Raw genomic sequence first — 72,089 nt, 5'->3', positions numbered from 1 at the left:
TTAAAAGCACAACCCACAAATTTCAAAAGCCTTATGCATAGGGTGCCTGGATGGTTCAGTGTGTTAAGTCTCTGCCTTCGGCTCAGGTCATGATCCCAGCATCCTGGGATCGGAGTCCCGCATAGGGCTCTCTGCTCAGCAAGGAGCCTGCTTCCTCCTCTGTCTCTGCCTGCCTCTCTGTCTACTTGCAACCTCTCTCTGTATCAAATAAATAAAATCTTAAAAAAAAAAAAAGAGCCTTATGCAATATGATAGGAATATATTCAGCCACTTTACTACCCTTAATGATCTGTCCCTATTAGGAATGGATTTATGTTACTGAGAAAAATATGTGGCATTTCTTAATGGCTGTTGAAAAAAAGATAAACATAAATGAGGGAACAAAGTCATTTAGATAATGTCAATTTTGAGCCAGTTTAAAGAATATATATAAGTTTTCACCTGTTATCAATATCAAAGCATATTTTATCATTACAGAAATACGTGGAAATCTTTATAACAATGTGAAATATCAAAATTAATTTATATTCTACTACAATAATGACAAAGAATATGTTTGGTAAAATAACCTCGGGTCACTCCCTACCATTGTTTTGTCCTCAGTAGAAAGCACAGATCACCAACTGGGTACTTCTCTGGTCTGTGAAGTAAGTGGAGAGGGAACAATGAATGATTATTTTTGGTGACAGCTGAGACTATATGTAAGTGGCTAAAGACATGAGTATTTCATCTATTGTTTCAAAATAATTAAGTCACAGAACATTCGTGGTGAAATATGCACATTTTAAATGAGTTTTAGAGTGGTTGTTTACTCCAGAATAGCCTTTAATGTATTCTCGGTTCCTCTCTTCCTTTCTCTTGGTCATGGTTCCTTAAATGTGCCTCGCTTTTCCCCAAGAACTGTGCCATTGTTTTTTTCTTTTCTTTTTATAGAGCTTTAATAGATTTTTTACAATTTCTGTTTGTTCCATTATGCTTCACAACATCGGCACAAATAGGTAGAACAGCTAGTTTTAAAGATCATTTTTCTAAATTAAATTCACAGCTCTTAAGTCCAGAGTTTATGGAATTATAAGGTAGAACCAGCTGTTAGAAAGACAAATAAAGCCCCACAAGCTTGTATGGTTGTTTCCATGTTAGGGGCTATCAAAATCTTCTTAGAGACACAGACTGAAAACAAGTACCAGGCACTCAATCTCTCTTCTCTAACATAGATTTAATTCAATAAGACTAAAGAATGGTCCACACTTCCTAATTAGGAATTTCACTTCCTAAAATATAAATGTATTACTTTTTAAAATAAATATATGATGCAGGGGCACCTGGGTGGCTCGGTGGGTTAAAACCTCTGCCTTCAGCTCAGGTCATGGTCCTAGGGTCCTGGGATGGAGCCCCACATTGGGCTCCATCCTCAGCAGGGAGCCTGCTTCCCCCTCTCACTCTGCCTGCCTCTCTGCCTACTTGTGATCTCTGTCTGTCAAATAAATAAATAAAATCTTTAAAATAAACATATGATGCATAGCTTAATATAGGAAAATACACAATCTTAACTATAATTCATGAATTTTGACAAATATATATATATGTAATATATATATTTAAGCAATGCCCAATGAAGATAAAGTACATTTCTGTCACTCTAAAAGATCCTTCGTGCTTTTTCCTGTCAACCATCCCCCTTACCATAGAGAACACCATTATTGACTTTTATCATTAGATTAGTTTTGCCTGTACCTAAATTTCATGTAAACACAAGCATTCATTAGTAAGCTGTTAGGTCTAATCTCTTTTCCTGAATATTGCAGCAATAAAGTTTATTCAAGTCGTTTTGTGTAGCAGCAGTTTGCTTTTTTTTATTGTGTGGTATCCATTATGTGAATATACCACAATTTATCCCCAACTGTATGTTAGACATTTGGATTGTTTCTATTTGGAGCTATTAAGAATAAGGCTGCTGTGAGAATTCTAATGCAAGCCTTTTGACAGACGTCTGCACTCATTCATCCTGGGTCTATACCAAGGAATAAGATTGCTGAGCCATAGAACAGGTGCATACTTAACGTTGATGATCCTGAAAACAGTTTTCTACTTGGTCCTACCGTGTTGTATTCCTACCAACAGTGTAGAGCGTTTCCATTGCTTTACATCATAGCCAGAACTTAGTTTTGTCTGTTTAATTTCATCACCGTGTGAGTCTGAAGCAGTATCTCACTGTGGTTTTAATTTGTGTCTCCCTGATAGCAGGACTAAGCTAAGGCAAGTAAAATAGTAACTTGTGTATAAAATTTAAGAGGAAGAACACTTAAAAATTCAGTAATCAAGAGAAATAATATTTAATGAGATCGTTTTTAAAATAAAGATTAAGGCAAGTAACCCATGTGAAACAAAATATCAAAAATTTAAGTAAATCTGCACTATGCTTATGAAGATCAGGATAATCCTTTATATTTTTCCAATTATTGTAAGGTCAACTCTAGCTCTTTGTAAGGAAGTCTGGTAATCAGAGCAGATCAATTTTCTTCTATTCCTAGTTTTTGTGCATCTATTGAGATGGTCATATGGTTGGTCTTCTCTCTTGATTATTGACCGATACTAAAATTTAAAACCAAACATATTTTCTATTTGTAAGCCCAATGTCATTGTGATATGTTAACCTATTCATATAGGATTCATTTTTAAAAGATTTCTATAGAATTTATACCCCTGTATTTCTAGGAGAGATCTCTTGTGTTTTTTCTTTTTTTGTACGGTTTTGATATTAAGATCATGCTAATATCATAAAATGAGATGGGAATATTACCATCTTTTTATATTTCTGGAGGAATTTGTGTAAAATTGGCATTATTTCTTCCTTAAATATTGGGGAAAATATAACTACTAAAGGTAGTCATTAACCTTGAAAATGTCTTGAGAATCAACTGATTTATAGATACGGTATATTCAATTTTTCTATTTCACCTTGTGTAGGCTTTGATAAAATGTGTTTCCAGTGAATTTTTCCATTTTATTTATGTTACCAACTTTATTTGCACATAGGTGTCTGTATTATCTTATTGGTTTGATGCCCACAGGATTTATAGGGATATCTCTGTTTCATTTCTGTTATTAACAATTTGCATTTCCTTTTCAGTTGTTTTCTATACCAGTCCTTCTATACTTTCCTTAATTTTATTTTATTTTTTAAAAAGAACACGCATTGTTTTCTTTGTTGAGTTTCTCTATTGTATTGTATTGTATGATTCAGTTTGATGTCTCTTACATTTCTTGAGATGAAAGTTTAAGATTGTTGGTTTTTAACATTTTTTTCTTTTCTCATATATGCATTAAGAACCATAGATTTCCTCTTAATCGCTGCTGCAGCTGTATCCCTAAAATTTGACATTTCTGTTTTTTAAATCTCTTTTACTTAAAAACATTTCAAATTAGTATTGTGATTACTCTGGTAACCTACAAGTCATTTAAAAGTTTAAAATTGCTTAACTTCCAACCATCTAGGGGTTTTCTAACAGAATAGGTTTTGATTATTAGTGTAACTGTACTATAATCAGAGCTTATAACCTCTTTATTCCATTCCTTTGACATTTGTTAGGACTTGCTCTGTAGTCTTTCATAGTCTATTTTGGGAGAAGATCCATGTGTCTATGTGTATTTGAAAAAAATGTGGACCTATAGTTATAGGAGGTGATATTCTGTGTGAGTCAATTAGGTCAAATTGTTTCATCATACTGCTCTAAACTTCTATATTTTTTTATTGATTTTGAAATTGCTTGTTCTGTTACTGAGGCAAAGGGTTCAGATCTCTAATAATGATTATGGACTTATCTATTTTTCCTTTCTTTCTCTTTTTTTGTTTCATATATTTTGATGATGATAATGATGATTTTAAGAGAAAAAGAAAGAGCATGAGCAGGGGACAGTAAGAGTGTTCCACTTGAAACCAAGACGTGGGAATTGATTTCACGACCTTGAGATCATGACTTGAGCCAAAATTAAGAGTCAGATGCTTAACCAACTAAGCCATCCAGACACTCCTATTTTGATATTATTAAATGCATACATATTTATGATTTCATCCCTTCTCATTGACACTTTTATCATTATAAAATTTCCCTCTTTATCTCTAGAAATACTTCTCACTTAGAGTCTGCTTTTTCCGATAGTAATGCAGACACACCACCATTTTATTAGTTAGTGATTTCCTAGTACAGTGAATTCTGTTTGTTCTATAAAGTCACTGTGACTTTAAATACGAGTTAAATATTAAATTACTGCTTTTATGGGCGATACAGAGTTAGGTTCCTGTGAGCCTCTGGCCACAGCAATTTTATCAACTGATTACTACATAACTGATCACTTCATTGTTTCATGTATGCTTCTGTTTAAAGACCCATTACTTAATATGTATTTACTTTTGAACAATATGGGTTTGAAATGCACGGTCCAATGACAAACAGATTTTTCTCAATAAACATATTGGGAACATTTTTGAAGATTCGCAATCATCTGGAAAAACTCACAAACCCTGTAGTCTACAAATACTGAAAAAATTAAGAAAAAGCTAGTTATGTCATGCATACATGAAACTATGTGGATACTAGTCTATTTTATTACATATAACCACAAAAAATATATAGATCTTTTTTAAAAAGTAAAACTTATCAGAACCTGTGCATATACTTATTGACCATCCATAGTGCCATTGGCAGTTGAGAGAAATATAAACAAAAGTAAAGATGCAGAATTAAAACATAACTGCGTGATATTAATTTGTAGTACATATTACTACCATAATTTTGTAGCCACCTCCTGTTGCTGTTATGGTATTGTGAGCATTTACTTAAAATGCCATATGACACTAATCATCTCCACGTGATCAGTCCGCCTCTACAGTAAATTGCATATCACGGTAAAAAGTGATGTCTCATGGTCTCAGGCATTTTTTCATTGTGCTTCGTGCAATACCATAAACCTTAAATAAGGTCACAGGACCTGTACCAAGTGCACTAGTAATGCTGGAAGTTCTCATAAGAAGCAAAGTCATGACATACAAGAAAAACTGGAGTTACTTGATAGGTACTATAGATTGAGGTCTGCAGCTTCAGTTACCTGCCATTTCAAGGTAAATGAATTCAGCATAAAAACCATTAAAAAAAAAGAAATAAAAGGAAATTTATGAAGCTTTCACTGCAGCTACAGCAGCAGACACAAAAACATTGCACTTTTTGCAAAATATCTTGTTATCTTGTGTTAAAAATGCAGCTTTTAAATGGGCACAGGGTTGCTATTAGAAAGGCATACCTATAGACTCTAATACAATTTGAGAAAAGTGAATTCATTACATGACAACTTAAGCAAAATGAAGGTGAGGGATCTAAAAGCTGGAGAATTTAATGCTAACAAAGGATGGTTTGATAATTTTAGGAAGATGTTTGGTTTTTAAAATGTCAAGATAATAGGACCAAGAAGCAGCAGAGGAGTTCCCAGATGCCATTAGGAAAACCTTTGGAAGACTGTTTGTCTGAACAAATTTTTAATGCAGGCAAAAGTACCCTATTCTGGAAAAGAATGCCACAAGACATTTATTAGTAAGGAAGAGAAGCAAGCACCGGGAATTAAGGCAAGAAAGAATAGGTTGAATCCCCTATTTTGTGTAAATGCAGCTGGGGTTGAAAGCAAAACTGTCCTTATCTATAAAGCTGCTAACACTTGAGCCTTGAAGGGAAACAATTAATACCAGCTGCCGGTCAATTTTGGCTGTATACCAAGAAGGTCTGGACAACAAGAACCCTTGTCCTGGATTGGTTCCACTGATGCATTGTTCCTCAAGTCAGGAAGTCAGAAAGTACCTTGCCAGTAAGAGACTGCTTTTTACAACTCCTTCAATACTATACAAACCCTCCTGGCCACCAGAACCCCATGAGCTCAATATCAACAATGCTGACTTGGTCTACTTGCCCCTAAGCACAATGTCTCTAATTAAGCCTCTAGATCCAGGAGTCATAAGGTCCATTAAGGCTCAGCATACATGATACCCTTTCAAAAGGATTGTCAGTGCTATGGAAGAGAACTCTAACAGAACATCATGAAAGTCTGAAGGATTATGTAATTTGAAGATGCCATCGCTGTCATAGAAAAGACTGAGACAGATCAAGCTCAAAATGATAACCTCCTGCTAAAGAAAACTGCATCCAGATGTTGTACATGACTTCACAGGATTTATGACAGAGTCAATCAAGGAAACTGTGAAAGAGATTGTAAATATGGCCAAAAAAAAGGTGGAGGGTGCGAAGGGTTTCAAGGTATGGATCTTAGAGAAATTTGAGAATGAAAGAATAGACAACACACCAGAGAAATTAACAGAAGATGACAATGCAACTGGGTGCTTCTGAACCAGTGCCAGATGATGAGGACAAAGACATAGAAGAAGCAGGGCCAGAAAACAAATTGATATTTGAAAATCTGGCAGAAGTATTCCAATTATTCAAGACTGCTTTTGACTTCTTTTATGACATGGACCCTTCTAGGATACAGGCACCGAAATGAAATCAAACCCTGAAAAAAGAATTAGTATTACATAGAAACATTTTTAGAAAAATAAAGAAAAGCAGAAAATTCAGATAGAAATGATTATGGTATTTCTGCAACATTCCACCTGACTATCCTGCTTCCTTTTCTACCTCCTCCACCTTTTCCAACTCTGCAGCCCTTGAGACAGCAAAATGAACCCCTCCTCTCCCTCCTCTTCCTCAGCTTACTTGATGTGAAGATGGTGAGGATGAAGACCTTTATGATGAGTCACGTTCACTTAAAGAACAGTAAACAATCATACAGTTAATAAATCTATTGTGCATGTGCCTAAATGACTTCATGTAAAAATCTTATGATTTCTAAAACTTCTTGTAGAAATCTCTAGACTTCATGTAGAAATCTCTAGAACTGGAGAGAGATTTTGTCGTCATCATCATCGTCATCGCCTAAGTACTCACCATGTGGGCAAGAATTGCATGGAGGTGGATAACCTGCCCTTACACAGGCATAAGGTGAGTGATATTTTATATAAAATTAATAATATGTTGGCTTTCTTATATTTTATAACTTTGCTTTCAATGAATTACGTTACCATATGGTATGTCCTTCTCTATTGGAGAAACTGCATAACAGCCCATCATCATAAGCAAGTATTTGAAAAAAAAAAATCAGAACAATGCTTTCAATACTGTACTATGAATATGATTGCAAGACCATATGCCATACAAAATTTATATTGATTTATTCATCAGTGTGTAGGTTAGGCTACTCTGAAGCAGTCATATCAATTACTCTCACCTACCATAAAGCAATCATATTGCTATGACTTTGTTATCAATACATGAATAATTATACCTGTAAATAAATATGAACTTCTTTTTCCCATCACCTTTTCAGTTTTGATGTCTAATGTTAGTAATACATATAACATCTATAGTGTTTTGTATCATATAAGACAATATTGATGTAGGTCCCAACAGGTGACTTATCTTGTAAATTATAGATGATGTGAACTACAGTGTTGGTACAGTACAATACTATAAATGTATTTTCCTTTCCTTATGGCTTCCTTAACATTTTCTTTTCTCTAACTTACTTTATTGTGAGAATACGGCATATAATACATTTAACGTACAAAATAATACATGTTCATCAAATGTTGATGTTATTGGTAAGGCTTTCAGTCAACAGGAGGTGATCAGTAGTTAAGTTTTTGGAAACTTAATAAAAGTCAAAGTTATATGCAGATTTTTGATTGCATGGTGGGACCTTGCTCCCCATCTCCTGCTGTTCGAGGGTCAATTTATATTGTTGATTCAGTAACACTGAATTTATGAGCAACACACTATGGCTCATGCCTAAAGAAAACTAACACACCTGTTTCTCTAACAGCCTTCCTTCTCTTAGGAACACTAGACATCATTTCAATGCTACATGTGAGAGCCATTTAAACAAACAAATTTAAAGAGATACAAAGTTGGGTGAGCCTGGTGGTGGGGTATCATGGAGGGAATGTACTGCATGGAACACTAGGTGTAGTGCATAAACAATGAATTCTGGAACACTGAAAAGAAATAAAATAAAATAAAACAAAATGAAAAAAAATTTAAAAATAAAAGTAAAAAATAAATAAATAGGAAAAACTGTCACTAAATTGAATGCAAAAAGGACACTACCTGTTTGTTAGAAGACTCCAATTCCATCACTCTGCACAGATTGACAAATGACTGCAAAGGTGCTAAGACTCTTGATTCCAGGTTACAAATAAGTTTTAACAAGTAGGTGAGTTTGCAATCTGTAAATAAAGGAATCACATGTGTGTGTTTTTCTCTCCTTTCAATTTAAATCTGAGTTCTTTATACCTACACATGTCTTTTTTAAAAACAACAATGTTCAGATCATATTCATTTCTAATATCTGTTCTAACAACTTTTTTTTTTACTTGATTTTAGAAGTTGGTGATGAAACTTTTTTTATAATTTTTTATTTTTTATAAACATATATTTTTATTATCTTTTTTAAAAGATTTTATTTCTAAGCAATCTCTACACCCAACATGGGGCTCAAACTCACAACCCCAAGATCAAGAGTCATACATTCTCCTAGATGAGCCAGCCAGGCACCCTGACAATTTTTATCCTCTAATGGCAATTTTTCATCCATTTAGAATTAATATAATTACCAACATATTTTTTTTTAATTTACCATCTTTCCATTAACTTTCTAAATGTGTCATAGGGTCGATGCTCCTTATTTTACCTTTCTTGTCTTCTTTTGGATTATTATTTAAGTTACCTATTTTTTAGTTATTTTTAAAAACTTTTTATTTAGTGGTACCCTAAGGAATACAGTGGTTTCTTTCCTTGCTAAAGTTTGATGAGTTAAATGAGTACTTGGAAGTCTTTCTAACTGTTGCAAGAACTTTTTAACCTCTCTTCACAAGATAGTTTCTAGAAACATTCAATATTATGAGCCCCTCCGGTTCATTTTACTGCCATCACCATGTCCACCAAGGATTGACTATTCACTGAAAACTGTGTTTAAGAGGGATCAACAGAAGATGTTACATTTATACCATATTGTATTATGAAGTTCCTACTGCAAGAAATACCACACAAACACATTTTTCTTATTTCCTGACATCAACACATCAAAAATGAGATAAACTTTAATATTACATAAAACCTATAAAACAAGCTCATGTAGACTTAAAAAATCTCCTTTAAACCTACTTTAGTTGCAGAAGTAAATTATAAAATGTTTGTATAATACTGAGCAGTTACTGTAATTAAATTGTAATAATTGTAATATAATTATATTGTCAGATTAGATTGAAATAAAATTAGTTTCATTTTGAGAGATGATTTGGATGCATTTAAGCCTTTTCTATTCTCTGAGACAGAAACTTTCTGACTTTTGATACTTTAATAGATCTAAAACTATCATGGTGAGATAACTCTAGAGAACAGTGGAGGAGAGAAGCAGAAGGGTATAACTAGTTAATCATTACTGATTTGTAAGCATTTCTTTCATGGTTATTCACATTTTCTACTTTAAGTCCATTTTGCAATTCATAATTTTATTAAGAATGTATTATTAAAATTCTTTTTTATGTAGATTTGTCTGTAATTCTCAAATGTATATGCATATTTAATTATGAAAGCAACAAAATCTATCAAAGGAAATTTAAAAATACATTACAAAATGTTACCATTAAACTCAAATATGCAAAGGGAACCATTGTTAAACTGTATCAATCCAGTAATATCCATTTAATCTAGCCGTCTGAAAGAGTTAATATATGTACTGATTCTTCAACTTTATATTGTCAATTTTTGATAAAGATTTTATTTATTTTTATTTTTTGAAGAATCTATCCATTTATCTTACAGAGGGAGAGAGAGAGACAGTAAGAGAGGGAATACAAGCAGGGGGAGAGGGAGAAGCAGGCTCCCAGTTGAGCTGGAATCCCAATGTGGGGCTCGAGGACCCCAAGATCATGACCCAAGCCAAAGTCAGACATTTAAGGATTGAGCCACCTGGGGGTCCCAGTAAAGATTTTATTTTTAAGTAACTTCTACACCTGACATGGTGCTCAAACTTACAACTCCAAAATACAGAGTCTCATGCTCCTCAACTTTTTATGGCTGTGGCTTTGGGTTGAAAAGACAAGTTCTAACAAGATGCATTCAATGTAATAATGTTTAAGAATTTTTTAAGTAATTAAATTATATTATTGAAATACATGTGTATAGGAATTATATTAAAAATAAATGAAAATTATAGTCTTCAAATAAGAATTAAAAAAAGACAAAAACAGGATGGGAGGGGCCACTGAGTGGCTCAGTCCGTTAAGCATCTGACTCAGTTTTGGTTCAGATTGTGATCTCATGCGTTGTGAGATGGAGCCCCACATTGGGCTCAGTGGGGAGTGTGCTTGAAACTCCTTCCTTCTTCCCTCTGCTCTCCCCCATGTGCTTACACACTCTCTCTCTCTCTCTCAAATAAATAAATAAATCTTTAAAAAATAACATGGGTATGTAGGCATTTTTAGCTTCTAATTGTAACTATTTTTTATTTTTAAAGATTACTTCATTTATTTGGGAGAGACAGAGAGAGAAAGAATATGTGAGAGAGGGGAGGGGCAGACAGATTCTTTAAGCAGACTCACCACTAAGCACAGAGCCTGATGCAGGTTCCATCTCATGACCCATGAAACCATGACCTGAGCTGAAACCAAGAGTCGGACCCTTAATAGACTGAGTCCACCCAGGCTGCCACTTTTGTTTTTTAGAAAAGAGAGAGAATTGAAGTAAATATGATAAAAAATGTCACATCTGCCAGACAAGTATTTTGTTAGTTTTATATTTTCCACACTTTTCTATGTCTTTAAATATTTTATTATTAAAAATATAAACTAAACACATTTAAAAAACAGATTTTGAATACACTTCATGCAATATATATATGTATATATATATATATATTTTTTTTTTTTTTTTACTTTTGAATTCAACAATGTCTCACCTTAAAATTCTAACTCTTCATCTACATTCAAGGAGTTTTATTTTTGGTAACTCTTTTAGTTAGATGGATATATTTTTTTTTTCATTTTCTTGTTTGGGCATTTTCTTATTTGTTTAAGAAATTCTTCCTCACAGTACACTTTCAAAAAATTCCAGTTTTCAGGGGTGCTTGGGTATTTCAGTCAGCTAAGGCACTGACCTTGGTTTTAGCTCAGGTCATGATCTCAGGGTCATGGGATTGAGCTCTGCAGAGTCTGCTGGATATACCACTCTTCACCTCTGCCCCTCCCCCTCACTCTCTTTCTCTCTAAAATAAATAAATAAATCTTAAAAAAAAAAGAAATTTCAATTTTTAGCATATAGTATTCTTCTTATCACATATCTATATCCATATCTAACTCTCAATTGATAAGGATAGAGATATATATTATTTATTTAATCACTTGCTTGTTTATTTTGGTTTGATATATGTATGTATTGAAAAATTTCACCACAATGAGCATTCATCACCACACATAATTACAATTTTTCTTCTTGTGTTAAAAACTTTTAAGATCTACTATTCTAGCAAATTTCAATATGTAATTTGGTATTATTAACTATAGTCACTATGTTGTACATTACACACCCAGGAATTATTTCTTTTATAATTGGACATATATATATTTGACCAACTTTACCCACTTTAACCACTCTCCAACCCCCACCTCTGGCAATCACCAGTTTGTTCTCTGAATTTAAGAGCTTGGTTATTTTGTTGTTGTTGTTGGTGGTGGTGGTTTATTTGTTTGTTTGTTTGTTTGTTTTAGCTTCCACATGTAAGTGAGATCATATAGGATTTGTCCCTCTCCCTCTAACTTATCTCACTTAGTGAAGTATCCTCAAGGTTTATCTATGCTGTTGCAAGTGACAGCCTTTTTAATGGCTGAATAGCATTCCATTGTGTGTGTGTGTGTGTGTGTGTGTGTGTGTGTGTACATGTATCACATTTTCTCTTCATCCATCCATCAGTTGACACAGGATTTTTCCATTTTTTTATTATTATAAATAATGCTGCAAGAAACACAGTTGGGTGTTCATATAGCTTTCTGAGTCAGTGTTTTCACTTCTGGTGGGTAAATAGCCAGAAGTGGAATTGCTGGATTATATAACAGTGATATTTTTAGTTTTGGGGGAAACACCCATACTGTTTTCCATAAGGTCTGCATCAATTTATAACCCCACCAATGGTGCAAAGTGTTCCTTTTTCTCCACATCTTCACCAACAGTTTTTTCAACTTTTTTACAATAGATGTTCTGTAACAGGTAAGAAGGGATATCTCAGTGTGGTTTTGATTTGCATTTCCCTGATTATGACTGCTGCTGACCACATTTTCATGTATTTGTTGGCTATCTGTATATCTTCTTTGAAAAAAAAATGTTTTTGTTTTTTAGATGGGGGGGGAGGGACAGAGGGAGGTGGAGAGAGAGAATCCTAAGCAAGCGCCACACCCAGCATGGAGCCTAATGTGAGCCTGATCTCACAACCCTGAGTTCATGACTGGAGCTAAAATCAAAAGTTGGATGCTTAACCAACTGAGCCACCAGCCCTTTGAAAAACAAATGTTTATTCAGATCCTTTGCCTAATATTTAATCAGATTTTTTTTTTTTGCTATTGAGTTGCATGAGTTCCTTATATCCCTTTATATGAATTTATATTTAAATAAATGCCTTACATTTTTTGGATTATTTAGTAAGCACTGGTTATTTCCTAATGTCACTCACCTTGTCAGATTCACTATTATACATTCATATATTTTATTTTACTGAATATTTTCCAAAGCCTTAAAAAAATATTTAAAAAAATAAGAGAATCCCAAATCGGTGTCCAATAATGTTACAAATTAATGGAAAGCTAATGTAAATGTTCAAGTTGTACAATTTTTGTAACCTCCAGCATATTTTTTTTACAATGTTTACAATGTTTTCTCTAAAAACAGAGCAGGGCACCAGGGTGGCTTAGTCAGTAGAACATGCACCTTTTGACCTCGGGTTGTGTGTTCAAGCCCCACATTGGATGTAGACATTACTTAAAGATAAACTTTTTAAAAAAATCTGAGTGCAAAATTTATCAGGAGCCCACAAACACACTAAAATCTTTTGTTCAAAAAATTTAAAAAAATACCGATGGGAATTTTTGCTACTCAAAGAAATCTTCTCAACTGCACTATCAAATTCTCATTACACCCACACATTCTTCAACACAAATACAAGCGCTTTGACAGGGTTCAGAACAAATCCTCCAAAATGTGCCACTTTGGCATATGGATTCTTTTGAGTTGAAGGCAATCAAGACCTAGGGGCGCCTGAGTGGCTCAGTGGGTTAAGCCGCTGCCTTTGGCTCAGGTCATGATCTCAGGGTCCTGGGAACGAGTCCCTCATCAGGCTCTCTGCTCAGCAGGGAGCCTGCTTCCCTCTCTCTCTCTCTCTGCCTGCCTCTCTGACTACTTATGATCTCTCTCTGTCAAATTAATTAATTAATTAATTTAAAAAAAAATCTTTTACCTCAATCTTAAACCACCTAAAATAAATTAGATATAAAGCCAGGCCTAGAAAAAGAGCTATTACTAAGAGATAACTTTTTATCTTAATGGCCTATCTCTAAGGCAGGACAAACATCTAATTCACAAACCTCTGTTCCTCTTATTCTGTGACGCCCTCCTCTCCTTTAAAGTCTCAGGCTTTCATTCCAATTCCTTATTCAAGATAACATATAAACCTCAATATCCTGGCTTGTCCTTGTGTCCCATATTTTTATGAGGTCCCTGAACCTATGTAATTCAATTTATTTTCCCCCTGTTACTCTGTTTTAGGTTGCTTGATTTTTAGACCAGCTAAAGAATTCATAAAAGTAGAAGGGAATTTTTTCCTTCCCCAACAGTTGGTATAGTCCATAGAATAAATATTTCACTAACTAGACACTGCTCGCTTTGAGGCTGCTAGAGCAAAGAGATCTTGGTCTTACAGATGCCAGCAGGAGGTAAGAATTCTTATTATGTCAGTCTCCTGGAGCTCTACCTGCAGTGGAAGTGATAGTAGTGAGAGTCCTTTTTCTTTTTCTAGATTTAGATTATCAGGAGAGACTATTTGTGGAACAAGTGCCTTGGATATAGTGACTCTGTAAAATTTTGTTGTGAGTACTCCAGGTTTTTATTGATCCTTTTCCTCCCAGAGAAGGTCACTGTTTTTCTTTTTCTCTGTCTGTCATAGGAAGAAAAACCATAGGGAAAAATGCAGGCCCTAAAGCCTGCTCTTCTACGCAGCCTTATAGACTGATGAGTTTACTGTCCTCGCCAGACTGGTGAATAGTTTGGAAGCTGATATTCAGAGCTTGAGAGGAATTTTTTTTTTTTTTTTTTGTCCTTCTAGTCTTTATTTTAGTAAACCTATGTACCCAGACGAAATGAAACAAATTGAGGATAATGCAGTTGGATGCAGAGGTCATCCTAAATCTAAGTAGTAACACAATTCCTTGAGAGATTAAAAACAGCTGTTCCTATCTTACAAATCTTTGCAAAACTAGAAACACAGACCCAGAGACAATTCAAAGTCAATCTGTTCTTTCTACCAATCCCATATCCCCCACCCTCTTCTTTACCTTAAAAGCCTTCTAAGTATTGCCCTTAGAGAACCAAAGTCTCTTTTTGGAGAAACTTGATTGTTTTTTTCTGTGTCTCTGTGAGGTAAATTTTGTACACTCACCTACTCTAGGAACTAGGAGACATTTTTTGAAATGGAAACTCTAGGGAGAGGTCTCATATCAGAAGGGGGGACAAAATGAGAGAAAGGGAGAGACAGAGGTAGTATTTGGATATTGGGCAAATGAAAAATCTTCTCAACAAATATTAGTAACTGTGAGGTCTCTTTGCATTTGTGTGTATGTTTATGTATGTCTATATGTTATGTATGTCTGTATGTTGTCTCTGTTATAGAATTTGTCAGAGATAAAATAACTTAAGATAATGGCTGGATGTTTGATAACTCATGATATATTCATGACTAGTCTAAACATAATTGTTAAGAACAAATGAATTAAATAAATGTAAGATAAAAGTTTATAAATGAACTTTTCAGCAATATTTATTTTATAAATACATGTAGTTTTCTGAATCTCTTTGATAACTTCCACTCAGAATTTTGCTAAGTTAAATTAAATGCTGGGAATACATTTAATGTCTAGATTATATGTAATAAGATAAAATACTGAAACATTAATGGCTGAATGTGTCTAAGTTTGTCTACATTTGTCTTATCACAGAGAAACTAAAGGTGTTTGTGTCTGTTAGGAAATACATCTTGTGCCCATTGAAAGATTATACTGTTATAAGGAAACATAGGCTTCTAGAAATTATGAAAATGTGTTTATAAATTTAAATCTAAACAATGCTGGTATAATAGAGATGTTTAAATTGCTTACTTTTTAGTTTTGCTAGAAATTAAGGTGTCTAAGGATTAAGAATTCTTATTAATATGTACAGTTAAAGCTACTGGAAATAATAAGGAAAACATCTCTGTATTCAAGAAAAGTAAAACATACTATGTCGAAGAAAAAGAAAGTTATAAAAGTTTTGTGGAAAAGGAATCTTTGGAAAAAAATTTGTGTATGTATGTGGTCTTTTTAGCGAATGTCGAAATGAATTTAATTAAGTGTATGGGCTTTAATATCAAAAGTAAACGTGCTAGATTAAAATTTGGTTTTATCTATGTTAAAAAGACCAAGTTTTCTTAAGCTATTGGTCTGCTTTTGATAATAAGAAATTTTAAAGGCATTTTCTTTGCTCTTAAAGTCAGCAGCTTAGAAATATTTTTTAAAAATTCTGTGTTTAACAAAATAATGCCCTGTATTTAATGTTGTTTTAATCAGGTATTTGATTATTTTAGAAAACTAAATCTTGTCAGTGTTAAAAAAGCTAAGCTTTGCTACCAACTATGTAGCCTTCTGTATCTTCCTTAAAAACTCTTATTGTCACTTTGAGTAAATAAAATCATTTCATAATAATTTCTGATCCTATGTAATCAAATGTTGAAAAAATTTTTTTATATTTTTGACAAACTTCCCAAAACTCAATTTCTAAGTAAGATGTTTTTAACTTATATCTAACTTTAATAGCAGTTCCTGGTGGCTCAGTGGTTAAGCATCCACTCTTGATTTTGGCTCAGGTCATGATCTCAGAGTCATGAGATGGAGCCCTGCATTAGCCTCTGCACTGGTATGCATCCTGCTTAAGATTCTAAGATTCTCTCCCTTCCTTTCTTCCTCCCTGTCTCCCCGCCAGCCAGCTCTCTCTCTCTCTCTCAAAAAAAAAAAAAAAAAAAAAAAAAGCTAACTTTAAGATATGAGATATTCCAGAGGGTCACTGGAACATCTTAAAAAGATCTGTTCTCTCTTCTTATTAAAAAAAAAAAAATGATATTACCTAATTAGGTTTATCTGCTATGTTCAGCTACATGGGAAGGATTGTCAAATAAGTGATGATGAAATTCCTAGGTTATATCGTGTGGGTGAATAGTATTGAGGTAAGTGTTCTGGGAATTTTATAAAATTCCTAAAATTCTGATATGTCCTGGTTTAATGTTATCACTCATAATTCTAGTTATTATCTCAACATGTTGTGTGTCACAAAAATAACCAAATTTCTTTGTCAACCGTATTAAAATGAACTCACATCAGATCTTTGATCACAAGCATTTTTAAGTCTTTTGTCATCTATAAATATTTGTTTTATTCTGGTGTTCACACATGTCTTTCATCTTCAGAGAGATTCACAGAAAGGAGTTTTGAAAAAACAGGCTTCTGATAACTTTAAGATTGTAAAACTAAATAGGGTAAGAGTTTCCAGAACTCATTAAAAAATGGATTCAAGCAAAACAAGTATTAAGTACATGGGACTACAAACTAAATTATAATCAAACTAAATTATAGTTTAGTTTATACTATAAACTAAATAATATAATTCTTATATTATAAGAATTATAATTCTTTATAACTTTTTGGTTAAAATATACCTGGTCCTCTAATCTTTTGTTTTCCAGTTATAAATAAACATTTCCTCTTAAACTAACCATGACTTATAACAATTTGGTAAATTATACTTTTGTAAGGAAAATAGAAAATTCACCTTTCTTCCTCTACCTGATTGTTCCAGAATTTGGAAATTCTTAGTGAGTATTCTTATTTTCATGGCAATGAGGTAATTTATATAAGTTCAATAAGAATCTATTTTCCTTGTAATAAGACATAATTAGAAACATTAGTTATAATACCAAGGCTTTGGCTGAATATCATATTTGAGAAAGGTATAAATAGACTCAGATACAACCAGACGGGCTTCAGAACTTAAGGCTGGCTTGATGGAACTAATAATGCTCCCTGAAAAATTCAGCCTTGCTTTTAAAACTCTTGTCAGCTTTACTAGGTGAATCAGGAAAGTCTCTTCTTAGCAGGCACAAGAACCTCAAGATATTTTGGAGATCTTGAAAAGAGAGAAATTCACCCATATTTGGAGGTATTGCAGGCAGAGTCTTGGCTGCAGCTTCTTTGCTTTGAAAATCTTTTAAAAGTTCAATCTAATACTGGGTGTTATATGCAAACAATGAATCATGAAACACTACATCAAAAACTAAAGAAGTATTGCATGGTGACTAACATAACACAAGAATAATAAAAAAGTTCAATCTGAGATTCCTTATGAAAAGTTCCAACAAAGCAGATTTAAAAGAACTTATATAAGTCAATCACTATTCTTCTAGTTATTTTAGAAATAATTAGGCCAAGTTTATTGAAACTAGATATGGTTTGTAGGTGAATTAGTCTTAAGGCTATCTTTGATAAAAATGGGGGCAATCATAGTATACTTTTGTGGATATCAAATTTTACTGCTGTTAATTGTCTTTTTCTACTTCTAAAGTGAACTAGATTCTGCATTCTTCTAGTATCCTACAATATTTGGCTATTAACTCTCCAAACTCTCCAAACTAACCAAATTTCCAAATTTCTCCCACCCTTCCAGTGCAGAATCATTACAAACTAAAACTGCCCTACTCCCAGCATCGTGCAGGACAGAGCTGGACAACCTGATATACACTTCAGATAAATCACCACAACAGCTCATGTATAGACAGTCTTCATGCATGTTGCTGTGTGAGCTGCTTAGAACGATTACCAGACATTCAAACTATAAACCAGAAAAATACATCAGACTGCCACTACTTGCCTTCACTTTGTCTAGATATCGTCCAAGCCAGACTTCTAAAATCTTCTCAATTGGTTGTCTTCAGAATTTAGAAACTGGGGTTAAAATCTGTCCCAATTATTAATCTTTGTTTTTCTTTTATTTCTATATAAATGCGTGCCACAGGCCTAAGTTTGGGAGACCACATTTATCAACACCTCCTGAGATGAGGCACAGCTGCTCAACTGAACTGACCTGTTTTCAGGACTGAGCCCGGTTCAATGATATGCAGCAATCCACCAAACTGAAGGGGTTCAGAATGAGCCTTCCCAAAATATTCCACGTTGGCACATGGATTATTTTGAACAGAAGGCAATCAAAATCCACTCGACTCAAGAATAGCTTTTACTCCTTTAAACTACATAAAAGAATTTAGATAAGAAATCTGGCCCCAAAATAAAACTATCCTAAGAGATAACTTCTTATCTGAATGAACTTTACTGTATGGTAGGACAAACATTTAATTACCAAACACTTGCTTTTCTTATCATCTTGTATATCATCTTCACCCACTTTGAAGTTCCAGAACCTTAGCTCATTCTTCAGCTCATCAGATGGTATATAAACCTCAATTGCTTGGTTTACCCTTGGGTTTCACATTCTTATGGGGGGGGCGGCATACTAATGTAATTAACTTTGTTTTTCTCCTGTTGATTTGATTATTAAGCCAGCCAGAGAACCTAGAAAGGTAGAAAGAAAAATTTTCCCTCCCCAATACTTTTTAGACCACCACTGGCAAGATCGTAAGTTAAACAAAGGCAGGACACAACTAAAGTTATGTAGTCCCCTACAGTTTGTTTTTATTTCTCTATAAAAACCACTGAAATACTTCTTTTATGTAATTTATTTTCATATTTAAATCATCCTTCAACTGTTAATGTTGCCCCATATTGAATTCTATAACACTTTTCCTACCATAAAAACAATAGGCAAACATAACCAACTCTATTTAGTACAAAAATAACACAACTTTATATGCCTTACTTCAAACCCAATGAACGGAAAATAAATCTGAACGTTGAAGAAGAGTCAAAGTGAATTATATGTCAATTTATTATATAAATTCATCAGTGATACAGTATTATCAGTATTTCATTTTACACCAAAGGATAAATATTTTAACTATCTCCCATGAAGAGATGTTTTAAATAGTTGATTTTTAATGTGTACACAGATTTACCAAAATTGTCAGTCTTGATTTCAGTTCAGGCCATGATATCAGGGCCCTAGAATTGAGCCCTGCTCCCAGCTCCACACTCAGCAGGAGTCTGCTTCAGAATTCTCCCTCTCCCTGTGCCTTTACCCTCTCTCTCAAATAAGTAAATAAATAAACCTTTTTTTTTTTTAAGTAAATTATTAGCTTTAATTCTGCAGGTATGTTTCTGTGTTTGGTGACAGGAAATTAGATGAGCTTTTCTTCTGATACTGTCTATATAATATTTAGAGTGAGGATAGAGCATATTTGCACATCATAAAAGGAGGCTGTTATTGTTGGAGGTTTTAGGAAGTTGACAAAAGTTTGAAATAGTGGGGCACCTGGATGGCTCAGTGAGTTAAAGCCTCTGCCTTCAGCTCAGGTCATGGTCCCAGGGTCCTGGGATTGAGCCCTGCATCGGGTTCTCTGCTCAGCTGGGAGCCTGCTTCCCTTCTTCTCTCTCTGCCTGCCTCTCTGCCTAATTGTGATCTCTGTCTGCCAAATGAATAAATAAAATCTTTTTAAAAAAAATTTGAAATAGTAACTGAAGAGAATGTGGAGTGAGCCAATTAAAATAATAGATTTGTTAAGATTATGAAAATAATAATGCTACAGTTGTCCTTAAGGGCCCATTTGAAGCTGGTGATAATAAATATTCAATGATGCTAATTTAATGGTAACAGTTTTGGATTTCTTGTTGCCTAGATTTTTATTAAATAAAACTGCAGAAAAGATAAATATCCAAATCAGTAAATTATCACCCAGAGAATACTGATATAACCAGTTTCCAGGGCAAGAAGTAGAAAGTGACCATTTCCCATTTGACTCGCTTCATACACTTCTCCCTTTCCCAATATTGTCTTAAGCACTGCAGTATAGGTATACCTGCTTTGTTTTATTTTCCATTTTACTGAGTGGTATGCTGTAGTACATATTCTTCGGTGTCAGACTTTGTGCTTTTTTATTAATCTATGGAAATCTTTTGTATCAATTTTGTAGTCTACGGTTATGTGTGTTAATTGTCTTTGTTGTTTGATACATGAATACACCACAATTTATCTATACATTTGGTTACAATTTTGAGTTATTAAAGGTAATGCTACTGTGAATATTCTTACACAAGTATCTTAGAGTACATACACATATTTTCTTATTACATTTGTGCATGAGAGTAGAGTTGCAGTTCACAGTGTAAGTATATCTTAAACTTAACAGATATGTCAAACAGTGTTTCAAACTGGTAGCACCACTCTCACCAAATTGCATGAGTTCCCCTATGTGCCTCACATGTAGGTCAATGATTGAGAATTTCATTTAAAAAAAAAAATTAGGTATTTTGTTGGGATATCTCATTATACCTTTAATTTGCATTCTATATTATTGTTAAATTTAACATCTCTTCATATTTTTATTGACCTTTATTTTCTTTTGTGAAGGAGTGTAAGTTCTTCCATCCATTTTTAAAAATAATGTGCTTTTTTATTAATCTATGGAAATCTTTATATATTCTGGTTATGAGTGTTTTGTTGGTTATGTGTGTTCCAACTCTCTATTCCACTCTATGTTTTTCATTCTTACTCAACTAATGATGCCATTTGGGGAATAGAACTTCTAAGTTTTAATGAAGTCCAACTTAGTGGTGCTGGTTTTTGTAACCTGTTTAAGCAATCTTTCTTTATACCAAAGTCAAGAAGATTTTCTACTGTATTATACTCTAGAAACTTGAATATTCAGTGATCACAATTAGGGCATAGTCAATCTGGATTTTTTTTTCTATGTGCCATAAATTAGAGACTGTATTTCCATGTAGATAGCTAATATCCCAAGAATCCTTAACAGAAAGAGTTTTTTTTTTTTTGACCATGTATGTAAAAGCTCAGCTTTGTTACATACAAAAGTCCTTATACACACCAGAAGACTTCTAGCTTCTTTATTTTAATTTCATTTTTTTTTAAATTTATAATCATGCCAATGTGATAATGTCTTGGAAATTCTTTACACTGTCTTGATATATCTACCCGATCAGGTATTCATTTCTCTTTTTTCTTTAATCTTTGTTATTTTTCCATTCAAAACTTTCCAAAAGGAATTTCAAATTATCTTGCCAATTACCACAGATAACCTCTTGACTTGATTGAAATTAGATAGATACATACATTCGTCTTCTAATCCACAAAGATATGAATACTCATTCTATTTAGATTTTCTTTTACTTCTCCCAATATGTTTGTGTTATAATCCATATAGAGATTGTGTGAACTTTTCATTAATTTACTCCTTAATATTTGGTAATTTTATTCTATTGAAAATTCTATAACTTAAAAATAATTTTGATATTCTAACCTGTGTTTTTAGGATACAGAAATAAAGTTGATTTGATATATTGACTTTATACCCAACACTTTTTTTCAAAGCTTAAAAACTTATATTTTGTGTTTTCTTCATATATAATCATATCAACTGAAAATATTGATAGCTTGTCTTAATCTTTTCTTATCCTTACATTTTTATTTCTTTTTCTTGCCTTAATATATTAGCTAGTATCTCCAGTACAATGTTGGATGGTAGTGAAGACTATGGGCATCCTTGTCTAAGTCCCAAACTCAGAGGCACTCCTTAGTGTTTTGCTATTAAATATGATATTTAATGTTAGTAATTAATAAAAGTATTTTATAAGGTTAAGGAAGTTCTCTTCTATTTCCTGTGTAACAGGAACACTTTTTACAGTAATCATTAGTGGATATTAAATTTTGTCACATTTTTATCAATTTATCATGGTTCACTAAATGAGATTCATACTCTGAGAAGCCAGCATCCAAAACTGAAAGTGAGTTTATTTGTCTAGGTGATTGAAACTTGAATTTAAAGATGGCCTACATTCAGTGAGGAAAAAATAATGAACTTCTATAATATGAAGGAAGATATTCAAAGTTAAACAGAGGAATGTAGTATGTGTTTATTATTTGAAACACATTAACCTACTCACTCTCTGTCCTCTGACAGGGCTCAGAAGATACCCCATTCACTAAGACATTGACAAATACCTCAGTCAACTATCACCAAGTTCCATGAAACTGGCTTTTTGGGGTCAGTCTTCTGTAGGGCATCATTGTAATGAGTTCTTTGGGTCTGCAAATAACCACAAAGTTAAAATAATAAGCCAAAGGAATGCCATGGCAATCAGAGGGCCTTGACCTTCAGAGATGGGCCAGTTAATCATGACGGACTTAAAAATTGAATAGATGACTATGTTTCTAAGTATTATTCAATCTGTACAAGTGGAAGGGGGAGAACTTTTGTCTGAACAGAAACAAGTCAATACCAAAAATAAATTAATTAATTAATTAAAAATTTAAAAAGTCTTCTCACCAAGTCCCCAGATACAATTTAGATAAAAAATGACGAATTCTACCAAACTTTTTTCTATAACTCCATGCTACTTACAGCATGACTAAATCAAATACGGAACTCTAGACCGTTATGTTGGCCCCATTCCCATATACATTTCATGAATATGGTCTCATGGCCCAAGTGTATTTTTTTCTTTAGTCTTTTTGTTTTGAACTAATATGAATTTTCCTTTCAAATACCAGTTCCTTATTCTTCTGTGTCATAAATCTCCATTTAAAAAAAAAGGCCCTGAATATGGAAGTCTCCAGGTCCTCTGAATAAGTCTCCTGATAACACCAGTGCCTAAGGACCTAAAATGCTACCATAGTTTATCATATTGGAGGCTTATGGAGATCAGTCCATACACAGAATCTTGGATCTGATGAGCCTATATACCAACCTCGTAGTTAGCTCCCTTGTTTCTGAATGGTGTTAAGGAAGATATATTGAGGAGTTTTCATGATCCTTATAGGACTCCTTGGCAAAAACAAGCAAGGCTAAAAGTTAAAATGATAGCACACTGAACTGAGAGAAGGAAATGAAGTCAGGAGTGAAATGATATGTCTGAAGAGAAACTGGGATGAATTTTGTGAAATACTTGACCAACTAATGTGGGAGTTGTGGAGCAAATTACTGAATGGATACAAGGTTTTGTAAGTGATGGGGGGTGTGTATATTTACTATTTCTAAGACACAACAGATCTAGGAATTGGCCGAGTCCACAATGAGACAAAGAAGGTGTGTGATTGAAGTAGGGTGAACAATATTTTATTTGTTAAGAAATTAAAGACTGAGAAATTAATATTTTGAAAACATCATCTTCCAACTGAATGTTGAAGTAACTAATGGTTAAGGGCAGGGGACACTTTAGGGATTAAAAGATAAAGTGTTGAAATCTCTATAAACTAAAAAGAAAAGATGTTCTAAGTTTAATAACATGAGCTCCAAAAGGACACAATTAAATTCAACTGGAGAAATTAGGTTGGGAAGTTCTGATCTTCAGTTATTTGAAGTGTTAGAGCAAAAGTGGTCTACACAAGTGAAGAAGTTTCTTGTGGTATGGTATCAGTTGATCAAAACCAGGCTTTTGTTAAGCACTGAATGGGTGCAAAAGACAAAAATGGTGAAGATGGTGAAGATGTAGGAAGTTTCCTAATATTAGAAGATAGAACTCTAAGGCACAGTAGAGAGAACCAGAGGAGAGTGTTGACTAGAGCACAGGTATAAGGGCCACAATAGAGTGGAGACGGCTGGCATACATCTTCTGGGGAGAGCAAGTGGGTACAGCTTGCTGGATACACGTGTGGTCGAGTAGAGTCACCTGGCTGAAACAGTGCAAGAGAATGAAGGCCAGCTACATTTTCCCCTTTAATCCTGGAATTTACTCCCCGTTTGCCTGTCCCACCCCAGCCCCGAACTTTACTGCCATAGCACTTTGTGCGCGCGCACACACACACACACACACACACCCTTCTCCTTTTAAAATGGAATAAGTGAACACAGTTTTTGTAATTAATAATCAAGCCCTCCAAATATAAAACAAATCCCAGGAAAGTCTAAAGACCACCTTTATCTTTCTGTCCCTCTTTTTTGAACTGTAAAGCATTTTTCCCAAAGTATAGTTTCCTGTACTTATGTTTCTTTAAATGTAAAGACTTTTTGCTTTCTCTTAGCAATTACCAGGACTAATTGATGATTCAGCCCAGCCATCAGGGGCTACTACCACAGGGCCTCTGGGTCTCTCCAAAGAGAATGTGAGCAGACTCCTACTCTCTGTATTTAGAACATTCTGACTTGGGATCAAAATTTTCTTTCATCGAATGGCAAATACCTTCACAATGAAATCCTGGCCATTTATAGGAGTCTTAAATAGTCTTTCGTCTTATACCTCGCAAGTTACACAGTCCTGATTCTCAACTTGATACTGAACCAAGGGCTCTATATTCCTCTTAAACTAGGCTGGTCATCTCATTTATCATCCAGAAAGGGTTGCTTTCAAAAGCCAAAGTATGTGCTATTAACAATTATGGGAGACAGTTGACATGAACCAAGACCATTCTATATTTTTAACCAACCTAGGACTTGTGTGATGTTCCTTTGGGAAAGGTACCAAGTTCTTATGATGACAGGGATCGATTATTTAAGTTATTCAGCCCTTCCTCCTACAGTCAGACTAACTCCAGTTAAATTTATTACCATATAAAATCACTTATACCCATTTATTAACATACCTTGCTTAGTTTACTTAGTGATGAGTGTGACTTCCATACATAGTGAAGTCAGACCAAAGCCCTTTTCCAAATATAACTAACTGTGCTAGAACACAGCTAAATCTGTTACAGAACTCTGACTGTTGCCTTGGCCCCCTTCTTTTTTTTTTTTATTTTCATTTAATTAATTAATTAATTTATTTATTTATTTATTTTTAATATGATTTTTTATTTTTTATAAACATATATTTTTATCCCCAGGGGTACAGGTCTGTGAATCACCAGGTTTACACACTTGGCCCCCTTCTTATAACATCTCATAAATCAAGTTTCGAGGTCCTATTTTTTTTTCTTTTTAAATTAAGTCTTATTATTTTGAACTAACATCAGTTTTTTTCTCAGATATCAGTTCTTTATTCCACCGGTACAAATGATTATAATTTACCACCATTTGCCTGTGGGGAAACCCATACATTTCTCCTGAAAGATCATTATAAGGGTAATAAGATTTTCCTTTTTATTCATAAATAAATAGGATAAGATCTCAGGCTCATGAGTGGAAAATAGAAATAAATGAAAATAAAAATAATAGTTAGTGTTTCCTGAACACTTTCCATGTACCTGACATTGTCCTCACAAAGTATGCAACAGGAAATGTTACCCACAGGGCAACTGGGTGACATTTGGGGAGGATAGAACACTTGCTTAAGGGCATAGAGATAAAAAATGCTACAGGGAAGCTTGAACCTAGTCTGTAATTTTCAATAATTGGAAAACATGTATACTTAAAAATGTTTTAAGTTAGGATATATGTATACTTAAAAATGTAAAGCTAGTTAAACATTTATAAATTTCTTTGTTTTTTGAAAGATGTTCAATAGCATTATTATAAATTATTATTTACTTTCATGCATATTGTACATATAAGCAAAGAATTATGGGCAAGCCAAGAACTGTAGACTCTACCAAAAATTGCTGCTTTACTTGTATTTTAGTTTTCTTTCCCCCTAAAATTGCACAAAATAGATGTTGCACAAAAATAGATTTAGAATGTCTACATTCATGTCTAATCAAGCCCATGGGGTTTTTAAATGAAAGAAAGCCTATATTGAAATTAAAAAATATCACAAACCTCGAGTTTCAATTGCAACATAATTTTGAAGCAAGAACAAACGTTCCAAAAATGGTAAATGCAGCGACAGCAGATTTAGCTCCTCTTACTTGATGGCTTCTAGCTATTGATTTTTGAGATTTTTTACTAAGGGTAAGCACCTAGGTTCATGTTAACTATTTTGCTAATGAAGAAATTAGCAGACACAACTTATGTTTGATCATGAGCCCATTTTAATCTCTCCCAAAAGAAAAAAAAAGAGAAAGGTAAGGGTCCACGAGTTTTGTGGAGGACATCTAAGCAGATCGTTATATCAACTTTTAGAGAAAATATGACACTTCCCTTTGCCGTTTCCAGAGGTCTCATCAGGACCCAATATTACAGTCTGATAGTGACATAACATGACCTCATGAATAATTTGAGGTTTGACTTCGTGAACTACAACTACAAAGTTACATAGAGACTCACAGAATAGAAGCTAGATCTAGGTAATTTATATTTTGGTCATCTGTTAAGGGAAAAGATAAAGGGAGAAATGCCGTGTGAAGACCAAAATGACCAGTGGCCATAAAATGGGCAGTTAGTCAATATAGGCCACCTGGCTGTTTACAGACCTGATCACTTTCAGTGACCACTGGTTACTCTTCCTCTCTGGACTGTTTATTTTATAAGATGCAAGATATGAGACAACCAGAAATTATGTGGAGGAGACACAGACTATTCCCAGCATCCAGAATTTCAGGTAACTTGTGTTCTGGCATCTGGGAGAGAGATTGGGTGCAATTGACTTTCTTTTTAGTGGTCATTTTTTCAAAATAACCTATAAGTCAAGAGCACGAACAAGTTCTGTTTGCTTGCCCTAAGAGATTTAATCCTCAATCTTTCATTTTAAGCATTTTTGATCTTAGGATCTTGACGAAAGAAAGTCTTGATTTGGTTTTGGGACACAAGTGAGCAGCCATCACTTGTAGTCCCTGGCCTGTCATATGTAGAATGAGCAGTATGAACTGATTGCTTACTAAGCTTGATTCCATTTCTGAAATCCATTCATTTTTGGAAGACATGCTATATACATGTACAGAAAAAGATGTCATTTGTGTTGTTTCTGTTGTTATTATCTTGTCCTTGACTCTCTCATATCTTTGAAACTGTGACATGTGGAGGAGCCCATACCCCAGCACTACCAGGGTATCAACTTCTATAATTCAATGGAAAACAAATTTCAAAAGCTCATCTTCAGTTGATACAAGTTAATGACTTTCTCCTGACTCTTGTTCTCTTCTGTTGAAAGAATTTCTCTGTGGGTTTTTTTATACTGCTTCCATATCTAAAGAGGACTATTTCTTTTTATTTCCCCAAGTGAGGGAAAAAAAGTACTCTAGGCATAAGATTACAGGTGAAAATATTTCTGAAAGCCCTGAAATACTCTCCTCTATGCAGTTTTGAGCTTCTCCAAAGATCATATTTGAGAACACAGTAGAATGAACTTCTTGGTGCATGGATGGAAATTATGAGCAGTTCAATTAAACCCTCTTGCCAGAGATGTGACAAAATTAAGCTTATGCTTCTGGATCCACAAGGATGATCATCTAATTTCTTAGATGGTTTTATTTTAGAGGTTATTTCTAAATAAAATAACTTAATTTGGTGTTTTCCAATTATTGAGATAATTTTAAAAGTTTACATTGAGCACTTAAGTCCCAATTTAGGACAGATTATGCAAGTAGAATATGGAAAATAATTTTATCATGAGACTTTGTGAGTGAAATATGGCTTCCCATCAAGTTCAAAGTGAACAAATGCCCCAAAGCTGTCTTAGGAGAAAGAGACAATGCAATTGATAATGAGAGATCTTGAAGAACCCCTCTCCTGCTTAGCTCTTGGGTGGATCAAAGTGAAACACTCTGAAAGTGATTGGGAAAGATTGTGAACATCATAAGTCAACAGTGTTTGAAAGATAAAGTTAAATAAGTTTTTATATACAAGAAAAGAGTGCAATGCAATCTAAATAAGGTGCCAAAGGAAAGCAATGAAATGAACTCAAACAGATTGACTTACACCTTTGGAAGGACCATATTGAAGTAAGAATTCCTATTACATATTATTTTAGAGGGAAAATAGTGTGGTGATACAAATATTTAAATTTTAATATAAAAACAAAAGTTAATTTAGAAGGCAAGAAAACAATTTTGAAAAATAAGATTTAAGATTTTATTTTTGGAGCATTAGTTCACAGATAGGTTTTTCTTTGCTTATTTGTTTGTTTGTTTGTTTGTTTGTTGAAGAGATTTGCAGTCATTTTTATAGAGTAAGGTACCAGCGATGATCATTTTGGAAAAGGAGAAATGGAAAGAAATGGTCTCTCCCATTTCTGGATGCAAACAAGTAATCTGTCCTGGTAAGTTACCACCAATTTTGTAGGAGAATGTGGTGTTTTATAAGGACTTATAAAGATAGTGGGACTTTGTCTCAGAACTGTGACATCTTGATATATTAGATACATTTACTCTGTAATTAAACTTTCTTATCATTTCAAACTGTTATTATAGAAACATTTTTGTCTTTAATAAGGCAAATGTTCTAAAAGAAATAATGCAAGTGTGTTTACCAACACTATTTACAGTTTTGAGCTTCTCCAAAGATCATATTTGAGAACACAGTAGAATGAACTTCTTGGTGCATGGATGAAAATTATGAGCAGTTCAATTAAACCCTCTTGCCAGAGATGTGACAACAGTATCATTTCATATAATATAATACATACAATATAAATGATATCTAATATAAGATTATTAGTTTATCTTGGCAAAATTGAAAATAAAATACCTATCAGGCATTTTTCATAAGAAAAATCCTTTTCCAATTTTTGTCTTCCTTGTTACTTTATTTCTTCCTCTTCTCTTCTTTCTTTTGTCACTTAAAAGCTTAGAAAGTAGTTTGAGAGTTTATCTGTCTTATAAAAGATTTCCTCACACTTTTACATTTTTTCAACTTGTTTTTATTGTACTTTTATAGTACAGAGATCAAGTTCCCCTTAAGAGAATTTGGGGTGCTTTTCTAAAGTAATTCAGAACTTCCCTTGCTTAAAATGGATGCCCTTTTCTTTATATTGGAAACTGTTCTAACAGCAGATAACCTTGAAATCAGGACATTTTCATGACATAGTAATCTCATGTTTATGTTAAATGCTTCAGCTAAAGCTAAAATCATGAAATAAACACTGAGTATATCTTGTTAGGGATAAAATTTATATCTGGAGAGAATTAACCTCTGGGGATTTAATACCTGCAAAGTTTTGTTTATTTTCCAAACAATGTTAAGTATGGCATAAGTATATTAACTTGGATTGTTTCTATATTCTGAACGCATTCTCCATGAGAGAGTATTTGCAGATAAAGAGACTTATTTCCTTGAAATGACATACTTCAGAATCTTTTGCTCAATACAAGAAGAATATGAAGTCTTGGCCTAAACATAAACAGATGTAAAATATTCCCCAGGACTTTCTCCAGATCTTATCAATCTTATATTATGTCTCTACTCACAGTGAAAGGTAAATATATCTTCAGAAAAATAAATAATATTGTATTTTATAACATTTTCTGATCATTTCCGTTACTGCTGCATTCAGTAGTAGAAGGCTAAATAGTTTAAAAATCCAACAGCTCTCTTAAGGTTAATTCCTTTCTGGTCAGTGAAGGAATTAGCCAACTACAAATTCTTTACCAGTAAAATGAACATACATATACTGCATTGGTTTCCTGACAGCATTGTTAAGGCTGAGTCATATTTCGAAATAATTTTGAAGATTTGTGGTATAGTTACATAGAAATAATAGGAATAAAATATCTGGTATTCTGCTCAGATAGCAAATGATTCTAATTTTGTTAAAAAGATTTAAATTCACTAGCTTATGGTTGGACTTCATAAGGACAAATAGAGTCCTTAACATAGTGTTTGTAGATTTTTAAGAATAGAATATCTCTATCTCGAACCTTCTCCAGGGCAAATAAGTAGATTTGTTCCAAATTTTAAAACTTATTGTACTTTTCTTCCCAAAATAATATTCTTTATTCATATATCCTAAAGAACATTAAATAGTTATTGTCATGCAAAAGAAAAGCAAATAAACAGAAAAATCGTGCAATGAAGACCTTCCTGGTATTTAAAACCCCTCCCCCATCCCACAATACAGATGGGAGCAGAGAAGTCAGGGGGGGGTGTATGAATTTTTAAAAGAATAATAAAATAAAATAAAAGTAATCATAGTATGGTGGGCTTTTCTTTCTGGAAAATTCTCTCAGTACGTGACTTTTTATACTTTTTGTCTTTTCCATTTGCCAGCTAGAGTGGTATGGTGCCTGCATGAGCTGTTTCTCCTCTATTGGAGGCTGTTCGGCAATAAATTCGTGAGGAATAATAGCATGTGATCATTCTAGTTAAAGCAGTTAATAACTGGTTAAGCGACATTTCCCTCAAATGACTGTTTTCATCGCCCCAAGCAGTCTCCTTCACCCCATCCCATTCCTCCCCTCCTCTTCAACAATGCCCCAACTTCCTCCCCAAATCTGCAGCTCCCAGCCCCCTGCCACCCTACACCGCAACCCTACAACTGTATTGTCCTCTTAAGCACCGAGCGATCCCGTCTGCCGAGGCAAGAAAGATTCAATCGATGGGGAAAAAAGGCAAATTGGAAAAAAATAAATGCTCCTGCTCTCCAGAAGGAAAACGTAGACGGAGTCGCCAAGCCCGGAGCCTGCAGCGGGCCGCCCGGCCCGAGTTCCTGGCAGGTGGGGAGCCGTCCGGCGCGCAGAGAGTTAAAGGCATCATCGCAGCCATTAGAGGGAAAAGTTGCGGCGCGGCGAGCCCGGTGAAGTCCTCCAGCCCGCCCCTCTTGCCCACTCCCCACTTCCCGAGCTGGCTCGGCGTTTAGGGAGGGCAGTGATCACGCAAGCCGGAGCAGCGGGCTGACGTTGGACGAGCTGCCAGGTAGCTGAAAGCAGGCAGCGAAGCCGCGGAGCCACTTCCCCGCGTTGCAAGCCCGAGTGTGGACTCGAAGCCTCTCCGAATCCGAGCCAGCTGGTTTTAACCTTCGCGAATTGCACTCCCCTCTCGCCAGAGCCAGTCCTCGCGGGGCGAGCAGCAGGATGTTTGCAGTGTCGCGCGCAGGGCTCTGAGACGGAGCCTCTGAGACGTTTGCATTCCTTTCTTTTGGGGCTTTTTGGCTGTTGGCTTCACTGATGTGACCCCCCCTCCCCTTTTTGGAATGATGGGGATCTTTTTGGCATATGTTGGATTTGTTTTCTTTTCCGTTTTATATGTACAACAAGGGCTGTCTTCTCAAGGTAAGTCTGTGCTCCTTGGCAAATATACATCTGCTTGCAGTGTGTGTGTGTGTGTGTGTGTGTGTGTGTATGTGTGTGTGTGTGTGTGTGTGCGCGCGCGTTCTGTATATTCAAAGAACGGCCAAGCAGATGTAGTGAGAGTCCTAGCAAGTAACAGTGGAATAGTGTTCTGTTTGGCGTTTTTCCTTAAAGTTTATTAAATAGTAGGCAGGCTAGATTTGAGAGCAAATCTACTTGGTTCCTGACAATGAAGTGGGTTCCTGGGTAAGCGCAAACACAGGGGTGTGTGTGTGTGTGTGTGTGTGTGTGTGTATGTGCCTTCTGTATGTGTGCATACACTGGGTAACCACTAATGCATACATAATCATGGCAAACAAACAGAGCTGGGGACGGGGGGCTCTCCATCGCCAGTCCTCCTCAGTGTAGGCAGAATTGGTTTAGTTTGCTTTTTCTGGGTCCTTGCGACTTCGTTTGCATGTGTGTTTATCAAAGGACAGACTCCTCTGAGGACCCATAAAAAGGCACGACTTGCATTCCAAGCAGCAGCAGCGGCGGCGGCAGCCTGCTGAATCCAGTTGTTCGGGACTTCGCAGGCTGCAGTGATCGTTTCAGCACCATGAACAGATCACATCTCTACTGCCAAAAGACTGCATCACTTCTGCAAGCCGAAATGCCATAGTCCTCCTTCCAGCTTAAACAGAAAAGTCCTTTTCACATCAGAATGCCTTCTTTAACATCTGCTACTTCCTTTAAGTACAAAAACAGTTCCACGCCAGTTGAGATCATTTTGATATTTCCTAAAATTTTGAAAAGACACACTGCTGATGCCTCTCTTTAAAAAGTGGGGTTGAAGTGCATCCATCCTGAATCAGTCCTGCAGACCCTCAGTCCTCCTGTCCACGAGTGTGCGTTTTAACTGTGCACTTCCATCAGCCACAAATCTTTCCAAGATTACTTTTAGGGAAACATCAGCTCTTCACAAAGAATCCCTTGGACAAGAGAAGAACAACCACCCAGAGCATTCCATGTTAAAGAAATGCCTTTGAGAGTAAGGGAAAATTTTATTTTTGTGAGTTTCACCTTAACTCTGAATTTGCAGACAGGCAGTGTCAAGACTGATAGTGAAAAGACTGAAGAAAAAAAAAATCTCTGGTGACTACAATACAGTCTTTACTCTGAACTAAAACCAGGTGTGTGATCCTCGTATGCCATGATGTATGCCAATTTACCATTCAGCTTGACGAGAACACTTATGAAGGTTAATCTAGAAAGAAAGAAATGTTCACAGCTTAGAAAGTGTGCAAATTGTTTCACTGCTGTGGCCTTAAAATCACAATGGCTAATGATTGTTTTGATAGATCATGCATGTGCATTTTGACAGGTAATCCTGATCCATTCTCTATGACTTGAAACAATGAGTTAGTCATAGATTGTCTAGAAACTTAGAGCAAGAAGCTCTCCCTATATATCAGCTTGGCGGATTTACCAAAGATGTAGCTCATTGAATCCCTCTGTAAGTTTTGGGTAATGCTGCAATCTGACAAAAGGTATATGGATCTAACCATGGGCATCTTGGCTAACAGAGATGAGTTATTTGGCAAGCTTGTTAACCTTTCCATTATTCTGGACTTCATCAACAATAAAGTTATTATGGATGATACCAAAAATGAACAGGAATGAGGCAAAGGAAAGAGGGTTGGGGAACCAGGCAACGTCCGAGAAGTCACAGAGGGGTTTTGTCGCCTTTTTTTTTTTTTTTTTAAGTCCAAGAAAAATAGCGAGCTCTCAAGGAAGGAGACGCTGACAAGAGTGGTGTGGTATTCCAAAAGAATGCATTTCTGTTTTGCAGCAAAATTTACCGAGTTTCCGCGGAACGTGACGGCGACCGAGGGGCAGAATGTGGAGATGTCTTGTGCTTTCCAAAGTGGCTCTGCCTCGGTGTATCTGGAGATCCAGTGGTGGTTCCTGCGGGGGCCCGAGGACCTGGAGCCCGGGGCCGAGGTGGCTGGTGCGCAGGTAGCGGAGTCGCGTCGTCCACAACGCACCGTGCGTCTGTCCCACTCACTCCCTTAGTCTTCTAGGTGCACCCAGGGGTAGTGGACGTCCCTGGGGACCCGCCTGGCTCTCTTAGCCGTGACTGATGCCAGGGAGTGAGCCGGAATGTGTCCTGGTGGCATTACGTTAAAACCATGGAGGAAGTCAGGGTGTGGAGTGTTTCCCGATTAAAACTGGGAATAACCTCCTCCTTTTAGTACAAGCTGTTGTCCAGCTGTCAGTAGGCGACTACTGTGTTGTTACATCCCAAGACACCCTCTGTCCTCCTTCCAGGACGGGGTCGGGAGGGATTTTTCTGTGTCTCCATCACACACACACACACACACACACACACACGTCAGTTCTCACCACTGAGGTCGGAAGAAAAGAGATTGGGGGTAGGGGGAGAGAGAAGAGGGAAAAGGAGGGGTAAGGGGAGGTGGGCGTTGGAGGGAGGGAAAGGGGGTAAGAAAGGGAGAGGAGGGGCGGCGGAGAGAGGCGGGGAGGTGCGAAGGTAGAGGCAATGGGGAGTGAGCTAAGGAGGGTACCGGGGGCTACTCTCGAACACACTAGAAAGGGGGGGCGGAGGGGAGGGGAGAAAGAGGAAGGGGAGGTGTGGAGAAAAGGAGTAGGGGCTGGGAAAGGGCAACAGCGGGGAGAGGAGGAGGGAGCGGGTCGGAGCCGAGATAGGACAGTTCGGCAAAAGGCCCTGCGGACTTGTCCAAGCGAAACAAAGAAATCTGGAGAGAAGAGACCCCAGGGAGGGGAGGCCGGCCGGGCAAAGACGCAGACTCCTGTCCGCGTAAACTTCCACTCGCGCCCGCGCCCCTCCGGGAGTCGGTCCAGCTCTCCCGGGCCCGGCGTGTCCGGCGTCCGGATCCAGCGCGCGCGACTCGGCAGCGCCCCCGCGCGGCCCTGCCGCCCCGCGCTGCGCGGGCCTCAGCCGGGGACCTGTGGACCCGCGGGCCGGGGCTGCGCGCGTCCTGGTCGGTCTCCTTCCTAAATCACCCCGACTGAGACACCCTACTGCCCCGGACTGGGTCCCGCCGAGCCTCTCCGAGCCTCACCGAGCCTCACCGAGCTGGCTCGGTGCGGCTGCGTTCCGGATCAGGATGGGGACCGTCGGGGTCCCGAGTCTGAGCATCGTCTCCTTCTCCCGCAGGTGGAGCTGGTGCCCGACCGAGACCCGGACAACGACGGGACCAAGATCAGTGTGAGTATCACAGCGACAGGCGACAGGGGACGCGCGCCTTTGTCAGCTGCCAGGCAGGCCCAAGCTGAAAATTGGGGAATTTGAGGTTTTTAAGAGCTTTTTAACTACTGTCCCGGGAAAAGGCAATTTCACAAACGCAGGACAAGGTCCAGTTTTCTCTTTCTTACTTCACTGGGCACACAAAAATTGAAGCAGATTCAGAGTCGATACAATAAAAATATTTCAATATTGTAAATATTTAAACAATTACTAGAGAATTATTTGCCAGCCAAGAGTGTGACATTTTTTTCTTACTCTTCTTAGCACTTACATAACTGTAGGAGTATAGGACTGCAATATTAATATTCATTCAAAGCCATAAGAATAATTATCCTTTAAGAAGTAAAACACTAACTTATGAAAATCTTTCTAGGCAGGAAAAAATTATGTTGAAATTGTATTGAAAACAACTGAATTTTCAATGTGATTCATATGTGATTCATTCCTATTGACAATGCTCAAAAATCATATAAATATAAAACCATAAGGCAATATAAATATAAAACATAATTGGAGGAGGTTGGCCTATTGAAAAATAGAGATGTATTTTGACTTTTAATAATTCTGTGTGAAATTAGAAATAAAAAGAAAATTGTATTTTTTTACTATACCACCAGTGAAACTTCCTAGAATCCCTTTATACTGATAGAACTGGTTAACTAATTCATAAATAGTAAGCAAGTTTTCATTAGGAATGAAATAGTTATATTAATTCAGAATGTGCATTTGCCTAGTACATATGCTATAAATATATGCATAAATATATATTCCTATTATTTATTAATTTTAGGAATCTAAAAATCTAATGACCTTCATTAAAAAAGAAAATTTATTCTGGAGCTGTTACAACAGTGAAAAAGTGGTATATGATTGGAGTTACATAACAACTAAAAGTATAATATATATTGTATTAACAGAACCAAATTCTGATATAAATGTATAAATATCAAACAAAAGTAAGACATAAAACAAAAACTACAATTTATATTTATAAACTCACTGACTTTTTAGACTATTTCAATTCAATTATTATGATATTACAGAAATTATTGTTTTCATACAGTGCTAGAAAGGCTTTACTGGTAAAATCAATTATTGACAATACTGATCTTAAATATTTCATTTTTATAGATATATAGGGACGAGGCTTTCTACTTACTACTCATGCTTCACCCTTCAGCCATGACTGTATCCTCCAAAGACCAATAAGGAAGAGCCTCACACATCCTGAACTAGGAAGCCATACGGTTAAGATAACGTGATCATGTACATAGCTACTAACAGTATTCTCTTTATAAAAGATCATAAAGTCTAGTGAATCAGCAAAAGTTCTAGTTACAGACGGAGACAGAAAGAAGTTTAATAGGGTGACCTTGGGGTCATGTGTCTTAAACCAACAGTTGTTGACTTAGAATTCTCAGGAATGCTTTGATCAAATATTGATATGAGCTTTGCCTCCTTAAGAGGCAAACTTAATGTTTCCACATTAATCCAAATGAAGTCATTTTCTGTTATTAGTAGTAGTAGTTTAGAGAGGGGGAGAGAGAGGGAGGGAGGGGGGCAGAGGGGGAGAGAATATTAAGCAGGCCCTAATGGCCCATTGCAGAGCCCGGTGTAGAACTCGATTTCATGACACACAAGATCATGACCTGAGCTGAAATCAAGAGTCGGAGCTTACGTGACTGAGCCACCCAGACACTCCTAAATGAAACCATTTTCAACAGCTCCCTAGATGATTCTAATGTACAGTTAAGGCTGAGAATCCAGGACCCAAATCCCCAAGCCTCAGTTTACTCTACTGTAAAATCATGATCATACAACTACTCCAACTATCTCAGACCTTATTAGAAAACTCAACTGAGACTATTTGAAACTATTAATCCCCATTATTTTCAGAGTATGGGTATATTAATATGTAATTTCACATACAAATAAATATAGGCTATGGTTATGGTTCAAATATTGATAAATATTTGTATATACAATTCTGTATGTAAAAAACAGATGACCAATTCCCAAGTTTTCTTAATTACTTACGGCCATTTGAAAGTGTATGTCTTCTTCACTTCATTTCTCTGTCTTTCAAAATCATGCACATCCTTGAATCCTAAGAGTCTTTTGAAATCCATCATCCTGTCAATCATGGATAATATATGATATATGTCAAATTTAACTGTTCTGGTAAAGATGCTTATGGATATATATGTGTATATGTATATTACACATAATACAAACATATATAATATTTTAATATTTATATATAATTTTGCTATTAATCTAGCATCAAAATTATTAAACGAAATAAGAGAGCCAACTATAATTTCGAAAATCAGACCAGTGTCTGATTGATGGCACCTCCAGGTCCAGTGGCATAAAGACCCTGCCATGGCAGAGGGTACGTACTCTGACCATAGGACTCCAGGTTATCTTAATCTGTACCTTAAGCCATGCCACCCCATGATTGTTGGTAAGACTGCACCAAACATTTGAGTAGAATATTTAATATTCAAAGGTACTTTGTCAGTACCTTTAGTAAGGCATCCCGTGTGGGGATCAAAACACATTCTTGAACTCTGTTGTGACCAACCAAATAATTGTGTGATCTCTCAGAGTTCGTTGTTGCCTGCAGTGAAGGAAAGAGGCTTTATAAACGAAATCATTTACCATATTCTGTTTGTGCTTCATGTGACGGAGCTCTCCAGGCAGAGGTCAATCTCGTGGTTGGAAAATGGCAGGACCGCCTCTGGAACCTGGGAAACAGGGACCACGTGGTCAATAGAATCTGACGCTGACTGGATTGAACTAATTATTCCGTGATTTTGTGAAGCCGGTTGTTAGTGCTATGGGATAAATATGACTTTCGGATTTGACTGTTGAGAAAATAAATAGCTCTCTGACTGTGGCTTTGAGGCTGTTAAGACCCTTTAATTTTCCAACATTAGCAAGCTCGGGAGCGAGTATGGGAACAAAATCGTTTGATGTAGCGCTTTATTTTTTTTCCCCACCTGCAATTTTTCAGACAGTGAAAGTCCAAGGCAATGACATCTCTCACAAGCTTCAGATTTCCAAAGTGAGGAAAAAGGATGAAGGTTTATATGAATGCAGGGTGACAGATGCCAATTACGGAGAGCTACAGGAACACAAAGCCCAGGCCTACCTGAAAGTCAATGCCAACAGCCACGCCAGGAGGATGCAGGCCTTCGAAGCCTCGCCCATGTGGCTACAAGACATGAAGCCTCGCAAGAACGTCTCCGCGGCCATTCCCAGCAGCATCCACAGCTCGGCCAACCAGCGAATGCACTCCACCTCCAGCCCTCAAGCGGTAGCCAAAATCCCCAAACAAAGTCCACAATCAGGTATGGAAACCCATTTTGAGCCTTTCATTTTACCACTCACAAGCCTTCCCACAGGAAGATTGGTCAAGTAGAGTAGACAAATGTATTATGTGCGATGGTTTTAAAAATTGGAGACCTAGGTCAGTTGAAATAACGAGGGGATGAGACACAGGAAGCTTAAGGCTTGCCTTCACAGAGGATGTGAGTTGCCCTGTTAGTCGCTGACAGTGCTTCATGTCCAGGGGACCTGAGAGCTGGACTTTCTTTTTTTTTTTTTTTTTTCCCTTCTGTATTTACTCATTATAAGGTCAGTAAATCATGTAATGTTGGTTGCATTATAAATGCTGGTTCATTTTCTCTACAGATTTATGTATTGATAATGGCCCAAATTAAGAGACTTTCACTTAATCAAAATGTAAATGAAAAAGACAACACATTTTCAGCAGCCCATGGCTTTAAGGCAGGATTGTTCTCCAAGGGCTTTTGATTTTGAAGGGGAAACTTCAGCTGCCTGTGATGAAAGTGATGATGATAATGGGAGGAAGTGAGGGGGGATGAAAGGCAGTAAGTGGTGCGGAGATAAGGCAGCTCCCGTAAATGTGCCTTCGATGCCAATTTAGAAGCTTAGTCACACATTTCCAAAGTCAGCTGTGCAAGTTAAAGCTGTTCTGAATGGCATTAATTTATGCAATCACTCAGCCAATGGAAACTCATTGAAGGTCTAACCTTGATGTGGGATAAAGTCTTCTTGGAATGAGCAGTACCCTGCCCGACCCTGTGACTGTTCTGTATTTTGTTCAAACACTTGACGTAATATTACAGGATGAAGGGAGCATAAAAAATATTTAATTTATCTTTCTTTCAGTTTTCACCCTTACAATTTATCATCGAAGAATTATTGATACTACTGTTGGTAACAGAAAATTACATTGCTAATGTTCAATGTCACTTTAGCCATTAAATACAAAAACCTGGTCATTTCATTAGGATGATCTCAAATACATATATAATATATATAAAATATTTGTTTATGAACAGCACTTTTAAAATAATATGTGCCAACCTAGGTTTCCTACTCGTGCATCACGTGCTAATGGATATGATTTGGAGACAGATTGACTAAGGGTCCCTGGAAGTTTGCATTGCCTTTAAATTTAGGTGAGCAGGCATCCCAGCATCCCTTGGTCATGGCAGTTTCTGCCAATCTGATAAATAAGTAGCTTAGTCTCTTAGCCTCCCTAAGGCTCAATTTGTGTGGCTTTGTTTCATTTTCCTCTTTATCATCATTTTTGTTTTTCAAGCTAAAAAACAAAACCATAGCTAGAATGTATATGTACATAGATACTATATGCATGTATGTCCACCTAGACATATACAGCACACAGAACTATATTTATATATGCACCTAATGATTAGAATTTTTGTAGTCATGTTTGATAAAGATTCAGTGTTTTTGGAGACATTGTCCCCCTCTTCCTCATGCAAAAACAACAAAGAAAAAGAAGCCAGATACTATATGCAAAATTACAGATTAGCTTCAGCAGACAGTTTAGGATCTTCTTGGTGAGAACTCCTAATCATGAAAGTTAAATTATTAGCATACCAAGAATATCCAAACCAGATATCAAAACTCTGTTTCATTGAATAAAATCAAGTGGATTACCCATTCCAGTAGAGGTTTCTAAGCATAGAATGAAATGTCCTATTTCTACATTATTTACTTTTGGATGAAATAATGTATGCTAAAAATAGCTATTTTAACATATTTTTCTTGGTTTTGTGATAGGAGCTAAATGGTACAGCTCTTGATACCCTCTAGCAATCTTCAAATAGAAATCACTGCTTTTCTTCCAATATGCCATAAGCCTTCCCTGTTGGTTTCTCTAAAGCAAGATGGAAGAAGGGGTGCTGACTTCATGAAAATGTATATGCATCCAAAGCTATCTGCTTACAGCAAAGATCAATATGGAATAAATCAAAATCTTTAACCTCTATTTTTTTCTACCAATGAATACTGAAAGATATTTTCAATACATTTAGTAATGCTTTTTGACTTTTAGTTCAGAAGCTGAGGTTCCTCAGCCACCCATCCTATCCATGTGTAAGTTTCTGTGCTTGCACAATTATTGTATAAAATACAGTCTCTGGGGTGGATATGTATAGGGTAGATTCAGTGTAATACCTGCATCCTGGTTTATAATTTTGCTTTATGATATTTCAGGTTATACCCAAATAAAGCTGATTTCAATACTCATGCTTCATTTAGTCACTCTCCATCCTTCTGAGAGCTTCTATGCCAGGCACAATGATGCAAAAATGGGAGACATACTTCCGCTCTTCCAAGAGTGTATATTTTTATTTGTGAGCAAACAAAATATTTGTAAATTCCATTGGTCGTGCATCTTTTTTTCCCTCATATTCTAGTAAAGGGAAGACACGATGAAGACATAAAAATTAAAATCTTGCTTTTACAGGCCAAGAGTGGTAGTAGTCTTTTTTTTTTTTAAAGATATTTATTTAACAGACAGAGATCAAAAGTAGGCACAGGCAGGCAGAGAGAGAGGGGAAGCAGGCTCCCCACTGAGCAGAAAGCCCCATGCGGGACTCGATCCCAGGACCCCAGGATCATGACCTGAGCCCAAGGCAGAGGCTTAACCCACTGAGCCATCCAGGCACCCCTGATAGTAGCCTTCTGTCTGTTTTCATTTGTTGCAAGGAGGAATGCTTCATTCCTGGTACATGTGTTACAAAAGTCTGGTTTATCTGTCCTTTTATCTTCGTGATAATCTTTGACTTAGTCCATTAAATTCTTTAGGCTGAATTGCTCAATTCCTAATTCACAGTATTTTTCTGTCCAAGAATTTCTGTCTCTATGTAGGAAAAGTATTAGCTGAAAGTAATTTGGTATATATACATATATATATAACGTCCAAATGGTCATATAATTAATCGGTTTTCCTAAAGCAGAAATTTACACCCCCCCCCCCAAAAAAAAGAGAGATGGGAAAAGAATATTTCCATCTATATACCACGAGATAAAGAAAAGATTTAACTATCATTTAATATAGCTAGTCCCATATATTTTCCAGTATTTTTGCAAAAGTTAGTGAGCATGTGACTGTACCCTCCTGCTTTAAACTGTTAACATTTGTGACATCTCTTTTTAAATTCATTTGATACTCCACAGTTAAAACCAAAACAATGAGGAAAAATGATAAACAAAACTTGGCTTTTGCACCCCTTGATTTCTCATCTCCAGTGCTTTTGAACGGTCTCCAGTTTCGTGCACGCGTTACTAACAGGAGAAGAAAGTCCTGTAGATGTTCGGAGGAGGAGGACGCCCTGATCCTAGCGGGAGCGGTTCCGTTCCTCCTTCACAGGGAACACGCACATGTACTTGAGCCTCTCCCCTCCCCATACTAGAGCATCCTCTCCTTGTGTCTTCCTGTTTCATCCCCCTTTCAGAAGCCGGAGGTGCCCTCGATAAGCCACCTCTCCCGTCTTCCGCGTGTTCCTGTTTCCCTGTCCCTGACTCCTCCCCAAGCCCTGGAAAACCTGCAAACCAGACTGCGTCCCGCGCCCACGTGCTTCCCCCAGCCGCACCTCCTGTCCGGCAGGGGGCGCCACCGCCCACTCCCACTCCCAGCACCTCCTTCCCTCGCGTCTCCTCCGCGCGGTTGCTGGGAGCGTCCGTCCTCCTGCGTCCTCCTGACGGGCTGTTAGAGCTCGACCTCTCTGTGGACTGCCTCCCCGCCCAAGCCTCTCTTAAATGGAGTCCTGTTGCAATCTTAACTCCCTGCTCCAATCATCCATTTTTGAAGATTTCCACTGCTAACTTCCCCCACGAAGTCCCTCCACTCACGTTTCCAATTCTGATTTCTCTCCGGAGAGCCAGGCCAGGGTTCCCTACAGTCCCCCAGGACAGCTCCGCACATGCCCTCTATACAGGCGCTGGGGCAGGGCAGGGATGGCTGCACCCATTGGGTGTCCCCCTGTCCCCCCATCCTGGGCCGCTCACTGGCCACTCTGACGGTGGGGTATGAAGTAATGTTGTGCAAGTAACGCAATGCCAAGTCCGCACTTAGCCTTTCCAAAGCGGGCAGCATCTGCTGTGACCTCTTGGAAGCCAGGCACCAGGTGCAGGCACCCTAAGACCCCTTACAGAGAAAAGCCCGAGCTGCCCAGCCTTGAACTTCAGCTCTGCTGCTCTGTCAACCAGCACTGCTCAGCTGAGCCCAGCTGATACTGACTCCTGAGAGATTAAAAATATATGTATATACATATTATATATATATAGTTTGAGGGTACAAGGTTTTAAGGGGGTCTAGGTTAGTCCCCTGAACACAAATACACAAAACTGAGTGTTTCTTAGCTTCCTCACCAAAAAGAAACGTTCTTCCTCTGGTGCTCCCCAATTCTCTTAATCATCACATGCAAACACAGATCTCGTGAAAACCTTGAAAACATTCTTGTTTCCTCTTCCTGTGGTGACCACAATGAATTAGACCTTCTGTCCCGCTTTCCTCATCTCTTGCAACAGCTCCTGATACTGCTCGTTTAAGTTCTAATGCACCAAACAGACCACAACAGAGCAAGCATGAAATAATTACTCTTCCCAAACCGCACAAACTTTCCTGGTCTAATTTCCAGCCTCATTTCTCCGGAGTTCCCAATCCTCACGCCCATAATCTTCTTAATTAGTATTTCCTCAAGTTTTCAGGATACTGTTTTACCTCTACGACTTAGCAAACGTGTTTTCTCTGCCTGGGTCTTTCCCTCTTAGCTGAGCTCCCCTCAAATGCAAATGATTTTATAGACCTTCCTCGAATCCTTTTAGAATTGGTTGTTTCTTCCTCTAGGGCTTGGCAGCAACTTGTTTACCTTTCCTTTGAAGCCATTGGTGTGCCTTGTAGTGTAGGAAGTTTTCCTGAGGGCTTTCCTCCTTAGTATTTCACCCTAAATCCCCCCAGAAGCCCCCCTTTTGGGCTCTTGGGGTAGTTGGTCACCCAAGGATGACTTCAAGGCTACAAACACTACAATTTGCATTTGTATTCCTCCAGGTTCCTAGAACAACTAAGGTTCATGTTTTTTGTTTTGTTTTGTTTTGTTTTTTAAGATTTTATTTATTTATGTGACAGAGTATATAAGCAGAAGGTAGTGCAGGGAGAGGGAGTAGCAGGCTCCTGCTGGGCAGAGAGACCTATGGGGGGGCTCAGTCCCAAGACTCTGGGATCATGACCTGAGCCAAAGGCAGATGATTAACCCATTGAGCCACCCAGGGCCACCAAGTTTCCCAAGTGGAGTTCATGTTTACAGGAGAAAAGGAAAACGACAGGGACAATAAATCTTTGTTTTTATCTTTTTATCCTTATAATTATATTTGCATAAATACTACCACTATTTCAAAACTCACGGAGACTCTGAACACTGTTTCTCAAAGTGTCCTGCAGACAACTTAAGCCAGACTCACCAGGAAGCTTGTTAAAAATTCATATTCTAAGACTCCACCTAGCACCTCTTAAATGAAAGCCCCTGAATCTAGAACCGGAAATGGCATTTTTATGTGCAGCAATTTATGAAAATCATTAGCTCTAAAAAGTTCTTATGGAGAAGGAAAAAATTTGTGTCATTTATTATGAGATACGCAGGCATGCGTGTGATGCTACAAAACACTTTTTTATAGAAACTGGTCTTTTGCCATTATTTATTTTCTGGTATTGAGGTGGACTTTTATGAATTTGTTCTCTTCCCTCCTGTGATCAACAGCCGGCCCTTGTAAGAAAATCGGCTGTGGCTAAGGGGTAGTTATGTTTCTATGTGTAGAGTCTCTAGTCACTCAGCAGGGATGCTGGTTCACTGAACTCCAAAATATGATTATTGTGTTTTCACCATGAGGTGAACCTGAACATTGAGAGGCAGCTATTGCCACAGCCGCTAGAAAGGAGGCACTCCCCAAGTTCCTCTGCAGTTGATCAACATGGCTGCTTTCCAAAAGTGACCAGATTTAGCCAGCATGGTCTTGAAACAGAATTCAAAGCTGGCAGGCGCGGGGTGGGGAGTCCGATGAAGGGCCGAGGGTCTTGCAGGAGGCTGTTTTCCTCATTTAAAATATGAGGAAAGGGTGAGTTACATTTAGGTAGAGAGCCAATAATATAATTTAGACCTCAATGTTGATTTTGGTTTAAATGATCCAACTTGGCTGCTTACACAGGTTAAATTAATTTGATCACTGTAATTCTATCAGTTAAATGGCTGCTATGTAAATCAAGCATCTATGAATAAGATGAAAAATAGATTTGAGGCAGTGCTTTAGATAATACAGTCCACGGGATCTGCTAGAGCTGTGTTTGAACCAGAATTAAGTAGATTAAAAGTCCACACTGGCTAAATTCGCTCACAAACCATATTTAACTCGCTGAAATTGAGTAACTAGCTGAATCCATAAAACCTAGGCCCAGCTATATGTTGAAAGGGCTTTTCGGTGCACCCCTGGCCACATTAGGGTGCATTTGTGGTTGTCAGGAGCTTTGTAGTTGAAGAGACATAAAGCATTGCCAGAGTTGTAAGCTCTTGTCTCTGATGATTCCTTGAGATTTCAGAAAGCTGCTAGGGGAGCAGCTATCTGCATAGACAACCAAAGGTTTGAGAAGTTGCTGGAAGACTAGCTTCTGTTGGTCAAAATAACACATATCCTAGAAGAGAGGAGAGTCCCTTCTCCTAAGGAACACCGCTGCCCCTGTAGCCTACCACAGGTGCATTCATTTCAGCCCTAGACACAGCAACTGAGGAGGAAGGCCCCTCCCAAGTTATCTCCATCGCTCGCGGCAGGCCATGTCTCCCTTTCCTCATGTGTTAAGTGGGAACTATGGTATAAACCTCATCAAGTTTGAGAATTAAATGAAACCATGTACAGAGAGCTCGACATTGATCAAGCCCTTAATAAATGATAACTGGCTGCTATATTAATATTGTTGCATATGCTTTTCTATTATTCTGATTATTATTAGGAGCAATGAGGTGCTGAGAGTAAGTGGTCTATACCACCTAGCTCCGCGGTGGTGAGTATTTTCCTCACTGGGTGTGTGTAGGTGAGGGGTTGAAGAAGGTACACTGAGTCTTCTTCATTCCTGGCTTATGTTTTATCATGTATAATTTCAGAACTTTCTTTTTTACTTCTGTCACAGTGCCATTAATTGATGATAAATTCTCCCCCATATAACTGTACTGAATATATTAGCCACCAGCTGTCTTGCCCAAGGTTGTAACTAGATTCTTACTGTAAGGTGTAATAAAATTCCAAAGGACTGTTAAGAATTTGAACTGTTTGGCCTGAATAAACACCCCATATTTGGAAATCACAATTATGCTCGCTGGCTAAACTTAATTAAATTCAAGCTTTCCAAAAAGACCCTCAGAATTTTTATAGTCATAAAATGACCATAGATACATCTGAAAACATAAGCAAGTGAAAACAGTTAAAAGCCTTAAAAAGAAAAAAACAAAATGGATTTAAAACCCAATAAGCCCCAGCTTGTTTGCTGAGTGAGCTGTGTACAAAATATCTCTGAACCTTAAGAGCCTAATTTATAAAACATCTTAACACATAAGGGCCATTTCCAGCATTAAGAGACATGATATATTTTAAATATCTAACAGAGGTAACCTGGCAAAGAGTTAGCTCAGCAATGGTTGGTTCCTTCCTCTTTACCTACAGGATTTTAAAGTATATTATTAAATAGCTATGATTTAAAAGGGTAATAAAGGAACACAAATATGGATAGAGGTGAAAGAAAATAAACCTGGAAATCTCTCAAATTATGTAAAATAATATGATATCTGATAAGCTAAAAAAATAAGAATTAAGGAAGGATTTAATTAATAAATGACAAGAAGAAATATTCTAATTTATGATATGTATACAAATGAACTCAAATTAATTAAAGAGCTAGGCAGAAAAGAAAAATCAGAGAAAGATTAGCATAAAATCAGGGGCCCTGAGGCTTTGAAGATTTAGAGTTACAAAATATACAAGTGAAAAGAACATTTTACTATAAGTAATTTAAAACCTTTGTTTACCTAAATCATATTTAAGTGAAAAGTGATACAGCAAACAAGGAAATATGTGTGTCTAATACGTGGGAAAAGAAGAAAATAATCTTAGTTTTACATATGCTATGATTATGTAATCCATTCCAATGACTTAGAGATGCCATAATAAACTTAAATCAATTCTCTATTTGATAGCAAAACTGAAGTAGAAAATATTTGGGGCTTAATATATAACTTTCAATAGTAACAAGAACAAATTATAAAATATCTAGTTTTTTAAAAAATAATCGCAAGCAGTCTAAATAAATATGAAGACCATTAGAACACTTTGTTCAGAGGGTTTAGGTTTGAATAAATGAATGAATATGGATGTTTTGGGATGGACAATTCCAATTTTAAATATGTCAGGTTTTTCAAAAATATTTATAGATTTGATACAGTCACAGTCAAACCCCTAGTCTTTTTGTTAAAACTTGACACATATAATCTTGGCGAAGGTTTATAGAATCAACATGTATCATCAAGGTTAGAGACTCGGGCATTTTGCTATATGCTTACTTGCACGGTGAATTGGTACTTTCCTTCTGGAGGAACATTTATCTGGAAAGATCGGTCACAGGGCTTTAGACTGTGTGTAACCCACACTTACCTGAGGTGATGTTCCTGGGAGGAAATTCCAGAAAGATCAGTAGTGAAACAAGCCCCGGCGCATGAGGGAGATGCTCTTCCACAGAGGCCTTCCCTAAACAGCAAATAGACAAACGTAAGGGACCTACCTAACGAATATGTTAAAAAAAATTTTTTAAGTTTTTTTTTTTTGCTTTTTTGTTTGTTTGTTTGTTTTTTCTGACAGAGAAACAGCAAGAGCAGGAACACAACCAGGGGGAGTGGAAGAGAGAGAAGTAGGCTCCCCACTCAGCAGGGAGCCCCATGTGGGGCTCAATCCCAGAACCCAGAACCAAAGGTAGATGCTTAAGGACAGAGCCACCCAGGTGCCCCAGTATGTTAAAATATTAAAATCATGCAGCAAATATTATGCAGGTTCTAAAATCAAGTTTTAATGAAATTAGGTAAGATTCAATACAGAAGACGTGAAAAATAGAGGATACAAAACATTAAAGTAAAAAATATAGTATACAATATCTCAGTATTGTATACTATAGTATACAAGTATCTCAACCTGAGATACTTGTGTTGAAAACTGATAAAGATATGAAAATGTACATCAAACATCAAGATGTTATGATTTTCATTTTTCATTATTTGATTATTTGGGGTCTATAATTAACATTTATACAATGATAATTCATTGCTTTTGTTATATGGAAAAAAACCATTATTTAAAATTTCCCATATTTAAAGATAGGTTAATAAGAAGGCTGCCTGAGTAGCTCAGTCAGTTAAGCATCTGACTCTTGATTGTGACTCAGGTCATGATCTCGGGGTTGTCAGACCAAGCCCCACCTTGGTGTCAGGCTCCACGGTCAGTGGGAAGTCTGCTTGGGTTTCTCTCTCTCTATTTCACTCTGCCCTCCCCCACCACATACTCTCTCTTTCTCTAAAAATAAGTAAATCTTAAAAAAAAAAAAAAAGACCAATGACAGCTCATGAGAGAGAAAACAAACTAATGAAAAATAAAATATGTTCAACAAATTTAAAAAGACAAAGTAAAATAATGGGTGTGATTGTGGAGATCGTGACAAATTAAAAATATATGCACGTGCACATGTATGTACACATGTGCACATTTACATATACATGTATGCGTGTGTGCATATATATACAGTAAATGTACTGCTATGAAAGTGGTGTACTCAGAAATTGCTAATGGCATTGAAATTAAGAACACTGTGTTATTTACTGGAAGCTGGATGGAGAATCTGACCATCAAATTATTCTTTTTGTTTTTCTAAATATAATAAGTGTGATCTTGACAACCTTATTTTGTTTAAACTAATCGAGCACATGTAAAGTCCATAAATTAAATATCATGCAATCATTTTTCCTTTTACTAGTATGACTCATTCAGCCCCGGATTCAGAGGGAGTGCAAAGCTGTGAGCAATGGTGCAGTCATTGGTACTGTCAAGGAAAATTAGTACCCTGGAAGATTTATAAAAGATAGTTATGTTTTATTTAATATGTCTTTTAAAAAGTCTGAGAGAGCATTTTTGCATGAACTTAGAACCCTATATGCATTTAAAAAAAAAAAAAACAATATAGGTTAAACTCTTAGTGCTAGAATTAAAGCAAGTTGTAAAACTAAGAGTTAGGATTCCTCATTCCACAAAGCTGATAACTGTGGGACCATTGGAAAGATAAAAAGTAAGAAATTATGTGAAGCACTTTTACCACCTTCACAGACACGAGCATTTTAATAAAGATGAAGTAATGCCATCACGCTTCATGTTAAAGTAGAAGGGTCTGAAACATTGTGAAATGAGGGGAGCCTAGTATGGGACTGATTTCTTTCTTGTGTTATTTATATGTTTTATTTTACAGACACATTCTTAGCAGCATCTCCTTCAGCCATCTGGAACACGTTTGAGTTTTAATTTTTCTGATTAAATAAATTTATTAATTTTCTCATTTCTCTTAGCATTGTAAATGGTTAATTTGAAAATACAACATTTAGGGAGCAAGGCATAGAAACACAACTACTAAATAGGAAAAAAACCTTGAGAATGTAAAAACTTGATTTCAAACAACCTGAAAATATAAGTATTTTGAAGATACGAGCTATGTCTTGATATTTTTGGTGTTCTTGTGGTGTCTAATGTTGTGTTCAGCATATAATTAGGGTTAAATAGATGCTTAAGGATTGGTGATGATGTTTTGGTTTATGTATGGTACAAACCACTTAGGAAAATACCACTGCTCAGAAGATACATGAATTCTAATGTAATTCAGTCAGTCTCTAACAAAACAACCCCAGACAGCTGAGTATTAATGGAGAATACACTTGGGTCACCCTTCATTGCATACCATGACAACAATAATAATATTCATTTATTTAAAATCATATTTAATATCACATTATGTTTAGGAAGTTTGATGAGCAGTCTGGGGCAACTATGTACTTTTATTGTATCTGCATGTCTGGATGAAAAGATATGGATTAAAAAATATATATATGTATTGTGTCAGCACTGTTAATTACTTAATTCTGCTGGCTAAGGTCATTTCTGTTATGAAGTTCATGTATAAAACATTCTAATTTAGATAATTTTGAGATAGCAGGATTAAGGGAAAAGGTACAAGTATTGGCGCAAATTTGGAAAATGTATGGGTAAAGCCTTAAAACATTTTTCTTATGTTAAAATAACTGTGTTTTCTGAAGCTATACAGTTGGTGTTTTTCTATATCCTGTTGGAATTAGGTCCTCAACTCATTTTTTCCTCAAAAACAAACACTGCTGAACAATTAAAATTAATTTTTTTAAATGTAGGCACATTACTATATGAATTCTGTTGCTGTCTTTCCTTTTCAACTTACGTATGAAGACCAGTGAAAATTGAAATCGCTGATTTGCAACTTTTTTTCCTTCTCTTTCCTTTACTTCTGTGTCTTTATGCTGAGTGTCTCAGTTTGCCATGTCTCTAAAAATGGGAGATGTGTTTCTTTCTTTGATGAGGGATTCTTCTCTGTTGATGTTGAAGAGGGACATCTATGACACAGTGCAGCAAGACTGTAGATGGAAAGAGATCCTCTGCTTCTCCAACTAGTGAGTGACGGCTCAAATTGCTGGACAATACCGTCAGGGCATGTGTAGTCCCTAACAGGGAATTTGTGACCGTTCCAACAAGATGTGGATTAATATCTACCTTTGCATTATGAATAAAGACAATGCCAATTAATAATGTAAACACACATGCAGAAGGCATCGTTAAAATCCACGAGTAAATAGTTGCAAAGACCCGAGCAGCATTTATTTATGTGCTGCTGCATGTGGTGCTAATAATAAATCATTCTTACCCATGCATTAAAGAAGTTATTAAATGTTTGCGGCATTAAAAACTTCACTGTCTGGAAACATTCTGTTTTCCACTAATTTATATTGGTCTCCATTCCATTTTGTCAAAGCAGCTCATATTATCGAAGATTTCCAACAGGCAGAATTGAGAGTCTAGGGTTTGCAGGCATGAAGAATCTCCAGAGGAAATTGTGAAGCATGTTGTTAGCTTGTAAACTGAAACCGGACTGGTTTTGAATTTCAGCAGCACCTCCTACTAGCTGGGTAAACTTGAACATATCGCAGGTTTAACAGCTTCGGCTCCTTAATTTGGAAAACAAGTCTAGTAACTTCATGAGACCACAATCAGAGGTAAAGAAATAATAAGTGTTCACGAAATATTTGCTCAAGCTGTGTGCACCAAGATCGGTCTTACTTGGATGACTGTCACAATGAGCATTATTTTGAGACACACGATGGCCTTAGGTGGGAGGGGCCATCAATTTTCCTGTTCCTTCTCAGGTCACTGTAGAAGGTAGAAACCCTGATATCCTGCCACAGCCCGAGTCTGGAAAATTCTGTGGTGAATGGTGTATCAGCCATGCACCTTGGCAATTAGACTTTGTGCACATGGACAACTGCACTTTTTTTTTCTTCCCTCAGCTACAATAAGAGGCCTCATGACTTGAACAGAGGTGTAAATTTGCTGATGGAAAGCAAAGAGAAAAGGAAATTTATATAGCTGCTGCCAGCATGCCAGGGCACAATAAAATAGGCAATTTATGTATTAGGTCAAAATGAAGCACCCTTCTTTTAAAAAATGGATTTCTGGAAGAAATTGGCACTGGATCCCTAGGAATTCTAATAAAAAGATATTCTTTTCAAAAAATTATAAGATAAAATCATCCTATTATTTGACCTTTCCCCTTCAGTAGTAATTTAGTATGTGCACACCTGAATAAAAATTACATTAAAAGCTAGCTCAAGTTTTCCCACATAGCCATTCTCATTTCTTAAAGCTGACATCCTTAATAAAAGAGAAGTATGTCAAAAGGTCTGTCTGTTCCTAGAGATGTAATGGACATGCCATTCTTTATATACGTGGCCTCGATACAGACAAAATTATTTGACTGTTGCTTCTTTTATTATCAGAGCGTTTCCAGTTTGGGGTTTGTTCAGATGATAAGCCTCACTAATACTTTTATAAAATAGAGACACTGGAGTGAGACTGTGGAGACCCAGCAGGAGAGAAATTGTTTTCTTTCTCTTTTTTTGTTCCTTTTGACTCCACTAGTTCCTCAAACAGGAAAAAAGAAGCGAATTATACCCAAATTTATAGACCCTGCGTTAATTGTTTCTCGTATCTAAGCCAGTGAAAAGTTGTACTCACACAGGAGATTTACCTATCAGAAAATATTCACAGCCACGAGAAAGCAGATACTGGAAGAGCTGGTATAGTGTAGGTAGGATAAATTGTCCAGATAGTCGTCTAAATGCTCCACTTAGTTCTTTGAATTCGATACCCATATCCTCTTTTAATGCTTTTTCCGGGTAGACCAGAGCTCCGGTGGTCTTTCTCACTCCATCACTACATTGAGGTCGTGCTATAAAACAATCCACTTTCTTAGTCCTAGGCTATCAAACTGAATAGAAAGCTTGGAAAAAAAGTTCTTAGAAGAGGACATATAGGAAGGATGGTGGAGCGACCTTCTACTCAAATATTTAAATGAATTTGGATGAACTTATGTTCGTCTATGATATGAAAAGTCTGTGGTATGAAAATTTCAAAATATTATGATGTCATACAACATTTGGTACACCATCTAGAGCAGAACAAACTTTACATCTTATAAATGTTTAGGAAAAAAAAGTCTGATGATTTTGTATCGCATATTTATCAACTCAGAGTTGGGGAAAAGAAATTTTAGATCTTTTTTTTTTTCTTTTTTCTCTGAAGCATGTTATAGCCAGTGCGTTTTCTCTGAAAACATTAGTGTACGTTCAAATAATAGCTTCATGTCTTGATTTAACAGATGCGGAGACAATGGAGCATGGTCGTTTGCCTCAGGGAATTTTGTTTTAAAAAGCCTGTCCTTATTCTAAGTTGATCTGACTTGCATTTCTTCACTTTACTACCTGTTCCCAGGTAACTTAGGGTGAGTTACTCCATGTCACTGAGTTACATTTTCCTGATCTATGCATCTACTGAACGGAACTGTGGAGCGGATGAACTAAGACAATGTATGCAAATTACCGAGTACATCTTCCTGCCACACAGGAGATGCCCAGTGTGTCTTAGTCATTTTGGAAATTGATGTGAACGAGAGGGTTGCTACGTTGTTAAACAAGCCCAGTGTCTTCCAGCCTCGTGACCGTGGGCGCTGGGAAGCAATGGCAGTGCAGATGGAACCGTTTCAAAAGGAAGGTCGTAAAAGGGAACTAAGTTCTTCTAACCTGCAGACAGATGAGAGGGGCAAGGCGGACTTCGCAGTCTGGGAAGTGGTGTTGAGTGAAATGAGGCAGGGAGATGCAGGACTGAGCTGTCCGAGACAGTGGCTCTAGCGATGTGGGATAACTATGGCCCATCTCCCCTGGGCTGCGCAGGATGCCACGGTCTCACTCCTGTTCTCTGATTGCTTTTTGTTTGTTCGTTTGCATGTTGGTTTGTTTAAAGCAACAGATGGAGTTTTTTGTTCTTCTTTGAAGTAATAGTGATAGCAAAGATAAAAATGTTTGAGGCTTTTTCCTTTTCCTTTTTCTTCTTTCATATTTCTCCTTAGCCAAACTCTATTTTATCACAGTCAGCCTCTTGAGAAACGCTTGCGTTTCCACATCTCCGTGAAGGGGCTGTGACACTGGCTGTTGCATCAGGTATAAGAAGAGCGGAAAGCTGGAAGCTAAGTTTCTGCAGTCCTTAGACTTCTAAGAAGATTATTAGACTTCTCCATTTGCAAAATGGAGAAAATACCTTTCCTGTGTTACAAAGGCTTGGGGAATTACACCTGGGAGAGCACTGTGGAAATCTGTAAGCATAAAAACAAATGAAAGTCATCATTATTAAACAGAAGTCAAAGGACATCCTGAAATGGCGTTCTGAGTCCGAGAGAAATGTCTAGGTTCTGTTAGGCTGCTCTTCATCTGGGCACGCTATCTGTACATTTTCTTCACATAATTTAGATAATAGTATCCATCTTCTTCATAGGAGATTTTCTGTAAGGGGCAAAAGTTGTAAAACTCTCAAGGCATTGTCAAAGACATTGAGAGCCATTAAAAAATTGCTCGAGTTTTGTCCTTTGCCTTTAAGGGAGCATACAGTGTAATCAGTGAGATAAGCTATGGATGTAATGAATTACAAGTCAATGTAGGCTGTGTTAAGGCCATTGGAGACTGGCTGGGGTGAACACACAAAACGGATGCAGGTTATTGGAGGGGAAGAGTTGCTTAAATTCGTGGTCCTATTAGGGAACAACAGGTCACCCTGCCTGGCCTGGGCATAAGACAAAAGAAACCAAATAAAGCAAAATAGGCAAGCTAACACAATGTCTGCCATACTAATATGAAAAAAATTACACAAACAGTTTATGCTCAATTTAGGAAATGTAGAACAAAGTGTTTCTTATTTGAGATCTTAGAAATGAGAGGCAGCAGAAGAAATTGGAACTCAGAGCTCCCAGCTTCAGTCCTGGTTCTCATTATTTCACAAAAGTAACATGTTTCTATCAGTAAAGATAAGAATGAAGTATGATGAGTGACCAAAGTTTGACTAAAAAAAGAAAAAAAAAAACAACTTTCTATAGAGTATAATAACATGTTTGATAATAATGTAATATTCAGAATGGTGTATATCTGAATGGAAAGGCCTATGATGAATATTTGTTAAAAGAACACAGGGCAAATGACAGCATTTCAGAGTCTTAGATTTAACTAAGCCTTTGGGTTTGCAAAGATACAGGAGTCCCTGTTTCTTCATTCAAGACCTAAAACAGAAAGTAGAGAAAAACAATCAGTGATTTGATGATAAAATTGCCTTAGAATCTAATGTATTGGGGGGGGGGAAGCTTTATAATGGTCCTGACAGAAATACATTTCATTTAATAGAATATGCCAGGAAATGCATGGACCTAGAGTGGATGAATGATTACCAGAAAAAAAAAAAAAGTGCTATATCACAATGGCGTATTGTGTATCTGATGGCAGCTCAAAATTTTAGGAGCCTTAAAATACTCTCCACCGTATAGAATTGGGTTTCTTTCTGATTATACTGCTTATGTCAACTTTGTTTTAACTTGCACATGCTGGACATAGTATGGCTGGAAATGCTGGGTCCAAATGAAGTAGCTGTTCCCTTCATATCTCTTGGGAATGAGGGGTTCAGGCAATTCCTATGAAGGGTTGATTATATGAGGAAGGGGCAGGTGGTCTATGACGGGGGCAAGTGCGAGCTAATCCCCAATGCCCACACTGAAAAGGAAACGATTATTTCACAAAGTATCTTTTTTGAAGAGTGAATCATTTTGCTTGCTTTGATTGCTCTCAGCATTTTTTAAACCTTTACTCAATATCAGACATATTTTGTGTCAAGTGCGGTTGGCTGTTCTAAGAGCCATGCAATCATTTTCTTCTCTTTTCCTTCCTCCCTGCCTCCCTTTTCTTTCTTTTTTTCTTTTTTCTTTCCTTTTCTTTTCTTCCTTCCTTCCTTCCTTCCTTTCTCTTTTCCTTTCCTTTGTTTTTGATTAAATGAATTCTGTCAAAGAATTTCTCTTCAAAAGATAATGAGATTATATATTTAATTTTGGAAAGTTCTGATGGTAGTGGTTCTACATAGATTGTGTATATTTCCCTGGCATGAACTTTGTGCTGAGAGCTGCACATGACCACTACTATCACCTTTGTATTGTTGAACATTCTTACCCGACGTGAATGAAGGTGCCCTGTAGAGACTGGTCATTAACTGCAGGGTCTTCAGCCATTAGGTATCTGTGAGGAGATATTGTGTTAAATATATGGTTCCCTACCAAACAAAGACAATCAGTTTGTTCACTACCAAACTCTGACAATCAGAGTAACCTAACCAAAAACAAAAACAAAAAACACCCAACAACCAATAACAACAACAAAGTTAATGCTAGTCTATTAAATGGCCATCTTAGAACCCCCAAATGTTTATTCTGCAGTGATGTTTTGAGAGCTTGTGTTTTTGCCTCTATTTTTATCATTTGGCAATGTGGACCTGAATATGACTTAGGGGAAATATTCAGAAGATTGAATTTCCATACCTTTAACCCCTTCAACTTGTTTCAATCTATCTCCAATTTAAAAAAAAAAAAAGAAGAAGAAGAAGAGGAAAAGAAGAAAGGAAAAAAAAAGACCCCTCCCAAAAAAGAAATTCTTTGAGCTTCATCACATTTTTGTTTTCTTACAAATAAAGGTATTTAATATATAAGTAATAGCTAGAAGCTTACTGAATAAAATGTATGATGAAGAAAATGCAAGAACACAATTTAGTTCTCTCCCTTACAGTGTCCTCAAGCTCTCTCAAAAATTTCCAACTCTTGATAGCACTCAGTTTTCCTTAGATTTTAAGATAAACACTTGAGGGATGCCTGGGTGGCTCAGTGGGTTGAACCTCTGACTTCGGCTCAGGTCATGATCTCTGGGTCCTGTGATTGAGCCCCACATCGGGCTCTCTGCTCAGTAGGGAGCCTGCTTCCCCCCTCCCTGTCTGCTCGTGATCTCTGTCAAATAAATAAATAAAATTTTTTAAAATAAATAAATAAGAGTAAACAATTGAGAAATATCTTTCTCTAAAACAAAATGCCCTAATGCACCCATCCCAGAACACATTCTCCCTGCCCTTGAGAAGCCTGCTGCTCTCAGTTTTGGTTATACTCCTTGGTTTTATGCTTATCCAGTAGTCAAACAGGGGATGCGTTTTCTCTGTACCAATAGAGGAATAGCCAAATGACTATAGTGAATGATCCTTAAAGAATTACTTAAAGGAAGAGCATTTGGATTTCTTCCTCTCAGTGTTCCCAACCCTGGGATGGCATTGTTTGAAAACAGACAAAACAAAACAAGACCAACTTCTGGGACTGAAATTCTTTGTATGTGTTGTTATTTGCAGTGCATGCCAAGACATTCATGTGAGCACCAGAGCCAAGCTGGCAGCTAATTAAATATATATATGTATGTGTTTAAAACAACCTAATAAGGAGCATTGGAAATCTTCAAGATGAGCGAATATCTTATAACTTCTTCCGCAGGTGCGAGGATAGCTACAAGCCATGGACTTTCTGTCCTGCTTCTTGTTTGTGGCTTTGTGAAGGGTGCTTTGCTTTAATCTAAAGTGCTGACTTTTTTCCAATATCACTTTCTCTTCTTAAAGCAAAGAGCAAATCGCCTGTAAAATCTACGGAGCGGACAGCAAAGTTGACCCTAAACTCCAAGCACCACTCTGCACCCACTGTTCTCTAATTACCTACCCAAGGAGCGCCTGCTTCCGGAAGCATAAACGAAGAGGCTATCACACGCTTTGTTCATAACATTTTCTTGGGCAAATCACTGATCTTTTATTTCAAGAAAATTAGTGTGACGTGATAGGACTTTTTCTAATAGCAAGATCTATTTTTTTTTCCTTTTCTTTCGGCTACTTAAAGCATCATCTCAATGACTGCTCAGGGGTTGGCCTGAACATCATCAGTATAGCAAATATTCACTATGGATTTCCTACTAAAAGACACATTATCTTCAGGAAACAAACAGAAATCAAAAAGCTACAGAACACAAACTATCATCAAACAAAATCCCCAGTTTGGGGCAACAACAAAATCGTCAACACTGCGAGTCAACAAGGAGAACGTTATTTTAAATAAGACGTAATAAAAGAGGTTTTTTTTTTTTTTTTTAATTTTTTCTTTTTTCTTGGATTTTTTTTTTCCTTTTTCTTGATTACAGTTCTTTTTCAATGGTGGCAAGTGCTGATTACGGCCAATCCCTGTCAATCCTGGGAGGTTTCTATAAATACATTTTGAGTGTTCTATATTTCGATGTATTTTAATTCATTTTGCAATTCCTGTATATGCAAACTTGACAAGTTCTGTAAATTGCTTATAGTACGTGTGATATAACTTCAAAGTAGATAGACTATGACCCTCATGCAAGCTGATTTTTATCATTAAATATATAAATATATACATATAGAGATCTATATGTTGGGCCACCAACCAACTTTTTTTAGATAAAGCATTTGTTTTTCATTTATAATTCATATATTGTGTGAATTTTGTAATGCCTTGTTTCACTTCCACAGGTTTGACAGCTGCAGATGGTCTCTGTTGCCCTCTGCTTCCTTCTGGAAAATGCATATTCAAAATTGTATTGGTCTCTGATAAATGAATTAATTTTGTTGTGTGTATGCTGTGTTGAAATTTGCTATGTTCCTTTATATACGGTGTTTATTGAGGTTTGAGAGTCTCTTGACTCTGAAGAATGTACACTCTCTGGTTTTGACAGCTATCCCTCTATTATTATCATCATTATTATTTTCAAAAAGCAAGGTTGCTTCTAGAAAATTTGCCTTGGAGGTGAATGTGGAGAAGGTGAAGTGGTCACCATGATTACCCAAAGTCATGGAAGAACACTTCTTGCTGTGGCTTAAAATGCTGCTTTCTTTGACCTTTATGGATTTTTGTAGCCTTGTCACACTTGTTATTTGCTGCTAATTATATTTTAATGTCTCCTAATTAAATATTAAAATTTGGTTGTTGGCTAAATATAATATGCAAAAGATGACTGCAAATCCCCAACTAAAGAAGACAATGTGTTCAAGTTTTCACTGGTTAAGTGGATTATAATTTCAAATACTGCATTCTTATTTTTGGCTTAATGATAATTCAGATTATTTTATTTGGAAACTGTTTTCTACTCTGGCAAAGAATGATAGGCAGAAATTAATGTGTTCCAGATACACTAGAATAGATACAGATTGAGACAGAAATGACTTAAGTTTTCCTTACAGAGAGACTCTTCCATTTTCTTTCATAACAAAACCAGAAGATGATCTTTGTAGGACCAGCAGCTTATAGGCAAAGGTCCTAAACTGAAGCTTGAAGGCAATGAATACCTCTGCTTTTCAAAGGTAAATGCATTGATTTTCTGCTGTTCAATTACAAGCAGTGTGCATATTTTCATAATATCTTAACATTATCTTTGAGAAATAATGTTTCAGGCTAAAACCTTTATTGACTTCTTTTTGTCCATTTGGTTTATTATTTCAGTCTAACGAGAAAAATAAATAAAGGATTTAATTACGCTATTTTATTAACCTAGAAATTTATTTTCTTTCAAAATTTAATACTTAAAATGCATAAATTAATGTTAGATAAATATTTATTAAGTCTATCTGGCCTCTAAAGATCACATATATTCAAGCGTAAATTAGCTTACTGATTCAAATTCAGTCAGGCTGGGAAAATCCACCATGGAATTTACTTTTACCCAAAGTTCAGGTCATGAGATTGGTCAACTCTAAAGCAAGACAGACGTGTATCTGTATCAATGATGTTTACCATGCTCGCTCGTAATAAAGGATATATGCTGGCTTGGGAAGAATTCTCGCTAGATTCATTGTGTCAGTGTCCAAAATAATGAAGTGTCCTTTGTCAGTGGGATTCCGAGAGTCTGGCTCACTGACCACTGTGAGAAAGAACATGGCACACTCTTTCTATCTCCAAACTTGAAAAGTTAATGTGTAAACTTAAATATTGGATCAAAGCTTTAAAAAAATTAAAGAACCTGTCTAGCGTTTTTCATCTTGTATCGTGTACCTCTGGGACTACTACTCATAGGTAACCATGACTAGGAACAAAGATTGAAAAATAAATTATATGATTTTCTCAACCTTGATTTCTAGGTTATGAAATGTTTTTCGGAAGAGGAAGTCATAAAAAGTTGAAATTACTTACCTGAATTCAAACAAATTCTTTAGTTCTTTCTTAAAGACTTACATATTTGCTTACAAATGAAACAATGCAAATGAAAACCCTTGAGGATAAAATAAAATAATAAAAATCATCTAAAGCAGGAGCTCTTAATCTGAGTTGTAAACAAGTTTAGGGAAGTCTATGAACCCACAAAAATTATATGCATCTTCTTTATCCATTCATCGATTGATGAACATTGGGCTGTTTCCATAATTTGGCTATTGTAGATAATGCTGCTATAAACATAGGGATGTATGGATCCCTTTGAATTAGTGTTTTTGTATTCTTTGAATAAATACCTGCTAGTGCAATTGAGTCAGTGGGTATTTCTGTTTTAAACTTTTTGAGGAACCTCCATGCGGTTCTCCAGAGTAGTTGTACCAATTTGCATTCCCACCAGCAGTGCAAGAGGGCTCCTTTTTCTCCACATGCTGGCCAACACCTGGTGTTTCTTGTGTTGTTGGTTTTAGCCATTCTGACAGGTGTGAAGTGGTACATGTGTATTTGTTCCATGGAGATGGTACCTTCCATTCATTAATGCTGAAACTGATTTGATTATGATTTGTTGACTGAAAAGAAGAATGCTTAGATGTTTTTGAGCACCTAAAAGGATCTGATTATTATTTTAACTAATTTACCTTAAAGTTCTTAGAAACAAGACATGTTTAGGGAAATAGTAAATATAATTTAAGAAGTAAATGGAATTTGAGATAATACATAAACTGTAATGGTGTCTTAGAGTTAAAACTACAAGCTACAAAATACAATGCACATAATTTCAAATATGAAGCCCAAATAATTTTAATTTTAAAGTTTATTTATTTATTTATTTATTTAAGTAATCTCTACACCCTTTGTAGAACTAATGACCTTGAGTCACAGGGTCTTCTGACTGAGCCAGCCAGGTATCCCGAAATAATTTTAATTGGAGAACTGCTCATTAATAAGGGAAGCAGTCTGTCATTCAGAAAGTGCTTTAAATTTCTTTGCCCCAGTGATGGCCTAGATAAAGTCCTTTCCTGTACTGGGGGAAAGACAGACAGGAACATCCAAAACCAAGGGAATATAAGATATTGATAAATTCTAAGGGAAAAACCTGTTAGGACAATAGAAAGGACCATGACTGGAAGTGACCAGGGAAGGCTGCTCAGAGGAGGCAACATTTAATCTTGAAGAACAAGAAGCTTGTAGCAGAGAGGATCTGGGAAAAGCTTCCAGGGAGAAGAAACAACAACTTGCATAAAACTCCAAAGGGAAGTCCATCTAAGCTGGCTCATGCATTAGGAGACAAGGGTATAGTGAGGGGAGTATGGCAGGAGATGAGATCAGGTAACGGAGAGCCAGAGAAATGAAGCAAGGGCAGAAGAACCAGTTTGTGAAAACTCCAAGGTGAGCTATTTTTCTGAGATCCAGACACAGGCTATCTCCAGACCTGACTTCTTATTGTGTATAGTTTTGCTTGTAAGCAAGAGTCTTTCGGAAACAAAATTGAATCTCTCAAATAGTCAGTAATGCTTTTGTGTTGGAGCTCAGGGATCTATTAGGTATGAAGGAATTTAACAGCATTTTAATGCTAATTTACAGTTGATAGTTTTGAGGAGGAAAAGAAAAAATCGAGAGGTAATCGGGACTGCTTTTAGTATAGAACTGAAATAGTTATAATTACAAATGTAATTTGAAATAAAAACATGTATATGAATTGGAAGTGCAGACAGGTTGAAATAAAAGAGACTCCTAGACACTTGGTAGAACGTTGTCATTAAAAAGATAAAGGGAGGGGAAGATCTCTACATGTACAGAGGGAAAAAAAGTGATGAAAAGAATAGGATCATAGAATCCTCCACAATATAAGTCCCAGAAGACAATGGATTAAAGAGTACAGTGGGAAAAATACTGTGACAAAATAATTTTATACTTAGTTAAGTTATATTTTCAGTGTTAGGGAAATAAACAAAATCATTCTGATATAGGCAAGGTTCATAGAAAAATTGTACATGTCTACTCTTGAGGCTATGCTTACCAACTATATGTTCCAATCAAATATAATTTTAAAAATAAATAGGCATGGGGGTGCCTGGATGGCTCAGTGGGTTAAGCCTCTGCCTTCTGCTCAGGTCATGATCTCATGATCCTGGGATGGAGCCATGCATCAGGCTCTCTGCTCAGTGGGGTACCTGCTTCCGCCTCTCTCTCTCTCTGCCTGACCCTCTGCCTACTTGTGATCTCTGTCTCTGTCAAATAAATAAAATCTTTAAAATAAATAAATAAATAATAAATAGGCATGATATAGACTGTCTAACATATGAGCTCTGAAATCCAAAGAGTCATTGAATATTTTATTATATTTTATTGCATGTATATGAAAAGAAACAAGTTTCCAAAATAGCATTTATGCTTATTGTGTGCATACAATGAAATGCACTCTAATATGTTCTATTTTGTTCTGTTTCTATTTTTTAACACTCGTCACAGAACATTAAATTGATTTTATAACCCAAAATCTGGAAAAAAATAAATCACAGGTACATTTTATTCCAAAATTTAGAACAAATGGCAAGCACATCTAAATGGCAGTATATAATATAAAATGGTGATTTAATTGAGTTCTGAACTCTTATTCTATTTTTAAAATCTAGGAAGTCAGAGATGACCTATATTTTCCAGGGGGACAAAGATGCCTGCTTTCTCCTGCATTAAGGTGACATGACACATATTGGGGGTTAGGGAGTAATAGGTTTATTGTACATGTCTGTGGTCTTTGTGTTCTATTTTAAGTTTGTATCATTTCCTTTTTCTGGCTTATTATCATCTGAACCTCTTCCTGTTTTTGACATATCTTTAACCCCCAGTTAAACTGATGAGGTCCTTTGGAAAACATTTCCTTCTTCAGTCCTTTAAGAACTACATTGGAGAGATAGCATGCCAGCATATTTGAAGTCTACTTCCATGGCTGTCCCCAGACACCAGAGAAGTGGTAGAAGACATTAGGGTAGTAGTATTTCATTACTAGAGGAAAGTCATGTATGGTGATAGTAATAAGAAGCAACCCCAGGGAATGCCTGAGTAGCTCAGTAAGTTAAGTGTCCAACTCTTGATTTTGACTCAGGTCATGATCTTAGGGTCATGAGATTGAGCCCTGCCCAGGGTCTGCACTGGGCATGGAGCCTGCTTAAGGTTCTCTCTCTCTGCCCATCTCCCGCTTTTTCTCAGAAAGAAACAAAATGAAAGGAAGAAAGAGGGAGGGAAGAAGGGAAGGAGGGAAGAAAGAAAGAAAGAAAGAAGGAAAGAAAGAAAGAAAGAAAGAAAGAAAGAAAGAAAAAGAGAGAGGAGGGAAGGAAGGAAGGAAAAGAAAAAAAAAATGAAAAGAAAAGAAAGAGGCAACACAATCTCGGAAAGGTAATCAGAATGTCTGACCTAAGTTTTGAATAGTTGATTGTGGAATCAGAGGAAAGAGAAGAGCAACCTTCTTGAAGACACACTTGATTTGTGGGATCCACCTTTTCTTTGAAACAGTTTTAAACCACCGTACTAAAGTTGCACTCCTTACCCAAACCCATTATCAGAGTCAGATTTCTATTAATGGATCACTGGCCCCAACAATAATACTTCACATGAATCCTGGGAATATTACTGTCAGCATCTCCCAAAGGAACTGAGGCATTTAAAGAGTAAGTGTGCATGGAAGAAAGAGATACATTCAGACCTGGTGTGTTACTGGGCAGTGACTCAGAATTAATACTATATGCTGGGGACCCGGGCGTATCTAGTGAAAGATGTAAAGGGCAGCAATATTTCCCCTAATCTCTTGTTGGCCATAGAGACCACTCTACCCATCAGGAGTTATTTCCCCAGTTCCTAAACACACAGTTGAAGTGTCCAATTTGAGCGGCAGAAGAAAGACTCTGCATTGTTTTTCTGTCCAATTAGCTAATGGCCATGTTTCTGAAGGACCCTGGAATTTCTCTTCTTTACCAAAATAGTCCATAAGAAACTTCAGTGGCAGAAATAAGAGTCACTATTAAAGTCACGGATAAAACATGTACCTCTTTCTTTGGTAATACAAAAGACAGCTGAGTCCTGAGTCTAGGTTTAGCACAGGCTTAATGAGGTGCTGAGTGCAATTGTAGCTGCTGATTCAAATATGGGTACTTTCTGGAGCAAATTAGCAGACCTCGTAGCACATGTCTTATAGCTAGTAATTTGGTGATTCTCTGTTTTGTTTTAGAAAAAAAAGTATCTAAATAAATAAAAGGATAGTTTTGTTTTACCTAGCCGAGATAAAAGTACCCTTATACCTTCTTGCCTCAAAATTACATTGACTCTCCAGGCCTGAGCCACGATTTTGTTTTCTTCACCAGCCCCTCAGACATCCTATTGATCTTTCACATTGATGGCATCATATTAATAAGATCTGTAGATCTGAAAAAAATAGGGCTATGGTGCCCTTACTAATATGTGTGCACTATATAGGATGAAAGATAAATTCTAAAAAATATAGGACTACAGTGGCTTCAAGTATACCTTTAAACATTCAGGGAAACATAATTCCAGTTTTTCACAAAATGTTCTAGTGAATAGAAAAATATAGCATGTTCTCCACCTCCTTCTACGGGATTAGCATTGCCTTACTAGAAAGCTTCCTAGTAACAGTGGGAGAAAGGGCAGTTACAGATTAATCTAAATCATGAATATAAATGCAAAAATCAGACACAAAATTGCCAAACAAATCCATCAACATAGAATACACCACATAGAATAAACATGGTTTATTTTCAGAATGCAAAGTTGGAAAAAAACGAAGATGAGATTCTCAATGGTCATATAGTTTCCAGAAGCAGACACTGAGACAGGATCTGAGTATAACTGATTTATTTGTGAGGTTCGAGAACCATGAATCAAAGAGAAGGAAAGGAGACAGAAGATGAATGTGTTGTCAAGTCAACTACCATTGCAGGTAACTGGAGTTCAGTCCCATGAGGAAACTAAGCACCTGGTATAAAACACACACCTGAGTTCTCTCCATCCCAAGGAGAAGCTGAAGTATTTAAATATCAATTCATGCCAGTCATTGACTGAAAATGGCAGCCCTGTGGGGAGGAAGGTAAGAGGATTTGTTTCCAGGCATTTCAAGCTTGCCTTGTGCAAAAAGAACAGACTTTTTGCAGCTTCAAAGACAATCTTTAGGAAAACAACTGCAGCTGTCTGCAATGGGAAATTTTCTTGAGCATTTGGAAGTGCTGAGACACAACGGATGTGGATCATAACAGAGCCTGCTACAACATTAACAGAGGAAGAAAGTATGCATAGATCTCAGTAGATGAAAGAATGGCATTCGATGAAACTCAACATCCATTCATGATTAAGAACTCTCGAAAACTTGAAAAGTCTTTGTTCCCCTAATGTCTATTTTTTTTAAACTGTTGTAGCAAATACCATACTCAATTATGACACACTGAATATTTTTCCTTTATATTCAGAAATGAGGAGAAAGACAATGAAGCCCATTATCCCACATTTATGTATTATATAAGTATGTTCTTAGAAGTATTTCAATGATCCAGAATTGGAAAGAACACCAGTAGTCATTAATAGGAAAATATATAAAGATATACTATGTTCATGAAATAATATACTGGGTAGCAAAGAAAATAATCCAACTAGGGCTATTTATAACATTATGGATGAATTTTAAAGCTATCATTGATCAATTAAAGACAAGGGATATTTATGTAAGATTCTGTTTATACAAAATTCAAGAAGAAGTAAAATTGAATCAGTGTCTGAAGCATTCCAGAAAATTTCTTCTAAAATGGAGAAATATGTCACACCTTTTCCTTCCTAATACTAAAAAAGTCCAATGTTTCATGGTCCTGTTTGGATTTTGGAAACACACACACACACACACACACTACAGTCCATTGTGCTGCTCTGATTTATTGAGTCACCTGAAAGTTTGCCAGATTTGAGAGCCCATAGAGAAAAAGAAGGTTTTTCACCTGGTCCAAGTCATGATGAAAATAGCTCTGCCCATTCACACTTATAGCTCTACAGGTTCAGTTGTGTTCCAGGTATTCTGTTAATATATATAGGATCTGATAAAAATATTGCTAGGAGAATCACTATGAACATTGTTTGATTTTTGTAGGAAAGCCATGCCTACTGTGACAATTTCTCCATTGACTTTTAAGAAACCATTTACCATTGTCCCCTGGTACAGATTAAATAAAGATGGGATATTAGGCTATTATGCCACCTGTCAGAAGTTAGTGTTACCTATAAAGTCCAGCATTCCACAACAGTCCACCATTATGTAGCCATAAGAACTTGTCAGAGAACCTCCTAAAAGGTACAAAAATGTCACACTCTCAGTTCCATATCCCTGCCATAAACATCAATCCTTAATCAACCCACATTATAGTGTCATGAAGAATTAGTTCTCCATAAAGGAAAAAGTTTAAATTCAACTTATGGATGATTTTGCAACCAGAAATTCCCTTTTCAAGAGATATCTAGAGGCCATACAAAACTTGACATAAAATATTTAACAGCAGATCTTTGACAATCAAAATAGTACATACACATGCTGGTACATATTTGATATGTGTATTAGAAGTGATAAAGACAGCATTCCAAATCACTGGTAAAAGAATGATACTATCAGCAGTTGTGGAATAATTGATTAACTATTTGGGGAAAAAATAAAGCAAAATAAATTAGGAAAAAGTAAATTAAATGATTATATAAAACTTAAACTTTAGGCAAAAATTCAAATCAAAAGAACTAAGGGAAAAAGACTTCAACACATATGACAAACCTGAATCAATATCCTTCCATATTTTTAAAAACTTAAATCAGTAGGTGAGAGGAAAGCATCTCAGTTTTTCAAAATAGGAAACAAATAGGCAACATTTTTTAAGAAAAGAAATATAAATAGCTAATATATATGAAAATACTCAATCTTACTAAAATAAAATAAAGCAATAACAATAAGATCAATGTTTTGTAAGCATAAATCTGAATTTGAGTAAAGTGGATGTTCTTAAATGTTTTATTATAAAATAAGAGAAAACTGTACAAATTGTATTCTCAGCCCAAGAAGGTAAACATTATCATTTAAATGAACCACAGGAGGGCTCCTGGGTGGCTCAGTCATTTAAGTGGTTAAGTGTCTGCCTTTGGCTCAGGTCATGACCTCAGGGTCCTGTATGGAGCCCAACATAGGGCTCCTTGCTCAGCAAGGAGCCTTGCTTTTCTCTCTACTGCTGTCCCTCCCACACTGTCAAATAAATGATAAAATCTTTAAAAAATAAATAAACCACAGGATAAGCAGAAATAATAAAGACAAACATAAAAATAATGAGTGATATAAAAGAAAAACCTTAAAAAGCAGATGTTAGGGAAAGTTAAACAAATGACAAAATAGGTGAAAAATTCTGAATGATGGACTCAGAAAACAGTGGAAGAAAGTAAAGATATTAAGACAAAACAAAAGACAGGACACTAAGAGTTTAAAAAAAAAAAAAAAGTTTGCCTGGGTGGCTTAGTTGGCGAAGCATTCTGCCTTTGGCTCAAGTCATGATCTCAAAGTTCTAGTATGGAGCCCCTCATTGGGCTCCCTGCTCAGGGGGGAGTTTTCTTCTGCACCTCCCACTTGCTCCTTCTCTCCCTCCCTCTCTCACAAAAATTAAACAAAATCTTTTTAAAAAACACACAACAGAATATAAAATACATGTGTGATAATCTATAATAAGTTCAGTGGCATGAAAATCCCAGAATGGCAACATCCACATCAATGGAACTACAGCAGTGCTGACGGAGGCACACCTCCCTTGAGAATGAAAATCTCTAAAAGACCAAGATCTGAAAGGGACATAAATAAAAACTTATGTGAGTGGGTAATTATGTATAATAAAATGAGGAACCACTCCCCTTTCCATTCTTGTTTTCTGGACCCTTGTATGCTGACTTTGGAAAAACCAGCACCACATCTCGGATACTGATTCAAATCATGTATTATCTTTCTGCGTGTTGATACCAGCTAGGGCATAACTGAGTCTCAGTGGCCCATGTCTTTGTTTTATCATATAAAAGCTTCTGGGTTATGGGGTATGTGGTAACACCATTGGATTCTATGGATATGCATCCTTTGGCACACTTCTGCTGTGGAATGATTCGTTGGTCAGAGACATGATACTGGGATGATAGCGCAGGCAAAAGTATTACCTAAGGGAAGGAAATTCATATACAGAATTCTTGTATGTTCCTGACATAACAAATGGTCATCCCTTTCGGGATGGAGAGAATCCAGTATAATCAACCTACTACCTACCAGGTCTTCCTGGGAGTGATGCCTTGTCAGGGGCTCAGCACTGGTTTTCAAGCAAGACGGATATTCATCAGTGTGGCAGCACCAAGCAGCCTTTGTGTGAGGAAGCCCCAGTCCCGGAGCCCAGGCAAATGTATTAAGTAAGATGACATAGGATAATATAATATTGTGATATGGCTAAGAAAGTAATGATTACCTCTATAGATGATAAATGATACTTGATAAAGTTCAAAATTCTTTTAAAAAACTCTTTGTAGGGGTGCCTGGGTAGCTCAGTTGGTTAAGCATATGCCTTCAGCCAGGTCATGATCCCAGGATCCTGGAATCGAGCCCCATATCGGGCTCCCTGCTCATTGGGGAGTCTGTCTCTCCCTCTGTCCTGATCCCCTGCTCTTCTCTCTCTCTCTCTCACTTGCTCTCTCTTTCAAATAAATAAATAAAAATCTTAAAAAAAAACAACTCTTTGTAAACTTGAATTTGAATTTTGAAATTTTCTCAATAAAATGAATAAAATTTATCTTAAACCAACAATAAACAAACTATCAGAATTTAAACACTGTAAACACTTTCATCCAGCTAAGAAACATAACTAGGATGCCTGTTATTGTTGTTTGATATTTGTTGTTTGATAACAGTGATTTGATAATCTAGCTGAGCCATTGTAAAATGCAAAAATAACAAACAAAAACTGAAAAGAAATAACCATCATAATTTGAGGTTAAATAATTATCTACTGAAAAGCACAAAAGGGTGAACGGCATATATTAAGGTTAGTAATTGACTATAATATGACAAAAGATAAATACTAATACATAAAAACATTTTCCTCATGTCAGTTAGGAAAGCATAATGAAAAAATAAATGCATTCACACTGACAATACACACAGAGATTAAATAAGAATATGAAGACAGATATCAGACCTAAATGAAGAAAACAAACAAAAAATACTGAGGACACAAAAGAAAACTGGAAAACATATCGTATTCCAGAAAAAGTATTTATAAAGAGGGCACTCCTTCCCAAAGCCACACATTTCCAAGCATTCTAGCTAGGATTTTTGGGTTTGTTTTTTTTTGGGAATTTTGCCAAATTACTTAAAATTTGTTCTTAAAAAAGAACTGAGGGAAAATACCCAGGGAAAAATTTTTTAAAGTAAAGAATGCAAAGTGACCCTCCCACATAATGAAAGTATAATAATTGAAATAATGTGATTTGAGCTCAAATATTGACAGGAAGATAAATGGAATACAATGAAATATTCAAGTGTATATAAAAATAATACATAATAAAGGTGATATGAACAAACAACTGGAAAAGTGGATTATTGAATCAGTAATTATGATTTAATGAAGAGGGGATTGCATAGTCACTATTCACCATGAATTCATGAGTATTCTAGGTGGATTTGACAAATAAATGGAAAAAAAAGACAAATGAAAAAATTTGTAAAATTTCTGTAAGAAAGACAACTTTTGAAAGGTAATATCTTGGACAGGCAAAGAAGAAACAGTCAGTATCCTTAATATTAAGAACATCACAAACACGAAAAAAAGACATTAACTCTTCAGTTAGAAAGTTGGCTACAGACATAATCAGTTATTAGACTTGGACAAAAGAATATAGAGGAAACTGATTATAATAGAACATTTTTTATAAAACTACTATGATAATATATTTAGAAATAGAAACATGGAAGGAATATAGATACTAGATACTGTTGCTGTTAACTCAAAACCTGTAGACATATATTTCCTGGGTGATCCATGGCATTTAGTATTATAGAGAAGTGTCTAAAGCCAGACTGAATTTTATTTCTGGGTTGGTCAGCTGCTTTTTCCCCAGAAATTTTTAAGACTTTTTTTTTGTAAAAGTCTTACTGTTAAATTTGCTGTGAAGATAATTATTTTTCTCACCCAAATTATCTGTTCAACCTTAGTTTAAATATTGCTACTCTCTGTCATTTTTGTTGTTGGAATATATAATAGAAATTTTGAATCCATTTGTTCAGAATAACTGCTTTTAGCTTAAAGTCTGAGCTCATGACAGATCCCGAAGTGTGCAAGAACCTATACACATCCACACTGCCAGACTATTAAGCACCTGACAATGAACAATTTAGACAGTCCCCTTCCACCTGTTCTTACACAGAGCTCTAAAGCTAGCTGTCCAGGTCCTGGCACATAGCAAGTGAAAAGTAAATATTTCCTTCTATTGTTACTTTCAATGACAAGGGCACTATAGACTAGCCCAGATCTCCAACTCTGTGTCCTCAACATGAGGCTCATTTTCTGATACAGTCGTTAATTGACAAATAGGGAAGCATAACACAGTGGTAAGAAGGATGACTCAAGTCAACACAATACTGAAGAAGAACAAAGTTGTAGGACTGACACTGCCTAACTTCAACACTTATTACAAAGCTACAATAATCAAAACACTGTGGTATTGGCAAAATAGATAAATAGATCAACGGAGCCAAACTGAGAGCCCAGGAATAGACCCACACAATTGAAGTCAGTGATTTTTCACAGGGGAGTGAAGGCTATCAACGAAGAAGAGAGATTTTTCTCAAATAAATGGTATTGGAACAACTGTGTATCCACCTAAAAAACAAGGGATATAGGTGCTGATCTTATATCTTCCCTCCAAATTAACTCAAAATGCATCTAAATATAAAGCCTAAATGTAAAACTCAAAACTATAAAACTCCTAGAAGAAAAAAATAAAAGAAAATCTAGAAGACCATAGATTTGGTGATGAGTTTTAGATACAACACGAGCTATATACTGAAAGAAAAAATTGATAAAGTTTGCTAAAATTAAAAATTCTGTTTTGTGAAAGGTAGTTACAAAAAAATATAAATAGCCACAGAACAGAAGAAAATATTTGTAAAATGCATATCTGACAAAGATCTTATATGCAAAATATGAAAATAATTATTGAAATTTAATAGAAAAAATTTAAATATGTGCAAAGGATCTGAGTGAACACCTCACTATATATATATAGTGAGGTGTTATATATCTTTATCTATAAGTATAGATATAGATAAAGATATATATATATCCTAATGGCAAATAAGTATATGAGAAGATGTGCAAAATCAAAAGTCTTTGGGGAATTCTGAGATAATGAAATACTGCTACACACCCATTAGAACACCTAAAATTCAAAACACAGACACCGCTGAATACTAGTAAGATATGGAGCAACACATTCTCTCATTCACTGCTGGTGGGAATTCAAAACTTACGGCCATTTTGGAAAACAGTTTGACAGCTTCTAACATAGCTACATATACTGTTACCCTATGATTCAGCCATTAAACTAAGTATTAGCCAAATGAGTTGAAAACTGTCCACACCAAAACCTGCACATGAATGTTCACAGCAGTTTTATGCATAATCAACAAAAACTGGAGGTGCCTGAGATGTTCTTCAAAAAGTACAGGGTAAATAACTGTGGTACATCTGTGCAATGGAATATAATTCAATGATGAAAAGAAATTAGCAATCAAACCATGAAAGGCATAGAGGACCTTTAAATGTATGTATTGCTAAGGGAAAGAAAAAGCTACATGCTATACGATTCCGACTATAGGACATTCTAGCAGAACAATGGAGAAATTAAATATGGGGAGGATGGAAAGATGGAAGGGTGGAGTGCAGGGGAATTTCAGTGCAGGGAAACTATTGTGTATAATACTGTAATGGTGGTAAAATGACATTGTCCATTTGTCAAAACCTATAAAATTGTACAACACGAAGAATGGTTGCTAATGTAATTTATGGACTTTAGTTAATAATAATGTATCAACATGAATTCACCAATTGTTACAAATATTACACTAATGAAAGATTTAAATAATAGGGAAAACTGAGTGGGGGCAAGAGAAACTACACGTTAGCTCTCTGTACTGTGCGCACAATTTCCTGAAAACCTAGAATTTTTCTAAAAATAAAATCTATTAATCTAAAAAATAAGAATGACTGAAGTGTTTTAAAATCTGTCAACATAGTTTATTGTCTTTCAAAAAAATCAAGATACTTAACTACAAACTGACTTGGCTCGGTTAAGGTCAAGGGTTTTGTAACAATCACTCTTCCATTATTTGTAGGTCTTTAAAAATCACACGCCACTGTTACTAATTAAGTCATGAGGTTAGTATCTCCAATTAAAACTCAAGTCAAAAAACAAATCTTCACAGACCAAGATGCAAAATATACATTAAAATTTTAAACTACTAAAAACAGTGAGCCCTCAGAGCATAACATTATATGCATGCCTACACCATGCATAGTTAGAAATTCTTTTGCAGTAACATTTCATTCTGTCTGCATCTCAAAGGTTTGAAAATGTGAATCATAGATCTCTAATGACTTTTTTAAAGATTTTTTTTATTTATTTGAGAGAGAGTGCAAGAGAGAGAGAGCGCAAGAGAGAGAGAGCATGAGCAGGGGGCGGGGCAAAGGGAGAGGCAGGCTCCAAGGCTGAGCAGGGAGCCTGATGAGGGACTCCTTCTTGGGATATCAGGATCCTGACCTGAGCTGAAGGCAGACGCTTAACTGACTGAGCCTTCTAG

General features: G+C 36.4%; 1 protein-coding gene across 3 annotated transcripts; it reads left to right on the top strand.

Annotated features, from left to right (window-relative positions):
• Positions 1 to 30,735: 30,735 nt before the first annotated feature.
• Positions 30,736 to 59,391, top strand: VSTM2A (V-set and transmembrane domain containing 2A). 3 transcript variants are annotated; one of them, XM_004739380.3, is made up of 5 exons: positions 30,736 to 31,577; positions 33,427 to 33,593; positions 34,774 to 34,824; positions 37,883 to 38,219; positions 56,462 to 59,391. In XM_004739380.3, exons 1-5 carry the CDS (start codon positions 31,499 to 31,501, stop codon positions 56,536 to 56,538), a joined length of 711 nt encoding a protein of 236 aa, XP_004739437.1. In that variant the 5' UTR covers positions 30,736 to 31,498; the 3' UTR covers positions 56,539 to 59,391. The 3 variants fall into 3 exon arrangements, with proteins under 3 accessions (XP_004739437.1, XP_004739438.1, XP_004739436.1); XM_004739381.3 differs by lacking the exon at positions 56,462 to 59,391 and adding an exon at positions 56,323 to 56,454 and having other exon boundaries at positions 30,737 to 31,577; XM_004739379.3 differs by having other exon boundaries at positions 30,740 to 31,577; positions 56,584 to 59,389.
• The last annotated feature ends 12,698 nt before the right edge of the window (positions 59,392 to 72,089 follow it).

This window comes from Mustela putorius, unplaced genomic scaffold, assembly GCF_011764305.1.
Source record: "Mustela putorius furo isolate JIRA1106 unplaced genomic scaffold, ASM1176430v1.1 tig00003845_pilon_pilon_pilon, whole genome shotgun sequence".
Classification (NCBI taxonomy): Eukaryota; Metazoa; Chordata; class Mammalia; order Carnivora; family Mustelidae; genus Mustela; species Mustela putorius.
The sequence above is the reverse complement of the archived record's forward strand: the minus strand, read 5'-3'. Positions and strand labels throughout refer to the sequence as shown.

Bases quoted from the DNA above. Each gene is read 5' to 3' on its own strand.
- VSTM2A (XM_004739379.3), top strand. From the start codon at position 31,499: ATGATGGGGATCTTTTTGGCATATGTTGGATTTGTTTTCTTTTCCGTT. The intron at 34,825-37,882 runs GTGAGTATCACA...GCAATTTTTCAG, and splicing joins ACGACGGGACCAAGATCAGT to ACAGTGAAAGTCCAAGGCAA. The intron at 38,220-56,583 runs GTATGGAAACCC...CTCTTCTTAAAG, and splicing joins CAAACAAAGTCCACAATCAG to CAAAGAGCAAATCGCCTGTA.